This window comes from Molothrus aeneus, chromosome 3 (genome assembly GCF_037042795.1).
Source record: "Molothrus aeneus isolate 106 chromosome 3, BPBGC_Maene_1.0, whole genome shotgun sequence".
In the NCBI taxonomy this organism is placed as follows: Eukaryota; Metazoa; Chordata; class Aves; order Passeriformes; family Icteridae; genus Molothrus; species Molothrus aeneus.
In genome coordinates, this window is record NC_089648.1 from 48,795,579 (window position 1) to 48,867,667 (window position 72,089).

Genomic DNA, 72,089 nt, shown 5'->3' on the forward strand with positions numbered 1-72,089 from the left:
ATGAGGGACATGTGTTTGTAACAGAGCAGAGCTCTTGGGTCCAAAAGCATGGAGATACTGCAGTAAGCATCCCAAATAGCTATTCTAATGCTAACGAGGGGTACGTCTGAGAGCTGAGCTAGAGAAGTGACAGCTGCATAAAGATAGCCTAAAACGGCATACTAAGCAACTTTCCCATTTTTAATTGAAATCATGTTGTGTTTTCAATTTCAGTGTAGTTGGGGATTTTTTTTTCCTTCAACTGAGGGCTCTCGTTTTTTGTATGGAACATCTCTGCCACCTACTGCTGCAAGCGGGTTCTGTCTGTTTGGAAGAATCTGTCTGGATTCTTCCTCTGCACTGGTGAGGCCACACCTTGGGTCTTGTGTCCAGTTCTGGGCTCCTCAGTTCAGGACAGACATTGAGGTGCTGGAGCAAGTCCGGGGAAGGACAACAAAGGTGGAGAAGGCTCTGAAACACAAGTCTGATGAGGAGCAGTTGAAGGAGCTGGGGATGTTCAGCATGGAGATGAGGAGGCTCAGGGATGACCTTATTGATCTCTGCAACGCCTTGAAAGGGGATGTAGGCAGGTAGGGGTCAGCCTCTCCTCCCCCACAACTTTTGACAGGATGGGAGGAAGTGGCCTCAAGCTGAGACAAGGGAAGTTTAAGCTGAACATTAAGACGAATTTCTTACAGAAAGGGTGATTAGACATTGGAATAGGCTGCGAGTGGAGGTGGTGGTATCACTGTCCCTGGAGGTATGTAAGGAAAGCCTGGACATGGCACTGAGTGCCATGGTCTATGCACATGGTGATGTTCAGTCTTAGGTTGGACTTGGTGATCTCAGAGGTCTTTTCCAACTTAACCAAATCTGTGATTCTGTATTTGGTGTTAGCTGAAAGGAGCTGGCTGGTAGATCATTTGGTTTCAATAGCTGCATATAAGACGCTGCTATGATTGGGGGTCCTTGGTGTTTCTTGAATTTACTCAGCTGCCCAGGGGCTGAGGAGGAAATAAGAGTCATGTTTAGCAACTTCATCTTTTGGGACCTTCTCTCTTTGCCTGTAAAATAGCTTTTGTTTCTTTTGTTGTTATTCTATCTTGAAACCATCCTATTCAAATACTTTCACTGACCGTATTATTTTGCTTTCTACTTCCGTGGATCTTCAAAACCAGAATTCACAAGTTTGTGGAAAAAAAGTTTGAGAACTAGTCCTTCTCTCAGGACTTCCTTGTAACCTTTCATCCACTTCTTGATCTTTATGTCTATGAAAATTCTTTTAATGGTGTCTTTAAAATAAAGCTGGGCCACTGATAAGAACTGGTTCCTGCTTGCATAACCTCTTTGCAGAATTTCACTCATTACAAAAGATCAGCCAGCTTGGAAAAAATGCACTTGATGAAATCTTTCCAATTCAGTGATAAATTATTTATAGAGTAACCAGAATTTACACCACTAAGCATCTGACTACCTGATACCTTGCAAATGACAGTGTCCAAATTTTCTTACTGTACCCCAGTGGTGGCCTTGTGTCTTTTCAAGCATTGCTATTGACATCCCAGTCACAAATGGCAATTACTTTAAAAACACTTGCTCAGAAAACTGTCCTTTAACTTGCATTTTGAAAAGATAAATTGATGTAAAAAGATTCCACTGAAGCTAAAATTGGCTGAATTTGGCCTGGAGCAGCCAATTCTGTAAGGTATTCCTTTGCCCCAGGAATAAAAAATCTGATTTTACATGATGAAGCCTATAAATTGCCAGTTATGAGGCTTTGAGAACTGCTGTGGTAATCCACAGGATACATTAAATTGAGCTTCACTTGCAGTGAACTGATTTTATTCTAAAATCCTAGAGGCTATTTAATAAGCATACTTGTTTTTATTTTTATTACAAAATTGAAGAATGAGTAGAACCACCTAATTCTGCATCTGAGTGCCAGTTTCAGCAAATGGATATTTTTGTGGCTTTACAATGGATTTTGTAGTCAAGGTTTAGTTTTAAATATAAGGCCAGGTAACAGAAATACGTAACTATGGTCCAAGTTCCATGAGGTATCTGTGATTATGTAATTTAATTTGCTTTTGCGGTAAGTTCTGAAAGTGTAAAGCGATACTTTTGCATTTATATCTTTAAAGTGATGGGTCTGTCTTTAAATACACGGGTCATTGTTACTAATTAGGGTAGCCTGTGTCCAACTGGAATAATCTCAGTGTCTTTATTTTAAGGGATATAGATATGGATATATATATAAGATAAAATATGGCAAAAACTGCAGCTGCTGCTCTGCTATTAATTTTCTAAACTTGAACACTCCCTGCCTACCTCTTCCTTTCAAAGGCAAAATTCCCACTGACTTAAACAGAAGTTGTCCCAGGTGTAAGAAGTTTATACATAAAAGGACTACCATAAAGAACAATTGCATACTGAGAAGAATGATAAAATATGCAGATCTATTCAAGAAAGTAGGAGAATGAAAACCTTAGAAGGTCTTTTTAAAAGGAAAAATCAGAGCTAAGGCACATACTTATGACTGAAACATCTCATGTGTTCAGGCTGATGCACGCACACCGAGCCGATCTTTGCGGCGTGTAAAAGAGCGGATTGTTTCTGCAATTTGGCAGCGATTCCCCCTGGGCAGGAGGCGATCCTGAGGGCCGGCTTTCCCCGGCCCGCCGCACTGCCAGCGCTGGGCCGCCCTCTGCCATGGCCAAAGATGGCGGTGGCGGCGCCGCGGCTCCGGCACCGCCCGGCGGGCGGGCGCTTCCGCCGGGGCTGGGGGCGCGGCGGCTCCTCCGCGGCTCCTCCGCGGCTCCTCCGCGGCTCCTCCGCGGCTCCTCCGCGGCTCGGCGGAGGCCCGGGCGGGGGCCATGGGCACAGCGGCGGGCGCGGGCGCCCTGCGGCTGCCCGGGCTGCACGGGTACGCGGTGGAGTTCTCGCCATACTGCCCGGGGCGCGTGGCCTGCGCCGCCGCGCAGTACTACGGCATGGCAGGTGCGGGGGGCGGCGCGGCGGGGGTGACCGGGAACGTGGCTGAGCAGGAGGAGGCTGGAAACGTGGGTGTGCGGAAGGACAGACGGTGTCTGTCAACTGCCAAAGCATTTGGGGACGGCTTCCCTTTCCGCTGCATTTGTTCTGCCGTGAGACGGCGGCTGTGCCCCGCGGGCGGGCCGGGGATATCGCGGGAGCTGCCCCTCGCCCTCCACAGCCGGGCGGGATCCGCCTCTTCCCAGCCCTCCCCTGCACTGGTGCTTCTCATAGCGCCCTCGGGGGGAGCGCTCGTTTGATAGGGTCGAGAATAAACGTGGTAGTAAAGACGTACACAGTGTGAATAAAATGTCTGAAGATAACTTTCTCCGGTGACAGGGCCCGAAGGAATGGCCTGAAGTTGCGTCAGGGGAGGTTTAGGTTGGATATTAGGAAAAGGTTCTTCACCCAGAGGGTGGTTGGGCACTGGAACAGGCTCCCCAGGGAAGCGGTCACAGCACCAAGCCTGACAAGCTCAAGAAGTGTTTGGACGATGCTCTCTTTGGGATGGTGCTGTGCAGGGCCGGGAGTTGGACTGGATCCTAGTGGGTCCTTTCCAGCTCAGCTCATGCTGTGATTCTGCACCTTCTTGAGCTGTTCTTGTTTTAGTCCCTGAGCGTCCAGGCAGGCCCTGGTGACCCCGTGGTCTCTTGGAAGAGCCAAGCTGGGCACTCTTCAATACTGGCATCTTTTTCATTTCCAATGGGAATATTGCTCCCCAAAACATTAATTAAAAAAAAAATTCCAAGTGTAGAATTACTTTAACCGTATCCCCATCAGATGAGGAAGCAGAACCGATGTGTGTTTTTTCAGAACTGAATTATTCATTTAGTTTCTGGTGAGCTGTGTTTGTATTACTATATTCAGAAAGGGATGAAAAAAGTGTTTGGTTGCCTGTGTTATCAAAAAGACAAAAAGGAACTCCTTGTTGGTATGTCTGTCATGTGAGGCCCATGGGGAAAATGCACTTTTATGCTTTATAAGCAAGTCTTTTTCAACCTCACCGACAGATACACTGGAGTAAAATAAAAACAAAAAACCAACAACAAAAAAGCCAAAAAAACCCCCCACTACCAAAAAACCAAAATCAAACCAGAACAATGTGATGTAAATTAATTACTGTTTTAGAGAACATGAGACCACAAGATGTTTAATTATGCAAATAATTGTTAGGCTTCTTAAAGTTCATGTGCCCTTTGTGTTTGCACTCTGAAGCTACTTCAGAACCACTCCAGTTTCCTTTGGCACTGGGGAATTAGTTGTGATGTTTTGTTTCATTTTGCTGGTTTAGGTTGTGGAACTCTGGCAGTGCTGGAACAAAATGAAGCTGGGATTGTTCTGCTCAGGAGGTAATACAGGTTTATCTTCTATTTTTGTAAGATAAAAACTAACTTTGTACTTGTGAGTACCAGGCACAATTGAAATATTTTTGGTTATTTTTAACAATATAAAGTATTTTTTCAATTCTGAAGTAACTACTGAATGCAGGTCTTTTTATTTACCTAGAAACTGATGTATTTGTATTTACATACAGTACAAAAGATATGTTTATATTTCATCGATTTTGTTATGGGAAATCATCTGGTTTACACCATTTCCATAGTGCAAACCATTTTGTAGAAAACTGACAATGTGAATTAAGAGCAGCTTCTCTGCCCTAGCTTGAAATTATAAGTTCTACCTTTTTAGGAATAGTGCCTTGACGCCTAGATTTATGCCCTTATGATTGATTTATACTGAAAATAGAGCAGGAAGCTATGTCATGGAGGTCCTTCCTAGGAGATACAGATTTCTAGAGGTTTTAAGGAGATTGATTTTGTTGTGGATAGAAGAGGGAGAAAGATCAGAAAGGAGGGTGCTTAATACTTGTCTGTTATTAACTTAAAATGTTTTAAGGAAAGTCTTGAAACAGTGATTGTTTAGATTAAGGTGGCTGATGTGGAAATGCTTAAAAATAATCGATCATATTCCGAGAAACCTTTTTTGATTCATAATTGTAAAATAAGACTCTTTGAAGATGTTCAACACTCTGTTGCTTCTGGCAAGTACTCTGGTTTAGTACAGTTAATTTCTGTTTCCAGTGACTCCACTTATTTTGTGGTAGAAAGTCCTCTTAAGTTTCTGACCCACAGACTGTGTTATTTATCAGAGTGTTCCATGTGCACATGATCATTACTGTGGAGCGCCATTGAATTTGACCGGAGCTTAGCTAAACCTTCAGTGAAAAGGAGGTAAAGAAATTCTTTTTCTCGTCAGATAATATTGCAGTAATTGGTAGCTGTCACAGAGTAACTAATGTATGCCATCAGATACCATATGGTGAATTGTTGGTGTGTTGGAAGCATTTTCAAGGGAGTGTAGAGTTCTTCAGTAAATTCGTGACTGTCTTTCTGTTGAGTTTTCATTGTGACTCAGATTCATAGTGGTGTGAATTCGATAAGGCTCTCCCAACACAGTTTTATTTCTTTCTTTACCACAGTTGTTAGAAACAAACTGCCTCTTGCATTCTGGAGAAACCATAAATCAGACTGAGCCATGTTGTACCTCTGTTTGTGTGGCAAGTTTTAGACTGGAACCAGAGTTCCTTCTTTGTGTGTTGAAGGTCCTTGGCTCATTTATGCTTTAACTTAATCAATCTATTCTGGCATAGGGTTGTAGAAATTGACATTCAAACAAGTAAATTAATAGGAAATTCACTTGAAACTCAAATATGTCAAAATTCTGTTTAGAATGGTAAAAAGGGTGATTTAAAGACATTCTTTGCATGGAACTAGTCCAGACTTTTATGTCATGCTTTCTCACAGACAAATATCTTCATTTTTCCAATTTAGTTTTGACTGGAATGATGGCCTGTTTGATGTGACCTGGAGTGAGAGCAATGAAAACATGTTAATCACTTGTAGTGGAGATGGATCTCTGCAAATCTGGGATATGACTAAAACCAAAGGTCCACTGCAAGTCTATAAGGAGCACACTCTGGAGGTAAATCAGGCAAATTTAGAAAATGTAATGGATGCTCTTATGTTTGAATAATTAAAATATTTATTTGTAATCTTATAATCAAAAGCAGCTTGTTATTTTCTAACTTTTTTGGGTCGTGGTTTGAATTAGTAACTTGAATATAAAGTGGATGTACATATTCTTGTTCATGTTCATACACTGTAGTAGGTGCTGGTTGATTACACAAATCTAATATGTGCAGAAAATAGCATTTGTAATTCCTTACAGCCTAAGTAATCATTGTGATGTATGAAATTACTACAGTTATGCTGTGATTTTTAGAGAGCCTCATTAGATAGGTCCAAGTCAGACAGCTGATATATCGGTCTTATTCTTGAGGTTGTGGAGTGGTACACATTATGCAGATCCTTAGCAAGTGGGTTGCACTCAGATCTGCTTATCTTTTTCCCTCCTAGCATCTGTGAGATCCCACTCAAATAACAGCAGTCAAATGTTGGGACAGTGTGTATATTTTTTAGCCTTGGTTTGATACTGTTGCATTTGATTTTCTTAAAATCTCACTTTCTTTGTGCAGTGATGTATGGGTAGAGAAGAATATTATATTCAGGTTCATAAATATATTTGCATAGTTTTAAGGATATCTATTCTATAGTACATATATTTTCTCTAAAGTGATTTTTCTTCCTTTTTTTTAAGCTTTCCTTCTAACCCTCCACTCACTCAATGAGTTTCAGCCTGCATTTTACTGACTTTACTGATACTTTATCTAAAGGACATCGATCTTAATAAAATAATTTAGTAGATATGCAGTCAAAAAACTGCTTGAGGGAATTCAATTTCATTCCCGAAAACCTCAAGATTTTTTCAGATATGAAGCACTAAGCTAAAAGCTGAGTGACTGTAGTTACACAAGAGCCCATCTTCTGTAGCTTACTTCTTTGTAGTTTTTCTACTTTGGTTTAATACACTTACTGGATAAACTGAGAATTTTGAGAGAGGAGTTTCTAGTTGTGATCAGGATTTTGATAATATTCAAAGGCTGATAGTAGTTAGAGAAAGATGTAGGTGAAACATAGTACCGGGTTTTTGTTGTTTGTTTCTGCCATTTTCTCATTGAAATTGCGTCAGTAAGTTTATTTGGTTCTGTTACACCATCTGTTGTTTGTGAAATAAACATTTCTGTGTCTATCTCTTAGCTGAGCTGGTAGCATGGGAGGTGGGCATATTCAGCTGTGCTCAGAAAGACAGTATAGGAAACATGGGCTGAGTGAGAGTTTATTGTGAGATATGAAAAGTTGGTATTGATTCTTTATGAACTTGTGTTAAGAGGATAGATTTCAGGAGGAATTTACCTAGCAATTTCTGGCAAACACTGGCACAGACAGTGTTCTCACTGCCTTCCTAATCCTTAGTCCCTATCTGACATTTTTAATGACAGTTTTGTCACTGCATTTTGTACTATTTCTAATGCATGATTGACAGGGATCTGTTTCTTTTTTTTCCTAAATGAGGTCATTGTTCCTTCTCAAAAAGAATGTGCATTTTTAATTTAAAAGTGAATTTGCATTATCAAAGGACGATGAGTTTTATTCCAGCACTAGCCAATTGCTGAATTTTATGAATAAATTAGTCTAATTTACTTTGGTTTTGATGAGATCTCACTGGATTGTGAGATAATAGAATTCTTGAATTAAATTTGTCCTGTAAAGTGAACCTGAACATTTATTTTAAGCTATTTTTTATGTTTTTACATCTTTTTTCCTTCATTTTTTCATCTTGCCTGAGGCATTTCTTGCTGCTGTTTAGGAATAAGCTAGGGTTCATTTATTTTATGATTGAAGATAAAGCACTAAAAGATTAACAGCTAAGGTATATGCTGTGTTATTAGTCTTTCCCAGTTTCTTAACACAGCTTCCATTGAAGTGTCTTTACGTTTATGTTGGAGGATGGCATGAGAAAGAAAGAAGAGTAAAAGTGAACCTTACTGGGTTATTCACACTGTCTTCTTTTCATCCTCTCCCTATTACCTAGACCTGTCACATGCCAAATGGACAGGATCTCTTGTTTTTCCTGAGCCTGTTGTCTGTTCTGTTGGTAATTCTTGCCCGAAGCAGAGTTTTCCCAGGTGCTGCTGCCTCTGCTGCAGCTGCAGAGCGCTGAGCAGTGCCAGCCCTGTGTGCCATATGTGCCAGGCCTGTATCACAGCACCTGCTCTGCAGATCTACGTGCTGATAGCTTGGGAGTGAGCTGGGAGCCCTGTGTGTGCTTTGCCTTATCCCTGCAGCAGATCTGATACATCATCCCACATACGATGTATTGAATGCCAGCTACGTGGATTGTGTGACACAGGTGCATGTTTCCCAAAGATCTGTTTCTCTCTGGAAAATCTTGAATATGAATATGAGAACCAAATACTTACTGAGCTGTTGTGTGAAAGAGGCATACTGTGTAGTGATACAATTAGGGGCATTTCCAAACAGCAGCAGCTTAGGAGTTGAGCTCAGGCCATCACATAGATTCAAAGGCAAAGAGAGAAATATTTGTGAGGAGCTTGGGAACCACTTTGGAGAAGTGTCATGTCTTCTGTTCTTAGAATCTATGGAGAGGTACTGGTGTGTTTCCTTTGTTCCTATTTTAGTGGAAGAGTTAGTGGAAAGGAGCATGTTTTAATGAACTGTAGGATAATTAGTTAGCTAACAAAAGTAGAAAAGTCAAAGAATATGATTGGTAAAAAAACCCGAAATAATTACCTCTCAATTGGTTATATGGCTTTTGTTAAGTACTGTCCCAGAATCTTGTATGTTTGGGCTGTAAGCTCCTCAAGGAAGTGAGTTTAGTACAAAATTATTCTAGAGCAGTATGGCTTTCAGTGTATGGAAAGTGGCATTTTGTCAAATAAAAAAGGAGAGTTGCAGATAAAGCAGCTTGTTTTTCTCTGGGTAGTGGTTGTGTTTGACTTATGGAAGACAAGCAAATAGATGAAAACCAGTTCATCTAAGCTGGATCTAGCATAGACTGAAATATTTCTTGGAAAGGAAAATGCTCAGAAATAGCTAAATATTGCCTCAATTTCCATTCTCACACAGGACACTTTCCATAGAAGACTTCCAGACAGTCGCTGGATTTCTTTCCCTTTCAGCTACTCTGCTTTTTTAATTTGGTGATGCAGATCCAAACACTTCACCTTCAAAACAGGGTTGCTGTTATTAAATGCACAATTCCATCTGTCCAAGACAAGCCCAACATTTGTTGACTTGCGGACCATATCCAGTGCTGTGCTAGAACTAGATTATCCCAAGTGGAGTACAAATGCTTGGTGGTTACTGGCCCAGCTGTTGAGAGCAGTGCCACCTGCTACTCATAGGTAGCGACCACATTTCTGAGAAGTGTCCTGGGAGCTCTGATTGGGTCAAGAGGTGAAGTGGATGAACTGTTTTATCTAATATTTATCCACCTTACACTGAAATGGTTCATGTCCCACTGCAGCTTATTGAATCACTTTGTTGTGAGGTAAAACCAGACAAAACAGAATGCACCTTCCATCCAGTAATGATGTGAATTTGAATATGGAAGTTGTAAATGTACTTGAGACTTGAGGATTTTAAATAATTTGAAGAACTACCTTAGTGCATTTATTTTTGTGAGTCAGCAGAGCTGAAAAATCAGCAGCAAAGGGTGGAGTTGAGCTATCCTCTGTGAAAGCAGGGGCCAGCATTAGAATATGCTGTCAGGGAAGAGGGAGCTTGTTCCAACTACACAGTGGAAAGTAATTGCTTAATAGCCGAAATGAGTAGTTATGAGAGAAAGTGAGTTTTTAGTTTATTTAATTTTACTTGTTTGAGGATTTGGATGGTAAAAAAGAGTGCCATAGAACCTAGAAAAGATGGTAACCAGGAGTATTTTATGACATATATTTCTTAGGAGAGCTAGATATAATAAAAAAACATTTATTGTTAGTCAGTCAAAATCTCAAAGTCACCTGTGAAGAGAGATGGCATTTACAATGAGAGATGGCTAGCAATTGGAAACTGTAGATCTTTGAATAAAATTGGATTAGCAATAAGAAATCAAGTCTGAATTATGGCTTTTAAAGTGGTAGACTCCTAGTGATGGTAGATGTATGTGGATGTTGTTACAACTTTTCTTTTTCCTCCATTTTGGCCCATCTTTGCTTTTTCAGATACTTTTCTTAGCCTGTGTGTACCTTTAATGTCTGACTGAGAGGCTACATTTAGTTTTTATTCCGGTAAATGGTATTGTTGGGAGGTTTTGCTGTGCTTCAGTGGCACAGTTTTTCAGCTGACTAGGATACAATCTGCAAATCCAAGTCTATTCTGTGAAATTTTGGCTAACTACAGCCTGAAACTTGTATTCTAATGCTCCTTCTAAACTATGCTCTTATGTCATTTACAGGCATATAGTGTTGACTGGAGCCAAACTAGAGGAGAGCAGCTAGTGGTGTCTGGCTCATGGGATCAAACAGCCAAGCTGGTATGTTGGTTTTCTGTTGAAGGTGAAAAGTGTGATTTCTTTTGGATCTCATAGTCCTTTGTGTTAAGAAACAACATGGATTCTCTTTTCCTGTTTATTTTTACTCTGCAGCTGAAATTCTGCTTTAATTGAGAGGTTGCTTAAACTCTGAGATGATAGCAGTTTAAGCTTACAAATGCCTTTTTTTAAAAACATTCATCTAATCCTTTCTGTTTGTATAAAGCTGGGGTTTTTTCAATGTATGAAACCTTTCATTTCTTATTGAATGTATATCTCAATAGTCTTCTTTTTTCCTTTATTCAGTGGGATCCAGCTATGGGGAAGTCATTATGCACTTTTAAAGGCCATGAAGCAGTCATTTACAGCACTATATGGTCTCCACACATCCCAGGTTGTTTTGCATCTGCCTCAGGTAAGCCTGATGGTAAAGAGGCTCTCACAACAAAAACCCAAAAGCTGCCTTCTCTGTCAGTGGATCAGTTCAGCACTTTTTCCAGCAGATGGTAGTGTGTGTCATATACACTTGTTCTATAAAAATGGAACAAGGAAAGGTAAATGTATTGCTGCAGCTGGATTTGTAGGTTCTGTTACAGTCAGTAGATCATCCTCTTGGCCATTTAAATGGGGCTCAGGAGTTTTCTAGCAGTGACCTTGTGGCAGTTTTTTCTGTTATTTTATGTATCTCTTTTCCATTCCTCTCACTCTTGTTATTGACCACTAAATCATGTTATATACTTTATTTTGTGTTTTGGCTTATGTTTTTGTTCAAATTATCTCAAGTGTTGGTAGACTATTAACTCTGTGAGAAATGTAGTCAGTTCCCACTGAGCTTTTTTAAGCAATTCTGTAGATATCTGTGCCTTGTTCAATCAATTCTTGTTCTCTGCTTTGGCAAGGGCTGTGGGTCTTGCTGGTAAATACAATCAAAGTTGAGTTGGGTGTACACAGTGGCAGAGAGAGGTGAGATGGTAGTGTTTTCCAAACACTGCTCCTGCTTCAGAGGCACAAGGAGAGCTCTGCAGTGAAACCTGGGGCCCAGCTGATGATTAACTGGGAGAGAGGTGCTGTGAGCCACAGAGTTTGCCTGGGAATTAAAAGGGCTATAAGGAACTGTCTTAATACAAATATTGATAGATTAACTCTGGTGGCCTAAATTTCTTAGATTTCATATCTGTTGTACTTCTGTACTGATTTTAATAGAAATTGTTTGGCTCTAATATCGAGAGGGTAAACATAACTATGTTTCCCTGTTTCTGAAGTTGGAGAGACAGTATGTACACACAGATACTAGTTTTTCCTATTCTGTGGGAAGTCAGATGAAAAAGTACGTGCGGCTTTCATAAAATTTCTGTCTGGCTGTTTCCATCTGATTCTGCCTGCAGAGTTTAGCTAGAATGATGAATGAGTAACATTTATTTGTTCTATATAGTAGTACTTGAAAGCCAAATGTTTGAGCATGGGTTTTTCCACATTATGTGATGATACCTGTCTAGCATGATGTGCAGAAACTTATGGATTGAGCCCTGTACACTGTATGAACAGTTCTACTGAAATGCAACTATCTATATACTATAAACAAAATAAGTACCTAAGTACCATTTGGTCAAGGTTAAGTGCTTAAGTGTTTTTTGCAAGTTCTAAGGAATGTTCTCTTCAAAGTCCTGCTTAGAACCCTCCTGTCCATGGTAGTCTTAGCCATACAAAATTTCTGGCATTCTAGATGAACAAAAGGGCTTTGCTGATACAACTAATTACTTCATATTTGAACCTCTAGGATATGTAGCCAAACTTTCTTCTAATAGATTGGCTCTTGAACAATTTTGGGAAACATTGATTGTTAGATGCCATATGTTGTGGTACCTGAATTTGGTACAACAATTGATCTGATCTTTGAGTGACTCAGTGGGTGCAGCTGTTGGAAGTTTTGACTAGAACACTACAGAGTTCCTACTCTTTTGTGAATTTTTACTTTGATGCTTGAAAGGGACTAATATGCTATTGGAGCTTAAAGCTAATTGCAGTCAGTTTTCACTCATTGGTGGAAAAACAACATGCACAAAAGATACATTATGTTTGTTCTCTAAGTGTGAAGTTCTCACTCGGGTGTGAAATAAAAATCTGCTATTGGGGGTACACTGATAGTGTAATTCTGGGTATAAAATTATTCAATTTTATAAGAAGAAGTCTTCAAAATGATGAAGAACTTTCTTACAGTTTCCAAAATAAAATGTCTGGTGTATTTCTAGATGAAATAACATAGAAATCGTGACATGCTGATGTGGAAAAGGTTTTGTGTTTGCATTGTAATTTTCCTGTGGTTTGATTGGATTGTTTTACTACAGAAAATACATATTGGCAGTCATTTCTTTGGTCAGAAGGATTGTGGACAGTAGAAGGACTCATGACCCTCTAGCTCTGTGTGTAAAGGCCAGTTCCTTGTAAGAAAGGTACATCACACAGTTGGTGTTCAGAGAGTTTATTGTTCAGTGCTTAATGACATTCTACTCTGTCAGTCAAGGTATGTGATGAAAGTAAAGTGGAACTTTTCAAGGAGGCTGGTTGTCCACATTTAAAACTTGCTATGATCTGCATACTCTATGAGGATGACAGAAAATCATGGGACAGAAAGCTAAATTTCACTGATGATTCATCTTCTATTGAGCTAAAGTTGGAGCTGGAGAGAAACTTGAATCTCAATGTGATAGTACTGTGTCAAATTTAGAGCTGTTCCCTTCTTTGGGATGTTCTTGCTGGAAAGGTTGACCTGCGGTTCTGTGGTCTCTTATTTTGATTTTGCAACTTTTTGTTGTCTTGAAAATTAGTAACTGAAATGCATCTGGAGGGAAACTTTATGTACTTTTTTTCATCTCACTTGTGTTTCTTCACTTTTAAAAACAATAGTTTTTTTTGGATGTTGTTAAAGATTATTGAACCATTCTTTTCTTGAAGGAGTCTGTACTGCTTTGGGATTGTAGGGTGTCTTTGTGTCTTTTTTCTTCTCTCTTTTGCCCCACCTGTCTCCTTTCTCATCCCACCCCACGCATACCTACTCACAACCATGTACTTACTGCTATCTTAATAATGTAGTTGCAATGCTTGAGGAATGAACTGTTTCATGTGGCAGAATCTTCAATTCTGCATGTATGAGTAAGGTAAGTTAGGTATGTTGTAAACCACAGATTGGAAAAAATGTTGCTCTTTAAATACTTTAGATTAAACTAAATGTAAGTAAAACAATGCACTCTTTTTTTTTTTTTTTTAAGGAAGTAAGCAAGGGGAAAGAAGGTCAAAAAATATATTGCATGCCACACCCCTGCCATTTTTTGCCTTTATTTGAATCCCCATAGAATCCCGCAGAAGTTTAATTTCCGTGTAACTAATTAGTTTGTGAACACTGAAAACAGAAAACCCTACAGAATTGCAAACCACAGTAAAATAGCTGTTCAAAAGGATCAACCTATGCCTGAAGCTTATATTTGATTTTGAAATATGGCTTTTTCTCAAGCTATTATGAGACTAGAAAAGGAATACAAGTGAAGAAAATGAGAAATCCAAGATGGCAATAAAAAGCAATTGAGAAAGAATTTGATACTGGGTATAGCTTTTTTTGCTTCATTAAGTCTCCATTCTGAATACATACAAGAAAACTGAGCTTGTCTGCAGTGGACAATAAAATGCAATTGAATTGCAGAAGATATATATGTCTCATGCTTCAGTCAAATTAGGTTTTATTCAGCATCTAATAAACTTCCATTTAACATTTACAGAGACGTGTGAGGTACTTTACCATGCTGTTGTCTTCATTCACAATCATTTGTACTCCAAAACCTGAAAGTAAATGGCTTATCTTTTTTTTTATTGTTATTTTTTATATTGGGAGTTCATAGTAACAGAGCAAACTGTTAATTCTGGATTGTAAATAAGTGCTGTTGTGATGTCAGTAACAATTTCTGAGCAGATAAGCAGGATGTTCAGGTGTACATGTGGCACCAAACCAGAGCCCTGGTAAATGTCTGCCTTACGCTGGAAACACACTGATGTGGAAAATGTCATTAAAGAAGTGACATGAAGCCACTAACAGCATTAACAGCAGCCTCATGGCTAAAGGGGTTTAATGAGTCATTATGTCATTTGCCTAGATTTTTTTAATTTTTTTTTTAACCCAGAGAGCAAATTGGTAAGAATCTCATAAAAAACATTAGAAATGCACACAACAGTAGTATTTAGTCAAATGTTAATCAGTTCTGCTAAATGATTCTCCATGACTGCAGAGCAATAGGCCTTGCTTAGTCCTGCGGTTTATAAAGAAAGCATCCTTTTTAGTATCAATTGGGTTTATTGTCCTTTAACAGTATAAAGTACCTAATAAATACCATTTTAACTTTATCTGCAAGTATTCTTTGATACAGATACAACACTGACAAATGAAAATATGGATGTTTTGGATTTAACAAAGCCCAGATTTAGAATGACTGACAGCTATTTTATTAAATACTGGGGCCTTAGTTTTAATACTGCTTTCCTTTTTAAATCAGTCTTTTAAGTTTACTGATCAGGGCAGGTACATAATTTTAATAATACCTTAATTCATTAATGAGGGAAAGAAATTTTTTTGAAATCTGCCTGACAATTCTGTATTCATCAGAATAGATCAATTAATTGTATTTGTTGCTCAAAGACTTGTTTTTCAGAATCACAGCCCAGGGCAAAAAATTTTCTTGTATCACAACAGGACGTGATAATTTCTACACAGTTTTATTATGTTGACAAAAGTGTTGGATGACTGCTTTGCTGCTTTACAAATGAGTAGCTTTGCTACTTTACAAATGAATCTGTAAATCCAGATCCCACTCTTGTAAGTCCTTGCATTGAGTGCTAGACTTTAACGTTGAAACTGAAACCCATTTTTTATCTCATATTCTGTTTTACTGCCAGCCCTGAGTTACTGAGTTGCTTTTTAAGAAGTCTCTTCTTGCTTACTGGTCTCTTGGTGATAAATGTGTGTAGTAAGGGGATTGCCAAGCTGTAGTTTCATAGATCAGGCTGGCATGTAGTCTTGGTGCACCTTTCTGTGTTCGGTATTCAAATTGTAAAAACATCTATGATTGAACAAATTATATTGCATGAAATGATGAGCTGGTGAAGGTGTACACTAGGTGTTCTAGTGAGAGAACATTTACTGAATTAGTGCAGCTTCTCAGTAGAGGTGTTTCTTGTGTTTCTGGATCAAAATTTAGGGTTGTCAGGTTTTTGACATCAGTTTTCTAAAGTTTCAGCTCACATTCCTGCCTCAGAAGTAGCACTGAGCAAAAGAAGGAGCCATTGGAGAGTAGGACTTGCAGACAAGTAATTCCAAAAATGCTTATGTTTGTTGAGGTTCCATATGACATTGGTTTCTCATGAGTTCCAAGCACTTTTTTCTAGAGGCTTATATTCAATCCATTTGAATGCAGTGTGGGTCCACTTTTTGCTTCTTATGACTCCTGGTTATTTTCCTGTTCAATGTGTTAGGAGAAATGCCATAGTGAAAAAGGTTCAAGGCTTTGCAAAAAAATGGTCATTTTTGAAACCAAACCCTAAAGGGATAAAAGAATAAGATGCTTCAATTTGTACAAGTGCTTGTACAAATCAAGCATCTAGAGAGCAAGCTGACTGTGGAGTTACTGTGGCTTGGTGCAGTTCAGCCAAACTGCTCTTTATGCTAGAAGTGTTTGAAGTACAATTTACTTGCTTAGTTTGTTATGTCAGATTTATGTAGTGATGTGAGGGGAGCGTTTTCATTTGTAATCTGTTATTTCATGACTTACCAGTACATTATTGAATTCCTCCACGTCTTGTGCTCCAGTGCTGGAGTTTGACCCCAGCCAGCCACCAAGCCCCACCAGAGAGAAGAGGCAGGGTAAAAATGAGAAAACTCGTGGATTGAGATAAAGACAGTTTAATAGGGAAAGCAAAAGCTGTGCATACAAGTAAACTAAAACAAGGGACTAATTCACTGCTTGACATGGGCAGGCAGGTGTTCAGCCATCCCCAGGAGAGCAGGGCCCCATCATGTATGACGCTGACTTGTGAAGACAAACACCATCTCTCCAAATGTCCTCCCACTTCCTCCTTCCTTCCCCTACATTATATACTGAGAATGATGTCAAAGGTCTGGAATATGCCTTTGGTCAGTTTGGGGTCACCTGTCCCAGCTGTGTCTCCTCCCAATCTCCTGTGCATCCCCAGCCCCCTCATCAGCAGGGCAGTGTAAAAAGCAGAAAAGGCCTTGGCTCTGTGTAAGCCCTGCTCAGCAATAACAAAAACTTCTCAGTGTTAACCCTGTGCTCAACACAAATCCAGAACATAGCCCCATACCAGCCACTGTGAAGAAAATTAAACCTACCCTAGCCAAAACCAGTGCATCAAATAAGCTTTACTAAGTCATTCCCTAATGTACAGGCTGAAGTGTTTCTCAGGAAATGAGTTTATCCCTCAGTTTATACTATATGCTAATGGTAAAGTACTATATGTAGCACATGCTATAATATAAAGCACTTTCAGGTTGTAGTATTTCATATTAAAATCTCATGTTATAAAATGGTTTAGTGTTCAGAAGAAATAATCAGTCACATTTTTTTACAGTAAATTAATCTGGGTTGTGTCGTTTGGGTTACAGGTAGGCATCTAACCAATATTGCCATGTGCTGAAGAATGGCTTAATCATAAGTCCTAACTTTGGTCAATTTTGAAAAAAAAAATTGTCCCAGGATTTATGTATAATCCTCTTGGGCAACCCTGAAATAAAGATATCACTAGCTTTTAAAAAATAATTATTTCATTTTATTTCATTTTATTTCATTTTATTTCATTTCATTTTATTCCATTTTATTTTATTTAATTTTATTCCATTTTATTTTATTTTTTTATTCTTTTTTAGAAAAAGAATTAGTTGGGCTCTTTCCTAAAATAATTTAATACTCTTGTAATTTTCAGCTTGACAGCATTTTGTATATCATACTACAATTGACCAGTTGGAGAGTATGTTTCCACTGGTAATTATGTGTACTTGCTAGGTAAGTTGTGCTACGTGGTGATAGATTTTGTGTATTCAGTAGTACTGTTGGATGATTTAACTGAAGCTGTTATTTGTGTCACTGTTATTTCTGTCACTTCGTGTGGAATTCCACGAGCTTTATTATTCCTGTTCTAAGTTTTCTTGTACTGTTGTATTGATTTAACCCCCATTGACAGCTCAGCCTCACACAGCCACTCAGTCACACCCCCGCAGTGGGATGAAGGGAGAATCAGAAGGGTCAAAGCTGGAAAACTCATGGGTTGTGGTAAAGACAATTCGATAGGTGAAGCAAAAGCTGTGAATGTCAGAGCAAAACAAGGAGTTCATTCACCACTTTCCATGGGCAGGCATGTGTTCTGGCATGTCTTGGAAAGCATGATTCCATCATGCATAATGGTTACTTGGGAAGACAGATGCCATCATTCCAAACATCTCTTTCTTCCTTTTTCTTCTCCCAGCTTTGTAGGTTAAGCATGATGCCTTGTGTTATGGGGTATCCCTTTGGTCAGCTGTTCTGGCTGTGTCCCTTTCCAACTTCTTGTGCAATGCCAGCCCCGCTGCTCGCAGGGCACCATGAGGAGCTGAAAAGTCCTTGTCTTAGTGTAAGCACCCCTCAGTGACAACCAAAACATCAGTGTGTTATCAACATCATTCTCATCTTAAATCCAAATCACAGCACTGTACCAGCTACTTGGAAGAAAAATATCTCTATTTCAGCCAAAATCAGAACAATTATCTGTGATAGAAACAATCAGCACAATCGTTTTAACACACATAAAAAGATTGGTTTTGAGAGTCATGAGATTTGGGTTCTGCTTTTAATTTTCCCATACATTTTCTGTTTTATTCAGGCTAAATAATTTAATCTGGTTCAGTATTTAAAAATACATGTAAGTCAGCAAGTAATGTAAACTTGTAATCATTCAGTGGCACTGCTTTAATTGTGATGGTTTTATCTTTTTACAAATGAATGTAGTGAAGTAGGGATAATGCTTTAAACTGAAAGAGGGTAGGTTTAGGTTAAGTATTAGGAAGAAATTCTATACTTGGAGGGTGATGAGGCACCAGAACAGGTTGCCCAGAGAAGCTGTGGATGCCTCATCCATAGAAGTGTTCAACACCAGGTTGGATGGGGCTTTGAACAACCTGGTCTGTTTCCTGAAAAACATTGTATCTGTCCTAGTTAGAATTTTTTTCCCCTTCAGAGAGTGTTTAAGGTTTCATGGGGTTTTATTAACCTCCCAAATACCTAGCTATTTTTTGTAGTTACTGTTATACCTCTGCACTGTTTAGAAATGATTGCTTAGCTGGTTGTTCTCACAGGACTTTGGAGATGATGATTTATGAATTTGGGTAAAATACATCTGTGAAAATAAAAGATAGTATTAAGCCTACATGAAATTTAAATCTTGAAAATACTTTATCTTTTCACTATTAGACATTGTCATTCACATTAGCAATCTTTATCTTCTGTATAAGAATGATGTACTTGTAGATTAGCATCAATTGAAAAGTTTTGAATAGATGAGTGTATATTGTGTAGTTTTATTGATTCGTCCAAGATTTCACAAATATTCATTAGAAAGAAAGAAAGCAAGTACAATGTATAAACAATTCTGAAATCATAATAAATTATCTAATGGACCAGTAAAAATCTGTTGCCATAGAGAAACTGCTTCTTACAAAAATAGAAATATTTTAGGGGGGAAATGTTGGGTACTTTTCTGGTTGCTTACTTTGGTATGTCAACTGGAAGTGTCTTAATAAATATGATTGTACTAGGTGTGCTTTCCTAGTATTTTCTATTATTATTTTCCTACTTTTGCTTTATCTTGTAGAAGAAATGCATCCTCAGTATTTGTAGTACTCATGGAAATGTGGAAATGGCAAAATTTTTAACTGCAGCTTTTGTTGAAATGAAATGTAAATATATATGTATGGATGGAAATAAGTTTGAGGTAAAAAAAGTTGGTTAAAATTTACACTGTGTCAGGATTGCACTGTTTTTTATCAGATTTTTCCACTTAAATGGAAAAATTGGACTTTTGTTTGGCTTCAAATCAGTCTTTTCTATTCACAGAAAGGTTCACTTGCATGATGTGTTACTCTGCTGAAAACATTTCATTGATAGTGCCAGTCAGAATTAATAACTGCTAAGTCTGGCATTTTCAAATAAAAAAAACCCCCAAAACCAACAACAACAACAAAAAAAACCCCGGAAAATAACAATTTTTTCCTTTTCTCATGCATCAGCGTTTTCTATTAAAAAAGAAGTAATTGGGGCAATTTTACATTTAGAGTCAAAATTGATATTGGCTGAATAACTTACTTTTCCAAATGCATTTGGCCCTCATAATGCTACTGTAGCATCTCTGTAGCAGTTCTTTCTAGTTCACCTGGATTTATATATTTATTTGCTTGGGGAAAATGATCCTGTCTGTTGTGAAATATGTGTTTCCCCTTCAAATCTATGTTATCTGATGAAATTAAAATAAAAGCTTTTTAAGAAGTCCATTATAATATCTCAGAAAGACTTAAAACTCAAACTGAACTGTCCTCTGCAGGCAAGCAGATTAGCAAGGCTAATGGAGAGTGGATCCAGGGCATGCTACCTGTTCTTTTGCCAAAACCCTGCTGCTCGTGTTTCTTCCTCTCCATATGTTGCCCTGTTTTTATAAGCTCTGCAGCGATGTTTGAGGCTTCAGCTGGCTGCAGGGTGCCATTGTCAGGAGTGCTATCCCTGTACTGAGCAGCAGTCTTCCTCTTGGCAGTAGGGGAGGGGAGTGAAAACAGGGAGAATTTGGGTGTTGTTCCCACCTTACAGATGGGGGATTTATCCAGCAAGAGTGCAGCATCTCTCCCAGTCCTGAGGGCTGAGGACAAGCCAGACAACACCAGAGCAAGCTCCCCATGGTCTCTGTGGTCAGAAGGCTGGACTTCTCGCATGTAGTGAACCAAGCTCTCTCTGCCTTATTTATTGAAACTTCCCAAATGTTTCATGGGATTTTTTTGGGAAGTCTGCAAGGTCTGGTGGTTCATGCAATTAGGAATATTGCTGTGACTCTAGGGATGGTTTTATTTGATCTCTAGCCAGTTTCTTGAAAAGAGCTATGATTTTTCTTGTGCCCAGCTGTATACTTTACAGCCAGTGACCAACAGGGCACTAAAACCATCAAAGTGATTGTATATAAAGGGCATGAATACATAATTATAAGGAATTATCAATAATTTCTTCAGTAGCAGCATAAAACAATTTTTTTTAAATTTAGGTATAGATTCCTATAGAAAGTGTTTTAATCACCTTTTAATGATGAAATTTGTCTCTTGAATGAACACAAGCATAATAATAATAAATTCTAATTAATTTTCTCTCTCTGGAAGCTAGAGAGCAAGAGAATCCATTTTTGCTGACCCAAAGCTAAATATTCAGGACTAATGGGAAAATCCCAATTTTAAAAATTGAAAAGCTTAGTTGTCCCGTCAGCTGATGCAGCTTTCAATATCTTTACAAACAGTTAGGAACTGAATTTTTAAGAAGGTATATACAAATGCTATAGGTCTTTAGGGGTAGATGAGAAAGCTAAGAAACACTTGTCCGCTAAGTATTAATGGATTAACTGAAACTTGTAACTGATGCAACAACATTGGATCAATTTCTCTTTGTTTCAGGTGATCAGACTTTAAGAATTTGGGATGTGAAAACCCCAGGAGTCAAACTTGTGATACCAGCCCACCAGGCTGAGGTCTTGAGCTGTGACTGGTGCAAATATGATGAGGTATAAAACCGTTCATCCCACTCTTTTGCTAATTGAACCACTCTCATTAAATAGCAGGGGGTTTTACTGCAACATTATTGCATCTTCTCTTTATGAAAACATGCCTAGTTGCTTTGTTGCTGTCATTCACTATTACATCTCCAGAAGAGCTTTGTTCTAAGAGCTGGTCAGCCCAAGCAGATCAGAGATTTTGCTTAACTCTAGTGGGCAGAGTAGTCAAAAGTGGAAGACCAGTTTGTGTTTGTCTGTGCTCTTTAATTTACATACTGGGGATGTCACTTTATTTATGATTTATAAATCTGTATTTTTTGATTTATCTAACTTTTGTATCCAAGATATACATTGCTACAATTTAGTAATTAAATTGTCATGATATTTCTGTGTTTTATGAAATCATCAGAACTTGCTGGTAACCGGTGCAGTTGACTGTAGCTTAAAAGGCTGGGATTTGAGGAACATCCGGCAACCAGTGTTCGTCTTGCTTGGTCACACCTATGCTATCAGAAGAGTAAAAGTAAGTTGTGTTTTATTTCCCAGTGACCATCACTGAATTATTACACAAATTTTTCTGGAAGCCAGTAATATTTTCTGTTATCTAATAACTAAGGAAAAAGCCAACAGGATGTTAGAGGGCTTGGGAGAGGGTTTGAAGGTTACTTTCAGCTAAATTATAAGGGAAATTTGAGATGAGGAAAACACTTCCCCTTACTCATTTTTAAATGATGCTTTTCTCTTTCTACACAAAGGGCCAATATTCACAGAAGACAAGGTACAAAACACATTGTGAATATATACTTTTGTGTGTACAAAGAAAATATTAATGCATTCAAAGGGATTTTGAAACTTTATGCATGAAAGGCTACAGATGACTTTATTGGATCTGTGTACAGCTAGAATACCCACCAATAAGAATTTGCTTTCAATGCACAATGACATTTTTATCATGTTGTATGAAAATATGTATCCAAATATCTTTTTAGGTAAGCTCAAAAACTAAAACTGTGTTTCAGTGTGAAATATTGAAACTAGCAAAGAGTGTGAGAGTCAAATACATCACTATCAAAGTCTCCTGGAAAAGGAGATAGTACCTAATTCTTTTAAAGCCTTTCTGAAACAGGTATGTTTATTAATATTTTCTAGGAAAGAAACTTTTCTGGCAGAAGAAGTTATCCTTGGTTGGTTTTTTGCTTCACATGGCCTTCATTTGTTTCTAACATTTTTAGAAGTTACTGTGCTTAGTTTGTAATTTGTCAGAAAAGGGTGTGATTCAGGTAGTCATTCTGTATCACAAATCCTTTTCATGGTCAGACAACATGAGAAGCACCTGCTCTCCTTATCCCAGCTACCCCTGTCTGCTCTCCCCACTGGTGATTGATGCTGAGTCTTTTTTTCTAATTTAATGCCTGCATGGCTATTTTCTAACCTGGCTCTGTGAAATATTTTTCATAGGAGAAGATGCATCCATGTGCAAAGGAGGTGTACTGAGAGTACATGACTTCTATTCCATCTTACCAGGCTTTCATTGCTTCCATTTCAAGACAGCCATGGTCCCTGAGCACATAAGATATGACAGTGTGGGCCAGCCCTTCGAGCTGGTGCAATATCTCCACTTGTGTGGTGTAACTCAGCAGTCACACTGAATTGAGAGAGAGACCTGGATGTTGCCTCTATAGAGGCAGCTGCCCCTACTGATATCCCTTCCTCTGTGCTGTGCTGACACAAGTGATTGTAAAGCTGCAGCTGATGGCTCTGACTGAAAACCCTGTCCCTGGAAGTGACTAGTTTCTGTCTGGATCATTAAGCTGTTTCAATTTGTTGCTCAACACAGTTGCAAGCCTTGACACAAAGGAGGGGGACAGGAGCACACAGTTTGAAGTGGCAAAGAAAGTGGAAACCACAAGTCTTGGCAGCATATCTGAGGCTGGCAAGGAATTCTCCCCAACACAATACTGTCAGGATTCCTGCAGATTTCTTATGGTCTTTCACTGCAGTACAGGGCATTATCAGTGCACTGAGGTCATCCGGAGTCCTTTTTGGGTGATTTTGATGTTGGTGCATTTGATCCTCACGTTCTCAGCTGGCTTCAGTATCTTACACTGAAACACAGTTATAGTTTTCAAATTTACCTAAAAAGATATTTGGATATGTTGGAATCAGGATGGATGATGTGGTGGTATCATTTGCCTGTATAGTAGGCAGATGATAAAATTGTAGTATCTTACAGTTAAATTGAACAGAATTTTCTTTTGTAGCAGAAAGATATTATGCAATTTTTTTCAACTTACATGTGTAGCACTCTGCTAACTATTTTGATAGAGTTTGCTTAGGTAAGTTTCTAGGATACGTCAGGTTAATGACAAAACTTTGACAGGATGGTTTTGCTTTATCTTAAACTCTGAGGACATGCAAAGGGGGCTTATGGAAAGTGTACCATTGTTTTTTGTTGCCCATCAGACTTCTTCCCCTCTAGTATTCTTTTTCCTGAGGTGCAGAACCCATTTTGTTTGGGGTTTTTTTCCCCTCAAAAAAAATTGCAGGAAGTCTGTAGAGGTTCAAGTTCCAGCATGCACATTCCTCAATTCTGCTGTAATAAAGAGAGCTCTGTCAGCAGACTTCAGCAGCCATCAACATACACTGCTCTCTTGACAACCTGGGCAATTGTGGCAGTAGCCTAGACTTAACTTTTGACTTTGTAGTCGCTGTGAATAATATTAGAAGTCTTGCAGGAAGACTTAACTGTGAACCACAGTGTGGGGGACCTGCATTTCAAACTCAAGTTATGTCAGTGGCTTGTTGTATTTCCTGCTGAGAAGTACAGATTTTAAAATAGTTGTAAACTGAAGGTTGCAAAAAAACTAGAGCTGAGATGAATAATTTTTGCATAACTGCGTCCTTCTTTTGCTGCAGTTGTTAGACCAGTCTGCAAGAGTCCATGGAAGAGTGTACCCTGAAAAATGCCCTGTAGGAGAGGGGGAAATCATGAAGTGATGTTATATTGCCTTCAGTTTTTCCACTTTTCCTAATTCTCCAATTTTCCCATTTGTATAAATAATTTCAAAATTGTGGGATATAGAATTGATGCCTCCCTGAAAAATTGATGTCTCCCTGAAAATAATTAACTGGTCACATAGCTGGTTTGAAATTTGATTTATATAACAAGATGAAACTTAGTCTGTTAGCCAAAAGCAGAACTTAATGACTGATTATATGACTGTTCCAGAACTTCTTAACTTTACAGCAGAGTTATTTGGTACTGCTGTAATGAAATCTAAGCAAAACAGGATCCCACAGACCATTCCTTGTGATTATTAATTCTATGATTCCTTGTAATTAGAAGCATGGGGGAGAAATACATTGATGTAGTCTGTTTTGTTGCAGCATGATGTGGTATGAACCAAAACCATTTAATTAGTTAAACTTTGATAACTTGCTGCTTACAGTAAGCCTGTATATGTACACAATGTTTTAACTTTAAAAGTTGTTTTGTTTTCTTGCAGTTTTCACCATTCCATGCAACTATATTGGCCTCTTGCTCCTATGATTTTACTGTAAGGTACGGTATTTTCTCTAACTGGATAAAAACAGAAAGGTGATCTCTTTTAATATGGCTTGCAATAGAAAACAGTTCCAGAGTGGATATACTGGAGGGCAGTTAATGTTGCTGTCAGATGCTTCATAAGCCATGTTGAAAAACACATGGGTTTGTCACTTAAAGCCCAGCTCAGTCACTCTGCTGAGCAATATCTGCTCTGTCAGATGCTTTCTGCAATCCTTTTCACATCACTCTGCTGAGCATATTTGCATCCAGCTGGGATAATGTCTGATAAGAAGGTAATACACTCTTAAATTAAATTAGTTTGGTGAGTTCATATGTTTCTGTGGCACATTTTTATTTAGGCTTTTTATGAACAAAGTTTTTGTCCTACCAGTACCTGAGGAAGCTTTAGTAGTGTTCCATAGTGTGTATGCTGAATTTAGACCGCACTTCTGCAAGTTCCCCTGGTTGCTCAGTATATCTGATACTGCTGAGGATCTCATAGTACTGTTGTTTTAAAGCTAATTTAAAGTCCTAAATAAGTTTGATTTGATACTGGGATTTCTCTAAGACACATGATATCACAAATCAATGCACTATGAAATATTCCTGAATACCTCAACCAAATTGTTTGATATACATTTTAATTTTCTAACATGGACTGAATGTAGTAGGCAGTACATTAAGAAATGGGAGAAGCCCTCTTGCCTCCATAAAGGACTGCAAAGTTATCCCACTTGTCCACATCATCTCAAGTAATGTCACTTCTGGTTGTGTCCTAATTGGTCTGACACCAGACATAGAGAGGTTCTACTGCCAGAGGGTTCTGTTGCTAATTCTCGGTGCCTCTATGTGTTGCTAAATCATAAATCTGTCCAGTCTTCTGCTATAGCATCATATAAAGTTGCATCATGAAGTTAACCCATTGAGCATTGAAGTGACTTGATTGTGCTGTCATGCTCTTCCCCTTTTTGGCACCAGTTATATATCCTTCAGGTTTGGTGCAGTGCTAATGTGCTTCATGCAGTACTGAAATCTAGTGCAATTTCAGCTCTGACATTTTCCTATGTGGAAATTGTCAGAAAAGGTGGAGAGAGCTACTAGCTCACAAAGCATCGTGTCTATAAATGTAGAGCTTGGGGACCTCTTCACAAAATTCACTCTAGGCATAATTTTTCTGTTCAAAGATTTGCTTGTCATTACTAAGAGGAGACAGCAGACTTGAAGCGATCAAATAAAGATTTTTAACAGTTTTCTAAAACTGTTGGATTTGGTATGAGTGAACAAACAACAGAGAAGGCCAGATGAAAGTCTTTGGAAAAGGTGTCACAAGCAGAATATTCTGTATAATGGAGGAAGATTGTTGCCGTGAGAATTTGGGAACATCTCTTTTAAAGACTATGTTGTACCCCTACCACATAGGGTCATTTTACTGGACGCACCATAGACTCTACGTGTACATACATGCACACATCCTGTCATATGTGCACACACATGTACCCCACACACACATGAATGTGAATATATGCACACATACACGTACATTTCAATCTAAGAATAAAAATCCTTGATCGATGTATAAAAGGTGGAAGAGAAGTAGGGATTCTAGTACATGGAATTAATTATGGATCTTGTTGAATCTACTCAAGGCCTGTGACATATTAGCCCCATTTGGTGGGGGGTCGCTGAATTTTGATTCCTAGAACAGCATGGTATGGCAACCCCTTAAAAACAGATTCATTGCAGTGTTATTTTAATAGCAGTTTATGATAATTGTTAATTTATATTCTTTGGTGTGTCTATTTGAAGCTCAGAATTACCTGCAAGCATTAGTTTATAGCAGATAACAGAATAGAGCATACTGTTGGAGCAATCCTTTACTGTTGGAGTTCTGTAATCTTAAAAGTTACTGAAGCTTTATAGTTTAACCAAAAACTGCAAGTATTAGTTCAGATTATCAAACTGCCATGTACGAAGCAGGGGCTTTGTTTATTTTAGGTCATACAGCTAGTTTGGCACATAATCACAACTGGATATCTAAAAGAAAAAATAGCAGGTTGAAAAAAAAGTTAACAGTGCTTAGCTTACTCCTTTGCAAATAGTATAATCATTGAATGTGAGCACTGTAGTCAAGCTACTGAGAAGAAACCTAGTTCACAACTTGATACTGGGAGCTGAGGAAAAGAGGATGAGTATGTTGATTTGAACTTGAGTTTTTTACATACCTTGGAATAATGATTTATAATCCCTGTCCAGTAAATGCTTCATTCAGACAAGTGTTTTCTGTACCATTTCCTTACTCTTTGGAAGAGCTCAGAAAAAAATGTAGGCTAATTAAAGAGCAGATTGAACACAAATGAATCATTAAAATGCCAGGAAATACACAGGGTACTGTAATATTTCCAGAACTACTTTAGGTCTGCATGCATATTCTTAAATGCTATCTCTGTCAAAATTCAGTTTGGAAGAACACCAGTGTCATCTTTTACTGGAATCACCATTTTGTATTTTTGGACTCTTCAGTATAAAAAAGAAATCTTGGTCCATTAGTCACAGACAGTGCTCACCAAAATCTAAACAGAAGAGCTGATAAATTATAGAGCTTCATTAAGCTGGTATCAGGCCAGATCTTGGATCATATTCACAGAAGCTTATCCCTAAGGCAGAAAGGCAATTTTTGTTAACAGTTGTACTATATTGGACATCATCTCTGCGACACACTGTAAGGTAAACCACTTTCTCCAGCTCTCCATCACTATGTACAAGTTCAGTAACTCAAATCACAAAGAAATCTTACAGAATAAGGCTGATCATAAAAGAAACCGTGTTTCATTTCAGCTAGGTACCCTTACTATCCTTGTATTCTTTTTCTGGTATTTTCCTTCAAGGTGAAAAAAGTGGGTGTTTGCTCATTTGCTCTTTTTTTCGTGTTTTCCTCAAATGGAAAATGTCCTTCTATACCCAAATTGCTTCATAATGTTGATACTTCACTGGAACTATAATGAAATAATCTCTTCAGAATATTAGTGTGTAAATAGTTAGATGTTCCCAGTTAATGTCTGAAGTAACATCATTGCCCTGATTAGCCTGTATCCAAAAGTAGCTTGACACTAAGCTCTCCTCTGACAGTTTTTGTAGTTTGCAGGAAGAACTTTTACAAGTCAGAGCAGGAATTAGAGAATAGGAGCAGGGGGATGAATTGTGATAATTATGATACACATGTAGTAAACTGGCACTGAGTTCTGTGTTGCCCTTGAAAGGTTCTTGGCTTTATACATCCACATGCTACTGTGACTTGTGCCTGGTGTGGTTGTGTGTGAATGCTAGCATTAGTTGTTGAGTGGGCTTTTATGGAAAGCACCCTCTAAACATCTGCTTCACACCCACCTGAAAATATTATGTATGAAGACATCATGTATCCTAAGAACATTGGTAAAGCTTTCATGAATAAATATTTATCATAAATATTTTTTTCTTACCCAGAAGGATGTAGACTTGATGAGTTATTCTTTGTGCTTCCATCTGTGCATTTTCATAGAATCATTTCCTGGAGTAACTTTTGAACATATTGAAAACTTAACTAGATTTAGCAGGAAACTTGTAGTCTAAATTTATAAAGCTTTAAGCTTTTACAAATTTAATGGAAACTCATGAGCATGGAAGAGAGGGAAACCCCAAGTACTGCCTTAAGGAAGGTAAGAGACGTAACATGAATTCACCACCACAAGTAATCTTCTTACTCATCTACTAGCACCTCATCATGCAGCAGCAGGGTGCCACAACACAGGCATTGTACAGACACTGGACCTGGAATGATACTTGCTACCTCTTTTTTCCCAGCCAGTAGTGAAGGTGCAGGGACACTTGGTAAGGGTAAAGTGAGGGTGAGGACAAGGTAGAAGATATTCAGGACAGACTATATTTGGGTTGGTAAAAGTGAATTGGTCAGGGAGCACAGGTCTTTGTGACACTGCTGTGGGTGGTACAAAGTACAAAATCCATAATTTGACAGGCTTTTTCTCTTCTCATAATGTCTTGTTCAGAATAAGCAGTCTGCTTGCAATACATGTGCAGCTTATGAATTGCATGCCAGGTACATGTAAAACAAAGAAACTATAGAGAAATGAGGGAGAAGTTATATTTTTAACAATTCCAGCCTTAAAAAGTTTAAGAAGATGCACTCATACAGGTTTTGGGGTTTTGTGATCAGTGCAGATGTGACTGAAGTGGTGGCTTCATACATAGTATAGGTAAAAATAACAATTTAAGTGACACACCTATGATTGTACAGGCTGTACAAACATGTAAGGGACCCTAAAAGCCTCTGTGGTTGTCTGGCCTGTGTTTTAAGTTCATGCTACTAACTCTGTAGATACACTTACAACTGAAATAGCGCAAGCCCACCTACTTGTGCTGTGGGTGCATCTTCAGTTCGCTGTACAGCCGTCCTGCTGTGGTAAGCAGTGTCTTAGAAAAATTGCATTGCCCTCTCAGTTTGCAGAATGTGGTGGAAGTTGACTCTGAGGAAAGAATTGCTGTCACCATGGTGGTTTTGGAAGCTGTGCAATAGACCAGTGTTTCTCACTTTGGAGTGCAAAGTTGTTATGAGAACCATCATTAATTTGTCATCAATGGTTCTCAGTCCTGAGAATGAACATTTTTTTGAGCTTTCACTAGTAATTATTTATATATTAAAAAAAGGTATCAAAGCTTTCAGTCAGTCTGTTGAACTTGAACTAAGTTGCAGTACTCTTAATCTCTAAACTGCTTCTTTACAACATGACTTCACGTAATAAACCCTATATTGTCCTGCTATTTTTTTAAATTGATCAAAAGGTCTTTTTAGGTTCTTTATTTATGTAGAGCTAAAGTTATCTCCTTTAATTGTAGTTTTCAGTTATGAGCATTTGTCTTTCAAGAATTATTAGAGAGCTCATGTGGCAAGGAATGATAACACTATTACCTTGAAACAAAAAGATTTGTTTCCTTACCTTCTTATGAACAAATGTGGGAGGATGAAAATGCTGAAATGGTCTTTTGCTCCACTCTCCTGCAAAATAAGTTGTTTATTTTAGATCTCAGGTACTAGGAAAAAATTAAGAGGGTTGTTGCTATGGCATAGCCATTGTGCTGATACCACTCTCTTTGTTTATGAAGGAGATAACATCTACATATTAAACAAACTGACCCTGCTGGCTCCAGTGTTTGCTATTTTCCCTGAATTGGTTTGAACTTACAGTACTTCCACTGCAGTTGGTCTGATAATGAGCTGTTCTTGTTAAGTATTGTCACTTTTCCCAATAAAGGCAAGGCAAAGAGATCTCTATGATTGTCACAGAAGTAGTAAAGCATATAATTGACCCCTTTTGGAAAATGTGGGCTGTAGAAAATTTGATTACAGCTGACAGCCCACAAAATGTGCTTTGCTGTGCAGCCTGTGGACTTTTCTCAGTGGTGTATACAACACAAGAAAGAGAAATCTTCGTTCTGTGCTGGCATACAGGGTTTTGTCAGTGTGTTATTATCTGAATAATAATCCTTTTTCTCATGACTGAGGTGCCTTTTACCTCTATTTTAATCCCATCTACTCTTACATCTCTCATACTTCCTGTTAGTTGCATTGATGGACACTGCATCTATTGGGACAGTAGCTGGGAGAAGTAGAGGACCTCAGAATTGTTATTTTCTAGGCATTTTTTAATAACCAAGACTCGAAAGAAAAATTTATTTTAAAGTATGAACTAGTGGAATTAACTGTGTAAGGCAGCTGATCTGCGTAGTACAAATTTGTTACTATATTATAATACTAAATTCTGTTTTGCAGGAACACAGTCTCAGATTTGACAAGGTGCATGACTGAGATCTTTAAATGATTGTATAATTTTTATATAAATAAAGACCCCATAGTTAATGATGCCAAAAACTGAGAAAATTCACAAATTGTGCTAATATCTTTCAGGGATAAAATTCCCCAGCCATCAAGAAATATAACAAGAATATTCTAGCCTACGTTTTTTCTTCTCTTTTAATGATGTTCCAATGACTGCTCCATGGTGCCAAATTTGATCTCAGTTTCTGCAACAGGACACAAAGATGGCTTTGCCCAGTGGGGTTTAATTTATGCAAATCAGCAGATGGCTTTACCAGGAGTATGATTTGTTATGTTTCTTAAGTGGATGAGTTTGCTCTTTTAAATACCCTGGCAGCAACAGATTCGTCAATATCTTGCATTATATTTTTGAAATGGCCTTTCAATTACTTTAATTGTGGTTTGTTTGATTTTTTTTTCCCTTTCTCTCTCCCTCCTTTATTCTAACTATAGATTCTGGGACTTTTCCAAGCCTAATCCTTTGCTGGAAACAGTTGAGCATCACACTGAATTTACATGTGGTCTCGATTTAAGTCTTCACAACCGTGGCCAGGTAAGAGCTGGGATGCATTTACTTTTCACTTGCCTGTTACAGGCTCTGTGGTCATGGCTGGGCTGCAGGACTCAGATCCTGAATAAGTCACCAGATTGCAGTAAGCTTCTGGAAGTGAGTCTGGCTGAATGCTTATCAAATAAACCTCATTTCAGGTCCATTTTTATTTGTGAAGCAGTTCCTTGCATTGGGTAGGGGAGGAGGGCAGAACAGACAAGATTGCAAAATCAGATAGCAGAAAGCCATGGTGAGCTCTGGGAAAATGAAGTATTTTGTTTCAGAAGGAAGAATAGCAGAGAAGAGTCTAGAATGCTGAGCTGAGATACAGAGCTTTCTTCCATCTACCTAAATTGTCAAGTTAAATGTTGGTAGTGTCACACATGATGCCTAGACCTGGTTTGGCATACTGTTTAGAGGACTTGGAGAGGCTTAATCTGTGGCTGAAATTCAAAAACCCTCAGCTATTAAAGTGAAGAAGTAGAACCTATTTTATCGGTAGCCCTTATTTATGTACTGGTTCTGTAAGGATTCCCCTCTCCTTCTGTTGCTACAGTTGTTTCTGTTTTGTAAACAGAGGGGATTCCTTCTTTGTAGTATGAAATGATTTTTAGACAAGAAACTTTGAAAAACAGAAGTTAATTTTTTACTTTAAAATGAGAAAGCCTTTAGTTTTCCACACAAAAATTACTGTCAATATATTAACTGTTCCTAATGCACTATTTAACATGCCAGAGATATAATCTATGTCTAGATTTTTCTCAAATTCACAGTCAAATGATTTTTTTTACCCCAGATAAAAATTGTGACATCTGCATTCACATTCTGTTTGGACAAAGCAAATTAAAACCATTGTAATTTCTGCTGGTAAAAGGACACAGGAGAAAGGTGTAAGTTTGGCCAAATACTTAGCTTACTGCACATGTAACCATTCTAGCTAAATGATAGCTTGATGGGTTTTCTGTGTGGTTGGTTGTTCCTTAAATTCTGTTGCTTCAGTGGTGCTGCAGTTACACAAGGCTGTGCTGTGAAAATGGGGGAATTCGTAAGGCTCAAAAAAGCTTTCAAGGTTCAGGTTATTTTTCATCAGTGCAAGGCAAGAATACTTAAAGGCCAGTTGCTGGGGATTGAAACTTCATCCCGAGTGACTGCACAGATGTGATTGGGCTGCACTGGGTCCAGAGGGAGTAGCAAGCATAGCATAGTGCATTTAGGCTTCACAGTCCCACAGCAGTGCATATGCTGAGACCAGCTCAGTTTTCCATGAAGTTGGTGTGGATTTGCATTTGGTCTGAATGAAGAAATAAGATTTTTTCTTTCATTTTGTATTGAGGGTATGATTATTTTGACTACATGAAGCCCATTGCTTCGTGGTAGATAATGAATTGAAAGAGAAGTGCACATGCACTTTTACATTGAAAAAAAGAAAATGTTGCTGTGCATACCCATCAACACTAGGACATTTGTGCATTCAGGTATCTTCTTTTCCCACACAGAAATTCTACAAGTCTGATGTTGGACTTAGTGCACAAAATCTATAAATCTGGGGTACATATCCATATTTACTGAGTGCCGATGTGCGTTCCAGACAGAAGTTTGGCATTTGCAACAGCTTTGATATTCCTCTGTTTTTTTCCATTGAGTTGATTTAATGTATTCAAAGGGTTGGATATCACAGCAATGCAAATTGTGAATGGGTTTTTTAAAAGAAGTTTAAAAATCTGTGATAAGATTAAACTCTCACTAAGTTTAGGAGTGAACACAAGGGAAACATAACCCCCATTTTTATAGGAAGACACATGAGATATCACCTTAAGTATACTTTGTTCAGCTCTGAGTAGGACATGGACCTGTTGGAATGAGTCCAGAGAAAGGCCATGAAGATGATCAGAGGGCTGAAGCATCTCATACAAAGACAGGCTGAGAGAGTTGGGGTTGTTCAGCCTGGAAAAGACAAGGCTCCAGGGAGACCTTGTAGAAGCCTTCCAGTACCTAAAGGGATCCTCTGAGAGAACTGGAAAGGAACTTTTTAGAAGGACATGTAGTGATAGGGCAAGGGGTAATGGCTTCAAACTGAGAGATCATTGGTAGGTATAAGGAAGAAATTCTTTACTGTGAGGTTGATGAGACACTGGAACAGGTTACCCAGAGTTGTGGATGGAAGTGTTCAAGGCCAGGCTGAAAGGGACTTGGAATAACCTGGTCTAGTGAAAGGTATCCTTGTGCATGTTGGGAGGTTTGAACTAGATGATCTTTAAGGTCCCTTCCAGCCCAAACCATTCTATGATTCTATGAGCACCTGCTGAATAGTTACTTCCAGTATGAGCCCTTGGAGTCTTTCCCTGGCTTCTGCATCCATCCAACAAAGATTATTTGCTTAAATTTTATGCTGCTGTTCCCAATAAGTAGGTTGTCTTTATGTGTGTTCTTTATAAATCTGATGATGACCTCCTTTATTTGTTTTCTTCATTTATTTGCATGATTTGTGATTTTCACTGTTTGGTTTATAAGGAGTTATGACTTCAGATTTGAACTGCTTCTCTCCTCCAGAGAGAAAGAGAAGGATCCAGGGAGAATGCAGAGTATTTTATTTATAATGGAGCAGCTATTCATTTATGCTCAAATTAAGTACCATTCTGGTCATTAACCTTTGCTTTCATTCTTAATGATATCTTTTGTTGTCTAGACAGAATATGTTTTGTTTGGCTTTGCACAATGAACTTCAGCATTTTTGAAGCATTTTTTTACACATCAAGGAGAAAATTATATGCATTATTGAAAGTGTTCAGAATAGATATTGTGATTAAGTAGCTAGTAATCTAAGAATTACAAGACATTCCTGTGGGACTGATTGAGCTTTGAACAGAACCCTCAGGCAGAGAGGTACAAGCTGGTTCTTGTGCTCAGGGAGGCAATGTGGAAAATAATCTGGTCATAAGGAATGTGAAGAGACCCACTAGTATTAGCTAGCTGAAACAGTAAACTCCTTTGTGCTTAATTAAATATTCTAGTATCTGTTTTGGATTATCTGCCTCTATGTAAAGTAGGTGTTTTTTGAAAGCTTTGAATTTTAGAAATCAGATGTTGTTTGGTTTTTTTTTCCCCCACCATAATGTTAGTATCAGATTCATAGAAATTTGAGACAACAAACAAACTTTCAGGTGCATAGAAAAATGTGCATTTTGCAGTGCAAAGCATTAACAGAAACAATCCTTATGATATTCAGTGTATTTCTCTGTTAAACTGCAAGTGCTGATGTGAGAGTTTGCCAGGCATGTTTTCCAGGAGAAAATATTCCCAACTCCAGCTTTCAGCCTAGGCACACATGAGAACAGTGACAAGACCCTAAGCACCAAAAATCTGTTAAATTTGGGATGTTGTATAGTATTAAGAACTGAGAAATTCTGTTTATCCTGTCAGCAACATTAAGAGTATGCAGTTTTTAAAACCAGATAGTTCTTTCCAAAGTTTAGGGATAAGAAAAACAACTGAAGTTTGCTTCCTTGTATATGCACTAGATAGACATAGGATGTATGTAGGGACTAAAAATTGGTAATCAGCCATAAACTACTCCTTGTTTGGGGCTGGTAATACTAGACCATGTAGTGGAGTTGTGGTCTGTAGCTCACTGGATTTCTTACTTCTCTCCTTATATTTACTTTTCCTGTATGTGATCTGTGAATGGTCTGATGAATAAAAATATCATATTCCTTTAAGCCATCTCTTCCTGGGGTTTTGCTGTGTTACATTCATGTTTACATGCTGTAGATTACTTCCTTTGGTGTTACTTGTGCAGCTTTATTTAAAAGCAGCCTTTTACTTGGCTGTAGGTTAAATGCCATATGGGAGTAATGAATGCTTTTTAAATATCTTCAGGCAATCCATTAATGACACAGATAAAAGTACAGATCCTTTAAACATTCCCTTCTTGTCTCGATTCTGAAATTATTTCCATAAGTATGTAAAGAATGGAAAATACACATGTATAATGAATTTCTTCAAATAATGGACAAAAGATACCCAGCCCTTTCTGTTGCAATTCTAAAACAATTTTGCCTAACACAAATGTAAAAAAAACCTGATACTCTAATTTTGTCTGAAAATCTTCTTTAGCTACACCTCACATCTGTTCTGAACTCTGTAACACAGGCAGTAGAAAGTATAAATTAATGATTTCCATTGAGTCAGAGTTTCTTTTGTGCTGCTGAGAACAGATTAAGTATCTAATGGGAACAGGAGAGGAATATTTCAATTTCTCTATACTTCTGTGCTATGAACAATGACATTCCTAAACTACAAGGATACGTAATTTTCAGTGGGAGTGATGGCAAGTGGTGGAGGGAGCACTTGGTATGTGAGAAGCATTCGACATCTGTGACATGCCAGATCAGAACAGGACTCCACAATGTACCATGCTAAGGTGCTCCTTTTGGAAATTAAAAATGTTCAGCTCCAAATGAGAATGAACCAGGTGTCAGTTCTCTAGTTCAAAAATCATCTGTTACCTGAATGCTTGCTGAAGTCTAGGTTTTGTACTTGTGTACAACGCAAATAGTGATCACTTAGGATTTGCTTCTCCTGTGATTCTACTGTGTTTTTGGATCATAACTGCACTACAAAAGGGCAGCTGTCTGTGTAAATAGCTATTTCTGTCAACAAGTTTGGGAGGAAGCTTGGTTTCTCTAACATTCTGGCCACAATTCTCCTCCCCATCCAGCCTGGTGGGGTCGGGGTGAGTGAGCAGCAGCGTGGTACTCAGTTGCTGGCGGGGATTGAGCCATGACACACACACAGCACCCCATATTATGGAGACGGTGATGGTACCAGTGTGGTACCACCGTGGCTCTTGTGCTCTGTGTTACACTGGCTTTGTGATTTGGCCTTCCTGAACTTCCACTCTCTTCTTCCTAAAGCTGTGGGGTGTCACCAGCATGTTCTGCCCAACCACTGTCTGCTCCTTCCCTGCACTTGGCCAGTGGTACTTAGAGCTGAGAAGAGGTGCCTGCATTGGTCTGCTGATCCAGTGAAACTGATGGTATCCTGAGTCACTAAAATTTTAAAGCTGTAATTTCTTACTAGCTGGAGGGAGGCCATGACCAAACTATATACACTTGACCTGCATGCCCTGAAGGTAGCTTGAAATCTACTTCTAAATTCATCCAGCTTCATGGGGAAATTTTTGATCATTGCCAAGTTTTGGTGTGCAGGTTTGTTCCGCTCGTTTTCTTTGTGCAGCTTTTGCAGTGTGCTGCATTTGCTGTGCCAACACAGGAAACAGAAGGGACAGGAGGGGCTGCAGAAGCTGGCTTAACCAGTATAGCCAAATATAAATGCAGATGATGTCTTTAGTAAGGCTGTTTGGCTATGTATTTTGCTGTTCATTTAAAGTAATTGTGGATGCTCAAGAGGCCCAGAAATGTTGATTGTTCCATATAAAAGTGGAGTTACATCTTGTGGAAATGTACAGAAGAACAGATACTCTCTGCTTTTTTTCTTTTGATCACTTGCTCTTATCTTTTACACTTAATTACTAAGGACCTGATAGCTTCCACCCAGCTGTTGTGGCTATGCCACCGCTATAATTATAACATTATCTGTACTTCATTTTAATCTCTCCTTATGGTCCTTCTCTAGGATGCTACTGAAGTTATGCAGTTTCTTTGATTCTTTGAGATAAAAATAACCTACTTACCAAATTTCAGAGTGGATTTTTCCATAAAATATGAGATTTCACCAGGTACAAGTGTTAAACCAATCTGAACACCTTACTGAGTTGGAGGGGCTAAAAGGAGGAGATATTTCTTAGTGGTGCTTACTGTATGTCTTTCCCAAACTGTGAAAATTAAACTTTCACTGTGTAAGTCAAAGCCAGGCTCTCATGAGTAAATGGTCACTATTTGCCATTATCAGCATGAGTTTCTTGGTGTTTGGAAAGGTTTCTGTCAGGCATCACAATTTTGTAAAAGCTGCAAGTGTTTGGAGAGGAAAATAAATTTTGTTACTGAAGTACTGGGGAGGATGGGAGACAGTACTTTCTTACTCAATAAATGTATTGCTTGTGCATTTTATTTGGTGCAATGGCTTACAAATACTTGCTACTTCTGTGAGCCCCATCTTTTACTCAGTGTAGTGGATTCTGTTACTCTCCTGCATGACCAGTAAACATTTGAGAAGTCCCAGTGAATTGCACAAGTGAAACTCAGGGGAAGAGAGCAGAATGTTGCCGCTGTTACTGAAAATACTGTTTGGCTTATGATTATTTGTGATTATATCCCAAAAGGAAGGAACTGAACTTAACTCTGAGCTGAAGGATGAATTTGAGGGTCATTAGAAAACAGTTTCACTGGTGGAAATTGATTGCATTTGGGGTCACCAAGGTCAGTATCAGCATAGAAGGGCATTTTGCAGTTCCAGTGTACCTTCTACAGAACTTAAAATTGACTTATCAATTAAACCAGTTCTTGTAAGACTGAGTCTTTCTCCTAATTTTTAGAGTACAAAGGAATTGCTACCAAATCTGTGGAGATTTCAAGGATTTTTTTCTAACCTTCAACTCACATCTCCATTTCCTTTACAACTTACTGATGAAAGCCCACTTGGAAGACCTGGATTCAGGAGTGTGTGGCATAACTTCCAAGTCATCTTCCCATTGCCCATGTAAGAGCAACAGAACAAATGATGAGACAGCTCTTGGCTTCTTAGATCAGTTGTTTATGATGTATCTTTGCAATGTGAAAAATAATGCCCCTCAAGTTTATCTCTTTTTTTCCTTAAGAAATAAATGGATTTTTTAAGCAGCATTTGGAGCATCTGCTTCTGATAACTCTAATTTTAACCTAGATCTTTATAAGAAGTTCTGTTCTGGGTTTGTTTCATTTTGTCTTTACTGGAAGTAATAATTAAATCAAGGTGTATTTTCTCAAAAGCAAATTTAAAAAAAATATTGGTGTTACTGAACATTGAAAATAAAAAGTTTTATTTGCAAACTCTCATCACTTTCAGCCTCATGTGAAGGTTGGCATCATGCAGTTCACTCTGGCAACTGCTAACCAAACAGGCCACAGTAATGGTCCAGATTTTCTAGAAGAAAATAGGTATTGAATGAGTTTAAACTCATGCATGATCCATTATGGACTTGACCAATTAGTTTTAATGTTCACCTGTGAAAATAATTTGATGAGTAGCAAACCTAATAGCTTGCTTTATCTTCAATTAATCTCCATCCCACAAGCTTAGAGGATGTTCAGGAACCCTCAAAAACAAGTAATAATGATATAAATAGACCATTAAGTTACGTTTGAGAAGATAAGAAACTAAAAGAGGAAAGGAAACACAACTAATGAGAGTCAAGAACTGAATTTTTTTTCTGCTGGCTCTTCTACAGAAAAAAGAAAAAGACAGATCTTCTTTGAAAATGGGATGGGGAGAAGCTGAGAAATGGGTCTCTCTCAGGCACATTTACATATTATCACGTGATTCATTATGAGCACTCTGGAAATTTAGTGGCACCAAGATAGTTCTGGAGATAGTAATCTAGAGAGGGCTGTACTTTGTTCTGATTAAACCCTTTCATAAAGGGTAATTGAACTCTTTAGTTTTTAGTTGTTCATTTGAATATATTTCATCTTGATTATGCTAGCAGATTTATTGTGCCTTTAAGTACTGAATAAAAAAGTTAGTGGCTAACTTGGGAGTTTTCTCTTGTTCTCTTGCTTCTTCTGAAGAGTAAAGAGGGAGAATGTCATGCAGGTAATTGCACTAGACTGAGTGGATTGCCCTGGGGTGCTGGAAAAGGTCTAAGTCTATTGCAAGGCAAGATGATTGTGATGAATAGGAAACAGAGGGCCTGTCAAGGGAGTAAATCAGTTAGTGAGTCAATGGAAATGGCTCTGATAAATGAATGGATGTCAGTATTAAATCAGTTGGTGGAAAACATTGTTATACTCTGGGACAAGGATAAACATTTCAATAAAATACAGGATAGCTGTTTTAGCTGAGTTGAACTATGATTTTATAGTCAAGCAATTAGCTTTCTTGGATGACTGCAGGTTTTTTGTTTCTTTGCTTCTTTTCTGGCTTTACTTGAAAAAAAATTCAGTGATCCTCATTTTTTGTACTTGTTTTTGTATTTTTGCTGGCAGATAAATTAGCAAGATATTTATTCTGCAGTAACAACAGTATAATACCCTTATGCTGGTGCCATAACTTTCCTACTGAAATAAAAGCAATAAAGACAATTAATAAATGTCATTTTGTTAGACTGCCTTTGTTCCACGTAGCTTTAGTTACAATGAAAATTACCAGGCTTAGAATGCTTCTTCTATTTGTGCTATTTCTTGATATAGTTTACCAGTCAGTGAAACAAAGAATATTCTTGTTTTACGATTAAGCTCTAATTATTCTGCTTTTTCCTGCTATTCAATAGTTAAAAGTTTCTATAGTAAAACTGCATTCTACAGTTACAAGGCTATTCATAAATGATAATGGAAGTTGCATGATATACAAAATATGCTGTGCAAAATAGTCAGTATTATAAGGATATTGCAATTTCTACAGTTCTTAGGAACTGAAATAAACTGTCCTCTACTCTGTTGGCATGTCAGTTAAAAAAAAAAAAAACAGCAACCCAAAAAACCATGCACCCTCTAAAAACTGAAATCAGTGAGATTTGTTTGAATACCAGAGTCAATTTTGTCCACAAGACAGCAGACGTTTTTTACAGGATGACAAACTTCCATCCCTTCATGCTCCTAATGGAGGGATTTTTATCAGGTGTGCAAATCAAGTGTGAGTCCATTTTCAGTTTTCCTTTGTCTTCATCCCACCACAGGAGGACTTTCTTCACCTGTCAGTAACATCATCTCATTGATCAAGATATAAACTCCAGGAACTTGCCCCTTTTTGTATGTTATATTTATTTACTGTGGTGTGCTGGATGAGCCTTCATCCCAATGAAATTTCTACCTCTATTTTAATATTTAAATGAAGTACCATTTAGTTTATTTTTTAAAAAAGACTGAAGTACTTTGAAGTATACATTAAAAATGGTCATATGTCACAGTAGAACTGACATCTCTAAATACTTTTAAAGCACTTACATTCAATATCCCACATTCTTCTCTTCTGGGGAAAGGCACACAACTGTTGTACAGGTGTTGTAAGACCACTGTATAAGAAGGTCACAAGATAAAATACAAAATGCAGGGAGAAGACATTTTCTAAACTAATGCATTTGCTGTATGAACAAGTCCTGTTCTTCATCTTAGGATTCATCTTAGTCATTTGTATTTGAGGCAGTGACAATCTCTGAGCTACAGCAAAGGGTCACATGGCACTCTCCATCAAAAAATGCTGGCTGCAGCATTCCTAGCTTACAGTTGCCCCTTTCTCTGACAGTCTTGCCTGTATTTTGGGGGAAGTAAGGAGAAATGGAAATGTCTTTTTTTTTTAATGTTCTGCCATGCTGCAGTGGCCCAGTTTCCCATAGATACCTGTGTTCTGTACTTCACGTGTGTATTTTCATCAAGGTTTCTGGTATTGGCATTTCATTATACACTTCCTGCTGCACAGGAGAACTTGATTCACTGTTACTTACTGTAGCTTTTGTTTTCCTCTTGCTAGCTGGCTGTGTTTTCTCCTTTCACGTGGTATCATTAAGTCAATGAGTTGGGCAACTTATCGCATGTGATCCTTTTCAAACTCTTTTAATATCCCCTGTTTATTTTTAGTGTTGCTAGATTAAATGGTTTTATAACTGTGTTTGTTCAGAGGCGATTTCAGGGATGTTAATTACATTGATAACAGGTGGGAATTCCCATGGGATTTTTTCCAAATGTTATTTTTGTTTCTTGTTTCTTTACAAAAATAGAAAGTATTGCCTATAGAACATTGATCTGTAGCTGTGGAGAATAGTAAAAAACCTGCAGTTTATGTGATTGCCAGCTTCCACAGCATTTAGTGGAAAACTCAAATTTTCTTTTTGGTATGATTTGAGAGACTGCAATGCAGCAGAAAGAACATTATGCTACAGAAAGCTCTATTATGTTGTATGAATAGACAGACATATTGTCAAGAGTTTTTTTGACCCATTTAGATGTATATGGAAAGCACTTCAAATAACTAAGTAGAACCAGCTAAGGAAGCAATGAAAATGAATAATAGTGCAGTATAGTAAACACAAAATGGGCTAATTATAGTCTGAAATCAAATACTGTAGTTGGATTTCCAAATTTTTAGTGTGCAGCTGTTCATTCTGGCTCTAGGAGAGAACAGGAATTGCAGGCTGCAGCAGAAGGAAGCTTGTTGTGCAGAGGATCCAATACTGTATCTTTTGTAATCCCAACTGGAAATGACATTGTAAAGATAATGCAATATGGTTTCAGCCAGATTTACTGGCATTTATTTGTGGACCTCCTCAGGTTTTTCTCTTTAGCTCTTCTCTTTGTTCTATTTGCCTTAATTCTTGTCTCCTACAATATTTTGTGAATATATATCATACCTAGGTCATCTTCTTGAGTCATTGTCAGTGTGGTTAACTGTTTCACTTTGTTACAGACTCTGAAGTGCATTTTCAATTAATTTTCAAACCTAAAGCATTCTGTAGTCTTTTTCCTTGGAGTCTTGTTATTTATTAAGATCTTTAAACACTACAGACTTAGGTTAACCTTCAACTGGTTTTAAGTTCAAGCCTTCATCTAGGATAGAACCTGGGATGATGAATTCAGAGAAGTTGTGGTTATACTCAAACCAGTCACTGTGTTTATAAGATGCCTTTGTCACAAGTGGCACCACTTTTTATTAGACTAGTGGGGGTCTAGGTAGTGCTTGAAGCAACACTTTGGCCCCCAAATCCCAATGATCAGCAAGTACACATCTCTCTTCTCAACAATTGGCAGTGACCTCATGGCTTATCAAGTGTGAGACTGAAATTCTGGGTTAATTCTTCAGGAAACTTCCTGTATAATTTTGTTGAACTCTTTTGGTTTTCCATTCCTCAGCATTAGACATTAGGAAAATGTCTATAACAAATTTTTTTATCTGCAAGTATAAGAAGGTTGTTCAGATTTGGTCATGAAATATTTAGATATTATGGTGAAAGGATCCTAAGACTCTGCAAAGAGAAGAAACATGGCAGGGTTGGGATTTTTGTGTGTCCTTCCTTAATTTAATTTTCAGTTACATTTTTTTGCCTATTTGGAACAATCAATTGAAACCCAAAGGTTTCCCTGCTTTCCTCAGGAGGAGTATGAAAAATAGGAGTTGGTTAATTTTCATGTGTTTGAGTGAAGTTTAAAAAAAAACCCAAACCAAAACCAATTTAGTTATTTTATAATTTTGAAGCATGGTAAGTCAGAGTACCAACTGATACTAAATCCACAATATGCATTAAGTTCCCTGTGGTTTTTGTAAAAATGACAATTGTGAAGGACCTGAATAGGTTTTTGTTTGCTTTGTAGGTGGTGGACTGTGCTTGGGATGAACTAGTCAAGATCTATACTCCATCGTGTCTGGCAGTTCCTGTTTAGGAAGAGAAGATGATCTGACACGCCGGGAACCTTTCTCTCTCCCCCCACAACCAGACTTGTGCTAAAGTGTCAACGGTGTCACTAATCTCAGTGTCTCTTTATAAGTAGAACTTCTTGAATGGAGTGTTGTGCACTTGAACATGTGGAGATTTCAGGGCTTGGTTGGCTGTGCAGGTAGTACTTGAGTAGCAAAATGTTCCACAGCTCCTCAGAGGCTGAAGAGTGGCCATAGCAGATATCAGTGTTGTCTTCAGAACAGAATAACCAACATGAGTTTGTGATCTATCTGGCTAATGATGAGAGCAGAGGCCTGAATCTTCTTGTTCCTTATAAAGATAAAAAAAAATTGGCAGTGCGTTTTGAGATGTCACTGTAGAAAAGAAAAGAAAGGAAAGGAAAAGAAAATAAAAGCTTTTTACTGTAAAGTACTGTAATGTCAACTGAAGTTTGTATCACCCAGATGCATTTATGTTTTGCTGTGAGTCATGTTGCATTATTTTCTTTTGCAATATGATGCATTTACTCTTGATCGACAGTAAATGTCATAGTTTGTAGCCAGCTGATTTGTTTGACCTTTTTGATTGCTGCTTCACAAAGATGGTAAAGATTATTTTCATATCTTTTTCCTTTATATCTCTTTGAGTAAAACAGTTGATGAAGTTATGTAGGAAGATACTCTGATAATAGAGAAAATGGTTATGAAAAAATGAAATATATACAAAACTAATTGGATCACAATCCTCAAGATTTAGAGATAGGGCAACCATCTCTTCTATTAGACTTGTCTTCTATTTTCACTTAGAAAGTTCTTCCAAGAAATAGAAGTGGAAAGTGGCCATAAATCCAGTGTTTCAGGACCTCTGACAGCCTGGCCAAAGTGAGAAGTGATGTCCAGACCAGTTGACCTATATACATGCAGATTAGTTGCATGATATAAGCATAACAGATCCAGCATGGCCAAACTATTGCAGTCACTACAATATGCACAACATGTTCTAGGGATGTTGAATACTTTGCCTTCCCAGTTTGACCCCTCAGCCCACATGCTGGTACTTCCATCTAAGTTTTCTGGGGCAAGTAGAGATGTTCAGATGTTATGTTTATCCAGACATCTCTGAATAGTGTTTTAGTATTGCAGCACTCATTGGTATGTGTTAGCTTTCTTTCCTCGTTTCCTGCTAGCCATTTTTTTTACCTTCTTTAAACTGTCTCCTTTCTTCTGTTAGCCCATCTCAACTACCACTACCATCAAAAGACTCTTTGCAGGTTGGGTCTTTGCAGATCTCTGGTCAGGTTTTCATAGTGGTGTTAATAAATGCTCTACCCTTCTGGGTTGCAGCACTCATAGATCAACCAATAGTAGACACTGCCAGATCTGCTGGGTGCTTTGAAGCAATGAAGGAAAGAATTCAGCTGAGCTAAGACCCACAAATTGCAAGGAAGGAATGGTTATTCCATCTTGGAGAAAGAGCCAGGAAAATAACAGGTAGCCACAGGGAGACATGCATATATTGATGGGGTATATAGGGCTGGACAGGAAGAAACTTTCTTCTACAACATGACAGTTTGGATCCCATTTGGATCCTGTATTTTTCTTGGTCAAATGCAAACTGTCCCCAAACTGACACCTTTTTGAGTTGAATTAATAACAAAAATAGATCTTATCTTTTTTTTATGACAGCGTGCTGTACCAAATCCGAACCTTTTACTGCACTTTAATTCTGTGTGCTGAGGAGTAATGCAAAATAAAGCTGTGCTGCATGCAGCTTTCAGCAGTACCATGGGCCATAAAATCTAATTTTAGGCATTAAAATTGATTGTTTCAACTTCAATAGTTCCTCCACTCTTCTGTTTTATCTCCCTTTTCTGCTTTGATTACTAGTTGCTTGTCTGAGTGGAACATTTTGGTGGCAGGTGTGTATTTTATATGCATGTTTCTGGGGGGACAGGGAGAGTGGGTTATCCTAGAATGCTGCCATAGCCTATCAGTTGGAAGGGAAAATGTAGAAAACCTAGTGCAGGGGAAAAAATTAGGAATTCTGAACATGCACACTCAGCACGTGGATTAAATCTTTCCTCAACTGCCTTCTCTCCCTTCATGTCCTGGTTAGCTTCAATGCTGAGGGTTGCTGTATCCAGATTTATTTCTCTTGAAAGATGAGCACATCCAGAAGATGCACATGGTAAATAAAAACTGTGGCCTTTATTCTTGCTGTGTGATCTTTGAATGGTGAGAATGTGCTGTAACATTTCTGCACTGTAACAGAAAAAACAATTTGGCAATAGTTGTTGCTGATTCTTAATTCTCAGGGAATATTTGCTATAGTTGTTTTGAAAAAATACTTATTTTATGACCAAAATACTAGCTTCCAATCTTTTTTTTCATTTACTGAAACAGTTAACAACAACAATCTAAAACATGTAATGTGTTCTGCTTTCAAACTTGCTCCTGTGAAAGATTTTGTTTTATTTAAGTCTGGGTTTCTCTTTGGTTTAAGAAACATATGGATTAATCAAGTTCTAAAGGCATGGATTTGTTGTTCTATAATGCTATTAAATTAATTGCACACAGTATCTTTGGCTATACTTTTGTGTTCACTTCCCCAAAGAAGAAATGTTGTTCAAAAAGTAAATGCCGTGAAAGATACTGAGAGTATCTTATAAGAAGAATATCACAACCATGGTTTATTTCGTGTATGAGTACTGGGTGATGGTCACATTGTTCCCCTGTACTGGTAGAGACCATACTTTATGCAACTTTTCCTAGCTGTGTGCCCCATCAGATCTTCATAAAGGAAAGCTATTTTAAATCATTCTTTGTGTCTGCTTGTGCAGAGTATGTGTCAGTGATGAAGTGATCTCTTTCTTCTAGCCAAGTACAGTGCTGGCCTCAAATTTTGCTGCATAAGCAGGCTGTACTGTGCCTTTCAGTAGTACTGCTCAGCTGTGCTCAGGGTCATGGAGTGGGGAATGGATACAACTCGACACAGTTCTTCCCTGATAGACCTGATGGTTGCATTAGACTCTAATTAAGGCAAATTTTCCATTAAACATTTTATAGAGGTCTTGAACATTTTCATCCAAGAAGCCATTATAAAAAATCTATGCCCTTAGGAAGGCACCAATTTGCTGCATTTTTTGTTTTCCTCTCACCTGTGTCATTGTAGCTAGGTGAAATGCAGAACTGAGCATAATTTCCTTTAAACAACAAGAGTTAAGGTCTCATAATCATCTCATTAGGGTAAAGAACCACAGAGCCATTCATTGCTATGAACTGCCCCACTGCCAGGCCAAAATTTAACAGAGTTGATGTATGAACTGAGCAGCCACTGTTCCCTCTGGACACATGAACAGCCAGTATGGGGAAAGTTCCTTCACTGCAGTGTCACCTCTGATGCCACCTCCCTGTTGCTTTGTTCAATTGCTCCCCAGTAAAGAGCAGGAGAACACTTTGTGTGACTGTGGAGTGGTGGAGAGGCAGTGGGAGACTAGTACTGAACCTGGCCTCAATCCATGTTGAGAAAAGGGTGGCTTGGCAAGAGACAACAGCTTCCTCTCCACCTCCCTTTCCTGTCTATAGACAAAATTAGGAGTACCATGAGAGATATTGCAAGAGAAGCTGCCCTTATAGCACAGGTGAGTTCCAAAAGATAGGATTTGGCACTTGAACACTTGACTTTCCAAACTGAGCATTGGTGCAGCCGCTCATTGAGTTCTCCATTTAGTTCTGGGCCTCACAATTTAAGGGGGATGTGAAGGTCCTTGAATGCATCCAGAAGTGTACCTCAAAGCTGGTGAAAGGGCTGGAAGGCATGTCCTGTGAGGAGAAGCTGAGGGCTTTGGGCTTGTCTAGTTTGGAGCAAAGGAGACTGAGAGGAAACATCATCACTTTCTGATGCTTCCCAAGGAGGGCAAGAGGACAGGGAACTGCTGATCTCTTCCCCTTGGGACTCAAGATGTGTGTGAATGGTTCAAAGATGCACCAGAGGAGGAGGTTTAGACTGGACATTCAGAAGCATTTCTTTACTAAGCAGGCATTCAAACACAAACAGGCTTCCTAGAGAGGTGGTTGATGTCCCAAGCTTGTCAGTGTTTAAGAGGCATTTGGAGAATGCCCTTAACAACATGATTTAATTTCTGCTCAGCCCTGAATTGGTCAGGCAGTTGGACAAAGATGATCATTCTACAGTCCATACAAATGAAATAGTCTATTAAAATTTTTGTTTCTGATACATTTGTTTTTGCATTTCAGTCAAGGAAATATTTAGCCCCCAAAGCAGTTTTTCAGCCTGGTACTTTGCAATGTCAGAGATTCACTTCTCTAGTGATAATTTCACTGGTGAGGTGACAAAATTGTTTCTGCCAGAGGATACACTCAGGTATAGTCCAAATTACTACAGTATTTCCAGAAAGCACAGTCCGATTTTTTTCCATCTGCTCTTACCTGGCAGAAGGAGTTGTTTTTATCCCATGTGCAAACACTGTCAAGGTGATCCACACTTTTCTTTATATTGTGTTGCATGTGGACTTGGGGTGAGTTCAAATAGAGGCTGATGTAAATGTATTGGCACTTTTCTCCAGTGGGTTCTGAAACCAGGCTTGGTCTCCAGTACCTATGATTTATTTTCCTGCATTACCAGTTTTCATCTTCAGACACTCATTCTTAATGCATACCTTGTTTCATTTTATAAACCCTGCCCTGTCTCCTTTACCCTGCCTGTCATGATGAGTGAAATCAATGGATGATTATAAGACAGCTCTGAATAAAAGTATAGTTTTTCCTTCCCTTGTGTTGCCTGACATTGCAGGAGAGTGGTGGAGGGGACTAGCTGCCCGAGAGAACTGCTTTTGCTTTGCCTTTTCCTTAGAGTCGGTATGGTCTATTGCCATCTCCTGTTAAAACTTTCATCTGTAAAGTCGGGAGAAGCGATCAGCTTATTTAACCTTTACCAGGCTTTAAAACATCACTTTTGAAAGCTGTGTGGCTACCAGTTTTTGGTGACTTCTCAAGGCAATTCCCTCTGCTAGAACCCGGTTCTCCCTGCTTTTCTTAGCAGCGGTCCCCGTCTCTGCCGTTCGCAGCCCGATAAACCGAGGAAGGAAGGGGGGCAGTGGGAGGGATGCTGCCGGCAGGCTCGATAGATGCTTTTTTCCGGGAGGCCGTATACTTTTGGAGAGTAGGAAAAGCCGTACTCCCTGCTTAGGAATACGCGGACCTGCACCGATCTCCCCGCTCCGGCAGACGTGGGGCTTCCCACGGCTCTTCCACATTATTTTCGGGCCGGTGGCACTCGGCTGCGGAGCTGCGAGCGCCCGGCGGCTTTCCCGGCAGGGAAAGCACCTGAATGCCCGCTCCCGCTGCCCGTCCTGCTGCACCCGAGCGGGGTCGGGAGGGCTTGCGGACAGCGGGGGGCTTCCCATCCCCGCTAAGCCGGGCGTGCTCCGGGGGACACCGCGGGACGAACCTGGAAACACGGGGGCGGGGGCGGCCGGATGGGGGACACCGAGAGCGGCGACGCAGACACACCGGGGATGGCGCGGGGACACACCGGGGGCGGGGAGGGGACGCGGATAGGAGGGGAGACACGCTGGGGGCGGCGCGGGGGGGACACGTCGGGGGCGGCGGCCGCCCTGCCGGGAGCGCGTCCTGCCTCCTCCCGCCCCCTGCCTCCGCTCGTCGCCGTCCCCCCGCGCCGCCGCCGCCGCGGCGGGTGGCCGGGCGGGCGGCAGAGCCGGGGGCCCGGCGGCGGGGCCGGGCGCGGGCAGGATGCTCCGGTGGCGGGGCCGGGCGCGGGGCGTCGCGGTGGCGGTGGCGCACGGGCTGTGCTCGGGCTCGCTGAACATCCTGCTGAAGTTCCTGCTGGCCCGCTACCACTTCGCCTTCCTGACGCTGCTGCAGTGCCTCAGCAGCGCGGCGGCGGCGCTGGGGCTGGAGGCGCTGCGGCGGCGGGGGCTGGCGGCGCTGCCGCCCTTCGGGCCCCGCCTGGCGCGCCCCTTCGCCGCCGTGGCCGCCCTGGCCACCCTGCAGTCCACCCTCACCCTCTGGTCGCTGCGCGGCCTCAGCCTCCCCATGTATGTGGTCTTCAAGCGCTGCCTGCCCCTCGTCACGCTGGTCACCGGCGCCCTGGTGCTCCGCGACGGCATGCCATCGCCCGGCGTTCTCGTCGCCGTCCTCATCACCACCTGCGGCGCCGCGCTGGCCGGTGAGCGCGACCGCGACCGCACCGAGGGCACGGGGCGGGACGGGACGGGACGGGGCGGGACGGGACGGGCGGCCGCAGCGGTACCCGCTCCCTTCGGGCTTCGGGCGCCGGAGCAGGAGGGCAGCGCCAGCCCGGGAGAAAGACGCGAGGATACGGGGTGCGTGCAGTGCTGGGGGACAGCTGCGGCCCCACGGAGCCTCACAGGCGGGCAGGTGCAGCCTTGCAAGGGTGGATGCAGCCCCGCTCTGACTGGCACATTCTTGCAGGGCTCGGTAGAAGCTTTTGGAGAGAGGTGCATCCTTATGCGGGCCCGTGTAGGAGTAGCTGCAACCTTATTGCAGCCCTACTAGGGAAGGTGCAACCTTATGGAGGGAATTGTAGTCTTATGGCGGGTGGGTGAACCTACAGGGGTAGATGTAATGTTCTGAGAGCAGCCGCAAGCCCATGGGACAACTGCTGCCTTGCTGGGGCAAGTGTGGTCTTATAAGGGCAGGTGCAAACTTAGGGGTCAGCTACAGCCCTCTGGGGCCAGCAGGACTGGTGTTGCTGTCCAGCCGAGGTGTAGGTGGGGTGGGAGGCAAAGCTGGCACTTTGTGGCACGACAGCACTCCTGGGCTGGGGGCTGCCTCAGACAGCAGAGCACATGCAGAGGGTGTAATTTAATCTGCCAAGAGACTGACAGGGGGCTCGGGAGGGAGGTGTTCCTTCAGGGATCCTGTAGGGCTGTATGACTAGAGGGTGCAGAATGGCCAGTGGGTTGGAGGGCAGGCAGCCCAGGCAGCCAGAGCTGGCATGTGTATGTGCTGGCAAGAGGATGCTCAAGGTTGCTCTGTGCGTGTGTGTGTCCGGTTTCAGCTACAAATATTACACAGTGTCTTCACAAAAGGGAGAAGGCAATCTGATTTTGGCTGTGGGATTTAGAGGGGGTATGAAAAACACTCAATATGTTTGCAGCATTAAAAAATGCATAAGAGATTTGTTGGGAGGCAAGACTTGGACAAGCATGACAAATAGTAGGGGTTATGGAAAGTGCAATGATGCCTATTTCCTAAATATCCCTCTAGTCCAGAATGGTGCTCTCTTTCTGTCTCCCGTGCACCACCTATGCTTATTTCTCTCTGTGACTCTCGTGACAGGAGCTGGAGACCTGACTGGGGATGCTATGGGCTATGTGACAGGCGTGCTGGCTGTGCTGATACACGCTGCCTACCTGGTGCTCATTCAAAAAACCAGTGTAGACAGTGAATATGGACCCCTGACAGCTCAATATGCCATCGCTGTTTCGGCCACCCCTTTCCTCATCATCTGCTCCTTTGCCAGCATGGATTCCATCAACGTCTGGTCCTTCCCAGGGTGGAAGGACCCTGCTATGGTATGCATCTTTATTGCTTGTGTCCTGATTAGCTGTGCCATGAACTTTACCACCCTTCACTGCACCTACATTAACTCAGCTGTGACCACCAGCTTTGTAGGGGTGGTGAAGAGCATAGCCACCATCACAGTAGGCATGGTGGCATTCAATGATGTGGAGCCCACAAAGTTATTTATAGCTGGGGTTGTGGTCAACACCTTGGGGTCTGTCATTTACTGTGTGGCCAAGTACGTTGAGACCAGGCGGCAAAGCAACTATGAGGACCTGGAGAAAGAAGCTAGAGAAGAGGAGGGGAAAAGGCAGGCTGGAGACCAAGCTCTGTTTGCCATGGAGACAATTTCCCAGGGGAAGGGGGCCGAGGAAGCAGCGGTGGAAGGATCATCCACAGGGCAGAGACAGAGTGGAGAGGAAGAGAAGGACGTCACTGAGAAATCAGCCACGGCACTTGTGGTTCAGGGAAAATCCACCATCACACAAGAAGTGAACAGAAGCTCGCTGAAAGAAGCCTATCTTGGAGTATGGAGGTTGGTGAGGGGTGCTAATTATATAAAGAAGGATTATTTGATAGAAAATGAAGAGCTACCAAACCCTTAAAAAGCAGATTTGAAAACCGATTGTTTGAGGACAGACACCTGGTTTTCTGTACAGGGGGAAGGCAGAGCATACATTTCCACATCAATGCTTACAAATCCAAATCATTCAGGATGACTTTACCTCATTGTCAAAAAGCAAAAGATCATAGTTTGCTCATGCTTTGGGCTTGCTTTCAGCTGCTTTCAGTATGTCACCTCAGCTAAGGTGCTGACACTCTGCTGCAGACACAGAGAGAGCTGGGTAAGGGGAAGCCACGAGGTGCTTGCCCAGCAGCTGGGAATATGAGGGATATCAGTGCCACTGGGATACTTGGCAGTACCAGTGACACAGCGGTGGCCTATACCTTAGATTGTGTCTGGAGCCTAGTGATTTTAACACATTTGGAGGCTCTGTCAGTGTGCTTCTGTATCTGTATCCATCCAATTATAGGTACTCTACATAACCAATTCCTACAATATAAACTCGTATTAACTGTACTTTTTTGTGCTCCTCTGTGTCAATACAATTACAACAGAGCTAGAGGTTGTGCCACTTCAGTTATATGGGTGTAAAATCACTCTCTTGTCTGAAGAATTGAAGCCCTCCAGGCTAAGCCTTGGACCTGGTTTACCTTGGGTGCTTTGTGTCTTCAGTAGAAATCCTTTAGTCTTGTGATGGTGTACGTGAAAGCAGAACCAGATCTGAGCTTCTGAGAAGCTTTGACTGGCAAAAGAAGGATGTTTGTCTATGAGCTTTAACTATACGTAGCATTTGGAATATTAGCTTGACTCAAATAAAAGATCTTGGAAATGTTGGTATGTATTGATTGGATTTGGGAGGGCTATAAAAATTTAGGGAGAAAGTGTGTGCCTTGTGTTATCCCTCCTTGTACCCTAAAGTCAGATGAATCAGAGCCTGGACTGGAACCCAGATGTCCTCTCCATTCATTCTGTCACAAGCAGAGGCTGAGAGCAGAGCTGGGGACAGCAACTCTGAAGTTCCCAGGGGTGCTTTTGCAGGACAGTTGTGCTACATCCTGGCCATGTGCTGGTACGTGGCTTTGTGCGTATCCACCCTCGCTGTCCCTGTGCTGGGCTGTCCTGTGGAACAAAGCGCGGGCAGGCAGCAGGAGCTGCCCGGGGCTCCGGCAGATCCCATGGCCGAGTGCTTGGGGAGCGGGATGCTCAGTGTGCTCGGCACAGGGACATCCATGGCTTTGGCAGAGGCAGCTCCCCAGTGCCCAGACTGTCCCTGTCCCCATGGGCTGCGAGGGGCAGAGCTGCTTTTCCCCTTGGGAACTCAAGCGCTCGTGTGGGAAGTGGGAAGCAGGCACTCCAGCGAGGCCTCAGCTGAATACACTAGTATTTTGTCCCGCATCTATTTAACTGAGAAGACTGTGGAAACAAATGTTTGAGTGTGTTTCTTTGCCTGAAGATACCCGTTTGGTAGGTGGGAGTACTTGGGTGGAACTAGACAGAGAAAAGATTTGATTGTGAGTACTTCTCACCCCAAAAGGGTGCTGCAGCCATTGAGGCCACCTTGACAACAGACTGAAAAAAGTTGTTACCATTTTCTGAAAAAATTAACCAAGTTTGTTGTTGTTGTTGTTTTTAATATTGTTATTGTTGTTATTAATAATTATTTATTATTATCTATTAAGCCAGTGAACTGAAAATCAGCTATTCCCACAGCCCTAATTAACCAGTGCCTGGCCCAGTGCTCTCTCCAGCTGAGCAGGCAGCATTAGCCTCACAGCGTGTTCAGTCTGAAGTGAGCAATTTGCCCAGCAGGGAATATTTGCAAAACTGCTCTCTGGGGGAGCTTTAGGTTCTTGTCAATAAATGCAGGCAGAAACATCAGGTGCTGTGGCAGTGTGTTTTCGGAATGATTGCAGAAGTTGGCTGACCTGGCATCACCCATGAATTTTGAAAGAGAAGGCTAAAAGGATATTTATGCTAAAAGCCTGGAGCTGCTGAGCTGGGGGACAGGGCAGGGAGCTCTGTACGTCACATGTTATGTATAGCTTGTGTTCAAGAGGTACTGGCTGTTTGCCAAAATACGTTTACCTTCTGTTTGAGCTCCATATGGGATCTTTTCAATAAAAGTACTATTTATTGTTTCTAGGCTAATATAATAGGGCTTTTGTTAGTTTTTCAAATGCATCCTCGGCTAAAGAAGTTTGTGCCTATTACTTATAGTCGCTGTGTTACTGAACTCATTGCGATATTGAACTGCATTGTAATCATACAGATGGCTGGAGAGAAACACACAATTCTGATCTGTCCTCACTGTGCTCACTGTTTTCTGTCCACAAAAAAGGTGGATCTTCTTACCACCTGGATGCCAGTCTTAGATCCTGTAGTGCACACGCCGTGTTTGACACGTGCTCTAGGAAGCTCTCCCACTGGACTCTTGTTTCAGGACTTTTTCCTGTGGGGAGGTTAAATGTTTTGCCACTTACTGTTGTTAAATTATTAGTAGAAATCTGTGGAAATTCAAACAGTTTTGACTATTAAAAAAGCTGCTGTTACAATGTTGTACATTTGCATGTATAGTCGAAATGTGATTATATTGTATTCTGTTTTTACCTGTAAATTCCCTAAATTAAAATGGGAATTTGGCAAATGCAATCCAGTTTTTCAGTAACAGACGCTGTCGCACAATAAAATGAAAATACTGCCTCGTGCTGAGGTATTTTAATAGCATCAGCAGAAGACGGTAGAATGAGATGTGGGAATAAAATGCACTGCTTTCCAAAAGCTTTCTGCTTTTCTTATTGTTGCTACTCCAGGGTGCTCATTTTTGCTTCATTTATAGTTATTCTTGTGCCTTTATACCATCCAAGTTTCCTCAACATGTGACCACACACTATAAATAATGTCACGGATAGAGGGACTTAGGACAGACAAAGGAGCACAGGATTCTGAAGTGCTGAAACCTCGGTACAGCTCAAAATTTCAGTGGTTCTCAGTGGTGATTTTTTTGGTTACATATTTAAGATGATTCATTGTCACTGGTGTAGCTGTTATACCTCTAGAATTAATAAAAGTAAGATGAAGCTCATTATTAATAGTTCCACTATAAAATGACAGCATTATTAAAGGACTTAATATTAATTTCATTTTACAATGTTAAGTATTTGTATTATCATCGATGTCGCATGGCAGCACTAGGAGATGACTTAAGCATCATGTTTACCTGTTTGCTTTGGATGAAAGGTACATAATACGCCTGTGGCTGAAACTGGGCTGTGCCAGACCAGGCTGTGGTCGGTGGTTATTGCTGAATTCATCTTAGAGCTCCACACAAATGTGCCTGCAGGTTGATTTAGAGAAGGAGACCATCCTTGTTGTCAGATAATAAATGAACCTGATGCACAGTGACTGCTTTGAGAATAAACAGGAATTTCAGTGTCAACACATCCTTGAGTAACACCTGCTGTAGCACTCCTAGACGTGCACGTACGCGCACATGCACGCACACAAATGCACATGCAGCAGGACAACAAAAGCCAGACTGGCTATCTTTTTTGAAATGCATTCTTCTCTCTAAGAAATTAAAGAGAGGACAGTTTATTTTGAGGCAGGTACCGTTAAAATTTCTAAGGATAAATGAAAAATTTGTATACATCATTAATCTTGTATTTGCCATCACTTCCACATGGAAAATATGCAGCAACCTACAAAGAGCCATCTGAGAATGAGAGAAATTTCAGTTTACTAACCAACACTTCAGACCCCTGCATACGTCCAAGGATAGTTTATTGCCAGTGTTTAATAGCCTCTTGTAATTCTGTTTGCTGCAAAAATGACTGTTTGCTGCAAAGGCTTTAGTAGGCAAAAAGATGCAAGCCCTTCAGTTCTGGTCTCTAAATTACCACTTGAGCATTTTGCTGTTAATCATGGTGAAGGTTAACACCTTAACCCTCTCTGCCTGTGTCCTGTATAATTTCATATATTACTTCGAGGTTTCTTCTGTGTTTTTCTAACTGGAGTCTCTAAGTGCAGTGGAGGCAATCAACTCTGCTCTCAATGAGCTGCTGTATTCATGCTTCAGTTGCTTGTTGAAGGTCGTCGGGAAGCTTTTCACTTCAACCCTGTTTCTGTCAGGAATTGATGAGCATGCACATGCCCTCTTTTCTCATCCTTTGTTGCTGCTGCTTCTCCCAAATCTTTTTTCCAGTGTCCATCCTGAAAATCGCTGCAAGTGATGGAGGACTTGCCACAGAGGCTTCTGCTACTTTTGTTTTAGAAGGGAAGGGAAGGGATGGACCAGCAGGATCTTGAATGTCCAGATTGCTTCTTTCTACCTTTGTGCATGTTTCTGCCCACCAGCTCCCTGCATCCCAGATCCCTATATAGCTCAGCCCTGGCTGTGTCCCAGCTTCTTGTGGAGCTGTGCCCAGGCTGTGTCCCAGAGTCCTGTGGAGCTGGGCTGTGCATGGGACAGGTGCTGGAGTGAGGGCTTCCCCCTCTGCCAGACAGCCAGCACTGAAACCTGGCTGTGCCTGCCCCTGTGGAGATTTGTTATACGCACAAAACCAGGAGATCTTTTTGTAGTAACAACATTTTAAGTAATAAGGCTATAAACCTGCTGTTGAGCCAGGCTCTGTTTTTTTATAGGTTGAGACTTAAGAAAGCCAGTCACACTGGCTTTCTTCAGTGCTGGACATTGTGTTTGAACAGAAGTGAGGCAGCCTGAGATGAAAACCCAGGTAGAGAGCGTGAAAACACTGCTCAAAGAAGTACATGAGATGGGATAAAGATGGATGGGGAAAATATGTGAGCTATTACTTAGGATGGCTGGGGAATATGCAATAGTTTGCAGAGAAGAAAAATGTTCTTGCATGAAAAAAAATGTGACAGCATTAGAAATCAATGGCCAAAAAGTGAAGTGAATCTGCAGTGAATGCACTTCAATTTGGGCTCTGGAAGAGCAGTGCACATGAAGGAGAGAGACAGAGTGAGCGAGCTGGCTGGGAGAAAGATGGCTGCATCTATTCTTTGTGTTTTTCTGTGGTTTTTTTTTACTGGACAGTTGTAAGAAATTTTGCTCTGGGCACATTAATCTTGTTAATAAGTTTGTCTTCTATCAAGTAAAAGCAATGTCAGCTCTGTTCTCAAAATTACAGTATTTTTTTATTAGGTGCTATTGATTTTGTTCCTGACAAAACAAGAAGATCCCAACAATTATTTAACAGAATTCAGGATTTCTCTGATAAACAGCAATAACTTCTGAAGACACAGAGCATTTCTTGCCTGACATGGGGGTCAAATGAGAGAGAATAATGATTTGGAACTGGCCATAATAGTAAACCAGGCAGGTTTACCAGCTGCTGTAAATAATGATCAGTATCATCAGTAGATGAAAACAGCTAAAGGCTGCTGTGTATATCACCATTAACTCCTCATGTCCTGAATTGTCTTAATTCTGTTAAGTGCACTTTTTGTCTTCAGAGTATCTCTGGAAATTTGTCCTTATGGTTAGTCTAATTCCAAAACATGTGCACCTGGTTAAAAGGCAGAATATAAATTTTCCCTTCTGTTTGTCAAACCACAAGCTAACCTGGGGTCTGAAGGGCAGAGAGGTTCCCTTTGTCAATGCATCGTCTTGAGTGAGTGAACATTCAGGAGAACAGATAAAATGTCCAACAACATATGCTACTACAAACCTACAAAAACCAGCTAAATATTTCCTTATCACAATTTTACAGGAACAAAAGTAGGTTTTCTTAAGCATAGTGGCCAAGAGGCCACTGAGTCTGATTCTTCATTGAATATCAGAAGGCTGATGCACACAAAACACACCACAACTGAGTGCACAGCCACACAGTTTTGACCCTGGGATTTACAATATTTTCTGAAAGAAAAGAGACTGGGGAGCGTTTGCCTGGAGCTATGGGAGAAATTGCTTGACTTAGGGAAGCTGGGATGCAGGTCTCTGTGAAGAATCACTGCCAAGCCATCAGCACATTTCCAGCAGGATTCCTGAGACAGGGTTGGACTTTTAATATTGCTCAGCTTCTTTTTTTTTTTTTTTTTTTTGCGGGGGGGTGGTGGATTTTTGGGGTTTTTTTGTTAATAGATATTATGAATGAGCAGAATCATCTGTAATACCTGGTACCTTCTAAATGCTGAACTCTTCATCCAACACCTGCATGTTGCAGTGGCTTGATAAAACCAGTATAATGTCATTTGTGCTGCATCTAGCTCTGTCATCCAACACAAGCAGAACACGTTATTTTTCTGTCTGTGGAATCTACTTAACAGTGATTAAGTATGCTTGTATACCCATAAAGATCTTTTATAGCTGCTCCAAATATTCAATGCCACAGTTCAGGAAAGAAGCTAAGCAATAGCTAACTGATGTAGAGGAGGCAAATGACAGCTAGAGCTGCCTTTTCAGTGGAAGGTTGTGGAGGGATAGAAAGAATACAGTGCATAGGTAGTCTCACACCTGAGGAGTTGCAGCTGTACTGATCAACAAATATTAGGAAGAGGCCTGCCCTTAATAGGCCACAGCTGTGTCCAATAAGAGGAGTGCTACAAAAGGGTGGGTTAGCTGGGTGAGGGAGAGTTGGCATTTGTTGGTTGTGCTGTGAAGAGAGGTGGAGTTTGTTGGTTGTACAATAAAGAAGAAGGAGTCAGTGCTGTGAGGAGATGCCCGTGAGAAATCACCGAGAAGGTATGGGGGCTTTGCAATAGGATGACACCAGAAGGTTTTGCAGAAGGAGTTTGGGTTATTTACTACCTGAGTTTTAGGCTTTCCTCATCTTTATCTACTTCAGTGCCTTTCCCCAAAATCTGCTAATTTTGGTCTTGACAGAGATTTAGTTCTTTACTTTTCATTCTGAAAACTTCACCTCTGCCTGTCTCCCTGTCACTGGTCAGGTAGGGCACAACACCCAGAGTCCTGTGCCTGGCACACACCAGCAGCCAGCAGACAAAAAGTGTCAGATGCCACTTTCAGGGTCAAAAATAAGGACACATTGTTCTGTACTTGAGATTCATTACAGATTCATTCAGGTCCATACTCATCATGAAAAGCACAGTGAGTAAGACCTTCACAGCCAAGAAGGCTTTGCTGCATCTCTGCATTTAAAGCATGGTGTGAAAACAGAGATTATTTTTTAGCGGGGCTCCCCTTTGTGTTTTTTTATAAATCCAACATGTTGGCACATAAATTGTCAAACTTTAAAGAAAAGCTGTGATGTGAACAGGTTCCTAGGTGGCAATATAGAGCAGTCACCACAGCCCTTCCTTGCCATCAGGAATGCTCTCATTCATAGCACTAAAACATTTCTGCGTTTTGTGCCTTGACCAGGCCTTCATTCAGTAGGACATGAGCCTAAATGAAAGCATTTTGCTGCATTAGGAGCTCACTAGTGCCCAGTGTTCCACCTCCCCAAGCCAAGGAGAGTGTTAGAGGTGGATTTTAGGATTTTTTTTCTATCCTGCCAAGCAGAGATCTGTGCTTGAAAAGCTGCCACTCAAAATTCCAGCAGTGCAAAACCAAAGAAAGAGCCCCTCTGCCCCAAATCTATTAGGTGACATTGCTGTGGCAATACAGCTGATGGTAAAAGCGGCTGCTGCAGGAGAAAGGCGTTTCTGTCAATTTGATGTGTTCCATGGCACTGTGTAGCACCATGACACCTGGGAAGGGCCACCAGCTGCCAGGGCCATGCTGGCACCCTCAAACATGCAGAGCTGTGACTGCAGAGGCTGTTGGAGAGTCGCTCTGGACACTACAGCTGCGTGGGTGAATGTTCTCCTGTGGGGTCGGGGGTTGGCCCCTTTTCCAAAGCTCCTTATAGGGAGCTGACATGTGAAAACCCAGTCCCTCCCTGTGCAGGGTAACAGGTCAGCTCAGCTGCGAAGTGGTATTGTGGTGAGGGAAAGAAACAGCACAAATTTTACTTGTGCAGTCCAGATAGGCTATTACTGCAGCAAAATTCTTCCTCTATTACATTTTTTTCCCAGGCATAGTTCCCTCTGTGCTTCTAAAAGGAAATATGCAAATGCACTAATAGTTTTTATAGAAGAAAAGATTTATTTCAGAAGAGAGGTCCTGCAGGCAATACAATTCCTGCTGAGCTTGCAAAATCATTCAGTGTATGGAATGGATTAGGTTGGGGGCTGCCTTATTTTCATTGCTTTCAAAGTGGCTGAGAAAAAGAAGATGTTAAGGTAAGGACCGTAATAAAAACAAGTTCTGTAAAGCAGCTTTGCTACAGTGAATCTTCAAACCCATCTGAGAATGTCAGGGATTTGCCATTATTCTTGAAGCTGACTTGACAAACAATTCTGGCATCTTGACAGCTGAGCCTTAGAATAAAAAATGTCACAAATTCAATCTGCTGCTAGATAAGGAGTGGCCAGCTGATTCCCAGGGTGCAGGCAGGGCTGATCTGCCCTGCCATCGGTGAGCTCTGCTGCAATGGGATATCTAATTTAGGTAAGTGCATTTCCAGCATTAGGGTGCGTAAACTCTGATTGTGGGTGGCTGCCAGTAGACACACACAGGAGCAGTTTTGCAGATTCATGCAGAAAACTGCTCTCATTTTAACTAAAAATGCTAAGCTTGAGTTGCAATATTAAAGTATTATAAGCTATCTGGGAAGAAAGTAAGCCAAAGGAAGCAAAGAAACCTAGAGTCCCACAGACACATTTCCAAAGATTTACAGTGCTGTTACTCTTCAGTTTTCAATCAGAATAATGAATAAACATTTGAGTAATAACAAAAAGGACATAAATAATTTTGAATATTATAAATCCAGTGCCACTGTCTGACCCAAATGCAGATGCAGAGAGCCCACCAGGGTCTGAGCCATGAGCATCCCAGTGCATCACAATACTTTCAAGGCTGGAGAAATCCACCACATACAGGGATCTGTGAGGCTGGAAATAAATATATCTGCTGCCTTGTTTTGTCTTTGTGTAAAATTTTAAAATTTAAAACTTCACAGCCATTTCATTTGCTTCCTTTGTTTTCCTTCAGGAGCAAATGTCTCCCCACCTGTATTTCTTTTTTGTGACAATGCCTCAACTGGCATTCACATTACAGTATTGCTGGGGGGGGAAAAAACAGCCCCAAAACAACAACAGCAAAGAAAAAAAGTACAAAATAGAAAAAAAAAAAACAACCCAGAATTGTAGATTAATTTTTTACCACAGCCTCCAGGTTAATTTAGTCATCTCTTTTTTTTTTTTTTTTTTTCTGCTAACTTGCTTTCTTAAAGGTGAAGATTAGATTTAGATGAACCACTCCATTTGCTTTTGGTCTATCTGATATGTGAAATAAAGATTAGACAATCCATCAAATTTGGTGTTTTTGTTACACCAGTTGTGACAGGAGCTGCTGTGTTGCAGTGCTGGTGTCTATGTTTAAACAGAGTCCACCAGACTTGGACTACAGCCAGGTCTTTCATTGCTGGGACCTTTTCAGCTGTAAATAGGATTGCACTCCCTCTGAAATTTTGCTGTCACTCACTTTTGTAAGAGGACACATGAGTATTTGGGAGTTTCATCCATCGATTTTGGACTGTGGGTTACTTCTGTATATTTGCGGAGATTAATGGGCTTCAAAACAAGCAAAGAGCTGGCTATCTTCTGCTACACTGACATGGTCCCACTATGCCAATGAAATTGATTGGCAAAAAGCTGTTTCAGGACAAATGGGTCCCTCATGATCTATAAGCATTTCTCCTGATCAGGAAATGTTGGACATAAAACTGCAGTTTTCTGCTGTGGCAGAAGAGAGAAGCATAAACTCTTATGAGGGGAGTGTGATTTTATGTACCTGTCTTAGGGTCTGCTGCGGTGCAGCTCAGGATTTTTGCCTTGTTTACAATATCCCACGTTCTGGAGCAGTTCCTTGTAGGAATTTTCTACCTGCATTTAGGGATGTCACAAATGGAGATATTGAACTGGCTGTTTTTTCTCTTGGTGCTACATGGCTTGCTGTGATTTTGTCATTAGTTTTCACCCCACTCCCTGTGTCCGCAAACACTGTGCTGAGAGATACCTGCCTCTTGAGTTCAGATTCAGTGTGCAAGTCATGAATCTGCTACTTGGCAAAATTCAGGGGCAGGAATGTCCAGGACAGGAAATGGGGATTGGATGATGGGGATAGCAGTGGGTGCTAAAAACTTCCTCAATCTGTGCCAAATCCACGTGAGGCAATAACTGCCCTTCTACTTCTGACTGCCCATTGACAGGTTCCTCATCCCATCTTCCTAGTAGCAGCATCTGAAATGGTTAATCTTCAGTTTAGCTAAAAGTTACATTATTTTAATCTTCACTGTTTTGCTGCAATTCATACTATCAAATCCCAGGCTGGTCTTGCAATGCTGACCCTTCCAGCCATATTTACACTGCAAGTGGTGCAGAATTATCATGACCACTCAGTGCCATGTAGGGCAGACTGGCCTCTTCCATGTTTGGCCCTTAGTTTTCTTTGGGTCTCATGTAAAACTATCATTCTCATTCTATATATATTTTTTTCCAAGTAGAATTATCTGATATAATGGGAGGATTGTGCTGTAGCTCTGGGTTCAAAGCAAATAGACATGTCCTTGACATAGGAAGCATTAGACTGGTGTCACTTGCTGCCAAAGGATGCAGTGGAAGCTGAAATTTATGTAATAGGCACATGGAAGAGAACTCCTTATATCCACGCACTCCAGGTACCTGAGGGTTAATAAATATAGAAAACCTCATATAAATCAGGAAGTTCTTTGAGATTGAAATATGTTCAGTCTGGGAGAGTATTCAGAGGATGTACCATGCACAGCCTCCTGCTCTCATCCTGAGAACCTGCTCATGGTTCTGCTGAGAATGGGATACCAGGCACGATAAACCTTTGGTAATTTGTATGTTTTCTTTAATGCATTCTTGAGGAGGAGCATCTATAAAAGTTTCTTCAAGATACACTCCATCTTCAAAAGTCTTATAAATCCTGTCCTTCAGCAAATTACTTACTCTGCTGTGCCAAAATAGTGACTCAACATAGTTAGAAGTAGAGAAAAGTCCTTAGAAAGGTCCTTGCAAAGGCCCTTGAGTTCTGCTGAAAAAGTTCACCAGAACTGGCTGCTTTTGAGTGTATGACCTGCTGGATTTCCTCACCTCTTCTGCTATAAAACACCACAGTAATCACACAGGGACACATGATATCTGTCATTATTATAGGCAATGCCAACTTAGACTGTGTCCCTAAGAGTGAGCAAGTATTCCCTGTAAGTGAATAATGTACCTGGTCCAACTCTCTCAAGGAGCCACTAGACAATCTCCAGTTTACAAGCACAGCACAAAGCTGTGTCAACAGATAGTCATCAAAACCTCCATTTTACTTCTTCCATCCATCATTTCTACAAAACTTGAATGGAACTGGGCTGGTGTCTTGCTGTGCAGCACTGAGATGCCTGCAGCTATAGGAGGCAATGGTCTTAAATGCTTCCCCTTTGTTGTATCCACCATTTGCTTTCTGCTTCCACATCCTTTGCAAGCACCAGCTCTTTGCTTTGCAGGATGATAGATGTGCTTCAGGGTGTGGCACAAAAAGTACTCTGAAGTTGATGAAAATTAGGATCTGGAGGATTTTATAGCTAGGTCTTACACATGGCAACAGAGGAGAGTTTTAAAACTGCAAAATTCTTTAGTAAATCAGGTCAGCCACATCTAATGGAAATCTGTAACTACATCTCTGAAATAATCCCAAGAGTACAATAGAAAAATACTTCTATTGATTGTATATATTTTAATTTAATGACTCATGCTTGATCTGATTTGAAATTACTAGATTCAATGGCAATTTCATTCACATGGCTGGAAGATCTGTTTAAAGCACTAACAGCTGAACAGAGACAGGGCTGAACTCTCCAAAGGCATAAAAAACCCAGTGATACAAAACCTAGTTTTAGTTATTTCTCCAGTTGCAGAGCTCTCCACCCCTATATTAAGGTGACCAGCCCCTCCCAGGAGGGAGTATCTATGTTGAGTAGCTGAGGTACAGATTTCCCTGAGCTGTGTGTAGACAACAGGGCTGTGAAAAGCAGGATGGGGGCAGTGATGTGTTGCATCTGTGGCTTGATGTTAGGAGCTGAATCCTCCCCCCTCTGGCTACGCCAGCCAGCTCAGAGCTCAACACTTGTCTCCTGTGCCTTGAAGAGAACTGAGGCATTATGGCAAATTTCTGACTGCTGCAGTGCTTGGATGCACTGATGGAAACTGGGAGTAGGGCTGGAGTTCTATAGGTGGTTGGTGGTCTGGTGATACAAGATTCAAAGACTGTGGACTTTAGAGGACAGGCAGCAGCTGAGTTTTCTCAGCTCAGTATTTCTGTAAATACCATGTCTGTGTGTTTGTGTTTCTCCTTGGACATGTAGTTTTAACTTTTCCCTTGTGCTTTTGTAGTAAAAGTACAAAGATTTAACTTTGTAAAGCAATTGGCACAACACCAAATGGATTATGCCAACTTTATGGAGTGGAAGGGCTCAGGAATAATTCAGTCTTGTGGATTGATAATATTTAGAATTTTCATCCCAGAAGTATCTGGAGGACACAGACAAAAAGGGGTCCCTGGTGCATTAGGCTCTGCTTATACAAGAGATGGTCTCAGGCCAAAGACTTGGTGATCAAAATACAATGTTGAATGATCCTCTGCAATTGTATGTGCTACTAGAAGATAAAACTGCATCAAGTGCATAATAGAATTGCTTGCAATTCTTCACAAACCTGTCAGGGCAGACAGATAGCATTGCCTCATCTAATACCAGCTTCCATCTGTGGGTAAATCCTTCTTAGTAGAAGACATTATGCAATACTCCTTAACAATTCATAATAACTCATATCTGAAGAGAGGAAGATGAAATAATGAAGAGAGATCACAGGAGTAGAAGTGTGATAAAGAAGGTGCAGCGAGTCCCCCTGTAAAGCAGCCACCAGGCGTTCTTTCACTCTGTGCAGAAAAGCCCTCCCAGCCTATGGTGTATTGTTTGCAGCAAAAGGCTCAGCCGACCTATTGCTCAGATTGGTACTGTCTGGGGTTCTGCTGCAATGAGTTGAGCAAATTTATTGCAGATGGAACATGGGGCTGGGACTTCTGACAGCTCCTTTTACTCTTTGATAGAGGAAAAAAAATAACCTGCCTCTGACTGTGAACCAAGTAAGAGAGAAAAAATGTGGGGTTTTCTTTAACATGCTTTGGAGAAACACTCCTGCTTGTGGAGTTACTGATCACATGGGCTTGAGCATGTATGAGCATGACTTACTTCAGAAGATAAGTGGAGTGTGAGTGGTAAACAGCTTTTTTTATATGCTTCTTGTTTAGTTTATGGGAGTTTCATAGATTACTCCAATGGGATCAAACAGACCAACAATGAGGGGTCATTTGAAGAAATCTGGTAAATTTCATGCTTTGATAAAAATGTTTAACTCATTTCACTGCTAAGTATTAGTCTATGCTGTACTCACATACTGTAAATCTTATGTTTTGGGGGCTGTCTAATAACTACGTTTGGAAGATAGAGTTTCTGGGGTGACTAAACACAGAAAGAGAACTACAAGATGTTAGGGACTTGGGGACATTCTCATTAGCTATGCAAAAATTACTGAATGGCAAACTTCAGACAAATTACCATGGGCACCAAACGAACAAAAGAGCTGAAACAACAGTGTCTTCAGGTACACTGCCTTGATTAGCATTTATTATGTTAGCAGGTCATGGTGGCAGCCTGACCCTCCAGCTCCTGCCCTTTAGCATCCATTGCTCTCCTGAGCCAACTCCAGACCTGCATCCCTCCTCGGGGCAGAGGGCTCCACCAGGCAGCAGGGAGCCTTGAAAACAGGTACTGCCTTGCCAAACCCTTCTGCAGGGCTTTGAAGTTCTTGTTCCTCCTCCACAAACTGGGTTGGTCTACTTTGGGGATTAGTGTATGAGTTACTCTCAATAGCTCCTTATTGTTTTTGGGAAGATTATCACAGGTACAGATTGCCTTAGGTGCAGAGACATCTGAGGCAGATCTGTGTGACAGCATTGGATTACTTGGATTGATTTACATGGGTGTAGCACCATGTGAACAGAGCTGCACTTCTCCTGAGCTGCCCAACTCACATGTCTGGCCTCAAAAGCCCTGGCAAGGCAGATTTCTGTGCCTCTGTAATGTGTTTATTTATTTATTTTTAAATCAGGTACCAGGAATCTACTATTCCTGATACCAGAGGACATGCTGTGAGACCTGTAGAAGTAGCTACCCAGACACCTATTACAGTACACTTGCTGTCCTTGCCACAGACAACCGTTTCTACAGCAGGGAACAATGTATTCTCCAGAAGCAAGTGAAAATGGATGTGAGAACCATATGGTGTAGATGGAGAGTGATGGGATAGTGACCATCGGAAAGTTGCAACAACAAATCAAGTTTACCTTCACCAGAGAACTCTCTCTGTGGTCCTCAGTCTGGGGGTGTCTATGAGAGAGGAAAAGCCTGACCTCAGTGGAGTCAGGCTTAAGGTTTCTATTTCCCAGTCCTTTGAGTCAGAGGGTTTGGGAATTTAAAGATTGGAGCTGGAGCCCACATGGGAGGGCTTGCATTTTCTGAGAGGCAGCAGATGCTTGTCCTCTGCCCAGGGAAGCAGCAGTATTGCTCTGCAATGGCTGAGTGCAGCTGATTTGTTTCTTTGCGTCCTGCTGTTGTTGCCGTGTTTTGCAGCAAATGCAGCTCCCAGCTCTTCCCTTCCCTCCACCACAAGCATGGCAAAAGCATGTGGTATGATGAACAGCAGGTAGCTCTTCCACTTAATCTGATATGTGCTGCAATCTATTGCATTGCAGTATGGTACCATGCTCCAGCCTCAGCTTTTCCTACAGTCTCTACATCTTCCCCAGTCTCTGATCCTTCCTGATTTATGTGGTTTATGTGAAGCCACTTGTGATTTCTCAAACAATGTGTCTCTGCAAAAGAATAGGTTCCAACCAACAAAAAAAAGTTCTACACTCTAAAAATAAGATGAAATTTTAAAATGGCTATAAAAAACTGCGTCATTGGCTCTGGATGATCTCCATGGAAAAGAGAACAATATTCAATTTGTCTAAAACCCCAAGTTCTTCTCAAAAGGCGCTATAGAAAATTGTTCAGCAACATAATGTAAATTAGAGAGCCACAAGCACAGTTCATAGTTGAATGAAATTAATTCACACAGGATATAGCAAATATGGCATCACTACAGCACCACTCTTACTTTTTTTTTATACCACCAAAGCCTTTATTTCCTTTGAAGATGGGTAATTGTAATGAATACAGTACTTTTTCCTTCTCATGTAGAATTGCTTTCCTCAGTCTCTCTATGTTGCACAGTGTATTATCTGCAAATGATTAAAGCTGGCCTCCTGTCCCTTTGGATGTTTCCAGAGACTGTCAGTGTCTCCAGTGGGCTGAAGTTACCTAGAAGAAGACTCTGTATATGACCATAAAAGCACCTTATTTATCTTCAAAGAGAAAATCAAGAAGCCTTGACAGATGTCTTGATTATTTTGGTTTCCCTGTAAAAGAGTTTGCTTTTATTTAAACAATTTTTAAAAAGAAAATAAACTCAAAGCAAAATACATTCTACCTATGATGTTCCTACCTGCTGAAATTTTATTAATCTTGAGTCATTGATTCAAGGTATTATCAGGCTGTTTACAGTGACCTGAAAATGGAAGCTTGGTCAGTACCAGCTTTATCTTTCAGAAAGCTTGGTTCCAGGAAGCTTGGTCAGTACCAGCTTTATCTTTCAGAACACTTGCCCTTCCAGGAACAAATCTGCCATTTTCTAGCAGCTCTATGGAAAAAAAAAAGGTGGAAGCACCATAATTCGCTTTTCCTGATGGACCAGAACAGAAATCAAGAGAACCACATTTTGGCTACGTGCCTTAGTGCTAGTGCAAGGAAAATTATGTTTCAAATGCATTTTTTTGGCATTGCTTCGGCAGAAAGGGGAAGCACTCACTGCAGAAAAGGCATCCTTCTCATCCTTGCGTGTGAGACTTCCCTGCTTCCCTGGCTTTGCAGCCTCATGGTCTAGCACTACAGGCTTCTCCTTGTAAGAGTGGCAGGACAGGACATGGAGGATTGCTGTCAGCATCCATTTGTTAGTAAGATGTAACAAAATGTTCCCACTCATTTTGAGGACTTGTGCCTCTACGTGACCATGAAGGAAATAAAGAGATGGTCCAAAACTTGCTTGAAACATATCAATTATAGACTACAGCCAAGACTGGGAACTTCACCCATACATAATGTGAAATCTGAAGAACTGGAAGCAAAATTTGGCTTTGTCTGCCTATTTATTTGATCTAGCTGATTTTTTTTTTTTTTTGTATTCTAACAGTATTTTTAGTTCACAGAAGGGTCACTGTGATTAGCTCTAAGGGATTTTGTTGACTCTCTGTTCCATGATTTAAAAAGATGAATCTGGAACTGCTAAGGATATCTAGGATTATTTCAGTTGAGTCCTTAGTCCCCTTCAATAATTTATGAAGCTCCAGGTTTGGGCTCTTTGCTGCTGCTGAAAAGATTTTCAGAGCTTCAGCTCTCCAATTACGAGAAACTTTGTTCTCATTTCTAGCTTTTTTCCCCCCTTCTTCTCTCTCAGTAATTAAATTCTGTTTCCAAATCATGGATAGAAATTTACAGTTTAAAAGGTAATTCAGATTTGGAAACATCTGAGCCTTGGCAGGAGATATATCTCAATTATGTCTCAGTCTGACTAGGATTCAGAAATAATTTTTTCCCCTAAATCCCCCTAAGGGCTTTATCAATTTGTCTACCCTGAGAATGTCTCATGGACACTGACAAGTCTGATCTCTGTACAAGTTTTATGCTGGCAGCAGCATTCTCCTACAGGACATCAAGAGCAGGTGTCATTTTCTCCTCTGTAGGCAGCATTTACATTTGTGCATAAACTAGATAACTAGGATTGAGAGTAGAGACAAATATAAATTACTTCCTAACATGAAAAGACACAGTTGCTTCCCCTTGTTTTCTTTAAGAGAGATGGAATGTCTTCCTTGTTGAATTGCTATATAGGCTCAAAAGCTCCTGGTGTGGGGGATATTCACATTGACATGGATTTGGATCCCTCCTTGGGCAGAGGAAGAGGGTAATTTCTGTGACCCACTTCTGGGGTGGATGATCCAATCTTTCAAATATACTGGTGATCCCATCACCATCTAGTGATCCTGCTTGAGAGAAGACTGAGCCTTTCTTGATGTTTTCAAAAGGTATTCTTTCAGGGCTCAGGATACTGAGTGTAGGAACTTCCTGTCTTTTCACTTAGCACAAGGTGCTGACACTGTAGAAATGCATGAGATTTCCCTCTGCACATTCCTGTTTGGTGGCTAGGCTTTGTGACATAAGATCCATTGAACACAGAATGGTCTGGCACCTCATGGGATGTCTGACTGTCCCTATTTTGTCCTTCAGTAACAAATTTGGGCACCAAATCAGAGTCTGGAGTCCACTCTGGGGTTGGGGTCATGAATGAATGTTTTTGGTCACTTTAAGAAGGGACAAGGCAGCACAGGGGAGGCGGTGATGCACCAAAACAGCAGATTCCTGCACTTGAGATCTTCCTTGAATTTTGCTTTGCTCTCACTGTTTCTTACAAAATTGGGGAATATACATTTCAGAAATAATGAGAAAATGGTGAGGATCAACTGCATATGGAACTACTAGAAGGATTTTGGGCTACAACTCCACAATCTGAAAAAAGAAAGACAGGACAACCCTCAGAGAAGAGCCTCATGGGGAGTCTCTAGACAGATAAACCGAGCTACAATACATGTTCCTTTATGGAGCCTGCCTTCCTATGTGTTCTTCAGCCAGCATTTTGGTGATTACTGTGTCCAACTTTGGGCAGAGATGATGGCTTTTAAAAGCTGCATTTAACCTACTTCCCTTCCCAAAATGTTGCCAATGTGATGACATTTGTCACAGAATCCTTTCTGTGAAAAGAATAAAGAGAAAAATACCCTCTCTAAGTTTTTGGTTTTTTTTAACCTAGACACAATCATGCAGTTAAAATACCTGCAACAGGAGTGGTGTGGTTTAACCCCAGTATACTGGGGGCACTGACAGCAACTGAGTCTCATACAGCTGCTCACTCACCCCCCTGCCCCCTCGGTGGGATGGGAAGGAAAATCAGGAGGGGAAAGTAAAAATCCTGGGTTAAGACAGTTTAATAATTGAAACAAAGTAAAACATTATTATAATGATGATGATAATGATAATAATAGTAATAAGAAGAAGACAAAGAGATACAAATCCCGAGAAACACAATACAGCTGCTCACCACCCACCAGCAAATGATTTGCCCGTCCCCAAGCAGCAGTTGGTCCCTCCCAGCCAATTCCCCACAGTTTTTATACTGGCTGTGATGCTCCCTGGGATGGAGTGTCCCTCTGGCCAGTTTCCATCTGCTGTCCTGGCCATGGTCCCCCCCACCTTCTTGTGCACTTCCTTACTGGCAGTCCATGGGAAACTGAGCAGTCCTTGACTTAGAGTAAGCACTGCTCAGCAACATCAGTGTGTTAGCAGCACTCTCTTCCTAAATCCAAAACACAGCACTGTACCAGTCACCTAGGAAGAAAATTACCTCTATTCCAGCTGAAATCAGGACACGGAGACTATATTTTATTTCATTTGAATGATGCACAGCTGGTGCTGTATTTAAGAATTTTTAAAGTGAAGTGTTAAAAATTACACGAGTGCACGTAACTAAGAAACTGGGGGGAAAGGAATACCGGTTTTATCTTTTTTCTTTCACTTCTGCCTCGCAGAAAAGCCGGGCGCGCCGCGACCGCCAGGCGGCGCCAAGCCCCCCCTTAAAATTAGGAAAGGGATAAATTGGGAAACTTGATCCATGCGAAGCTCGGAAGAAAAGATGTCTTGTGCTACAGAGTTATCAATGGCAAATGCTCCAGATAGGCACCGGAGACTGTGGTTATTTGTGCCTGACAGGGCATCCCAAGCAAGCTAAATATGAATTTTGGGTACATGCTAAAATAACACCATCACTTTCGCCAATTTGGTTGAGGATAACATTCTTCACACTAAGCACTTTAAGCAAGGAAAAATTGACTCCTTCTTAAAGAAGGAAATACAAAGGAAACTTCTCATCCTTTCCCACCTGCTTGCAGGAGCTGGGGAAGCACAACACTGCTGGAGCACCAACAGGCCTTTCTGTGTGCCACAGCAGAGGTGTGGAGGGGACAAATGGGTCCCAGGAGTTTGATGGGTTCAGTGCCCTCATCTGCTCCTAAATAACTGGCACACCAAAGTACTGAAATGCAGAAAGCTGTTACCCCAGCTAAAAGGTTGCCATCAGCCTGGCTTGCAAAACTGTGGAGCCCCAGGAGAGGTCATTGACTTGTGGGTTTAGACAGGTAAGTCCAGCTGCCAACTGCTGGTTTAAAACTTCCCTTGAATGTGCTGGTGGGAAAGTTGCTAGGAAGCCTGGAGAAAGATTCTCACATAGATAACAAAAATGAGAAAGGAAAAGCTTTGCAAGGAGTTCTTGTAGTTATGTATGCCAGGTCTCAGAGGTATTTGAACTTAGGCTTAGGCTTACCATTGGGGTTGAAAAAAACCCACAAAGTCTAGAGCTCCAGGGACACTGCAACTACAGAAGGCATGCCAAGGGGATCACAGCACTGCCACAACATTGCTCCTTCCGTATCTTCCTCTTTGGCACCACCCATGTGGTGGGAATCTCAGGAAAAGGCTGCTTTTCCTGCTCTGCTTAGGGTGAGGGCCCAGGTTTACATTAGAAATGTGTTCTTTTGAGGTTCTCAGGCATTACAAAAGCCTAATAATGTGGCAGTCACCAACTCCTTAATATTGCATTTGTTTTGACCTGTAACTCTTCATAAGCTTTTCCACCCTTAACAGATTTCTTCATATAAGAAGTCCTTGGTGACATGATTTACTTTTTGCACCATGGACAGTTTTCTGGCTGAGTCTTTACTAAACTCACAAGCAGTTCAGGGAAAAGTATAAAAACTCAGATGGAACAAAGCCCATCTTTCAGTCTCTTGGTGTTACCTACTCTGCAAGTGGATACATAATCCTTCTGGTTCTGAATTTATAGAGTGGTTGAGAAAAAAAAAAATCTTTGTTTTACTTTCACTTGTCCTGAAATCCAAGGGTACCCCTGTCCTGCTTGTGGCAGTGTGACCAGAGGCCTCTGACTCAGTACTGCAGCCCATCCAGCAAGAGCTCATCCCCAAGTGCTCATTCCCCCCTCTTCCATAAAAGATGACTCTTCTCTCTGAATATGAAGGTGTCCTCAGACTCGAGTTTGTGCTGGCCTGCTTGCAGATGGATGAACTGCTGGGTGAACAGCTGGGTGCCTGTGTCTGAGGCTTCCCTTCAGCTTGCTAATGAGAGGTTTCCTGTAGAGGAAAATTCCCATGGATGTTGGACACATGATAGATGAAACTACCCAGGTAGATGAACCAGCTAATGCTATTTAGTGTGAGACACTAATTTTGATGAATGGAAATCAGGCAGGATTATAAGCAGTCCTTGAGACTGGATGCAAAATCATGAGATAGACTTTCCAAAGAGGTCTCATTTGGAAATAAATACAAATGGATGGATGAAAGGGAGTCTGAGCAGTGTGTGTGCTCATTTATGGTTAGTTACAGAGTCAAGACTGCTCCAGGTTTCTGCAGTAGCCTGAGTTATGTATCACACTCATGCTTTTTCAGAACAGCCTGTCTGGTTTAGCCTTCTCAAATGATGTTGTTGTTGTTGTTATTATATTATGTTATATTATATTGCATTATATTATATATTGTAATGTATTTATCTGGGAGACATCCACTTGGTTTATGTTTTTAGATATTGAAATAACAAGTGGATGTCACCCACTGCAAGTTTTTGCCTCTGAAGATGTGCTCATTATAGACCAGAAGGTTCATGCTGAATCTGCCATTGCCATTTTTGTCCTTCTTGTGTTACTGACAAGCTGCAGTGGAAACAAGATGGGTCTGAACTGGGCTCTGAAACTCTTAAATCCTAGACAATTAGTACAGAAATGGGGTAACTGAGAAAAAAGGCAGTGAACAGTGGGGTTCAGCATAATTCAGAGTAGCCAAATTCCCAGTCATCTGCACTCCTTGACTGAC

At 40.6% G+C, this 72,089-nt stretch overlaps 2 protein-coding genes across 2 annotated transcripts; both read left to right on the top strand.

Moving 5' to 3' along the window:
- Positions 1-2,822: 2,822 nt before the first annotated feature.
- PEX7 (peroxisomal biogenesis factor 7) lies at positions 2,823-45,345 on the top strand. Its single transcript, XM_066546874.1, has 10 exons — positions 2,823-2,976; positions 4,301-4,358; positions 5,841-5,991; positions 10,384-10,461; positions 10,765-10,873; positions 21,188-21,294; positions 21,695-21,808; positions 24,792-24,847; positions 31,152-31,251; positions 42,705-45,345. Exons 1-10 carry the CDS (start codon positions 2,853-2,855, stop codon positions 42,771-42,773), a joined length of 966 nt encoding a protein of 321 aa, XP_066402971.1. The 5' UTR covers positions 2,823-2,852; the 3' UTR covers positions 42,774-45,345.
- A 3,195-nt stretch (positions 45,346-48,540) lies between these two features.
- Positions 48,541-53,680, top strand: SLC35D3 (solute carrier family 35 member D3). The gene is made up of 2 exons (XM_066545686.1): positions 48,541-48,976; positions 50,113-53,680. Exons 1-2 carry the CDS (start codon positions 48,541-48,543, stop codon positions 50,940-50,942), a joined length of 1,266 nt encoding a protein of 421 aa, XP_066401783.1. The 3' UTR covers positions 50,943-53,680.
- Positions 53,681-72,089: the final 18,409 nt, after the last annotated feature.

Coding starts and splice junctions, on each gene's coding strand:
- PEX7 (XM_066546874.1), top strand. CDS start 2,853: ATGGGCACAGCGGCGGGCGCGGGCGCCCTGCGGCTGCCCGGGCTGCAC. Junction 21,809..24,791: donor ATGCTATCAGAAGAGTAAAA/GTAAGTTGTGTT, acceptor GTTTTCTTGCAG/TTTTCACCATTCCATGCAAC. Junction 31,252..42,704: donor GTCTTCACAACCGTGGCCAG/GTAAGAGCTGGG, acceptor TTTGCTTTGTAG/GTGGTGGACTGTGCTTGGGA.
- SLC35D3 (XM_066545686.1), top strand. CDS start 48,541: ATGCTCCGGTGGCGGGGCCGGGCGCGGGGCGTCGCGGTGGCGGTGGCG. Junction 48,977..50,112: donor CTGCGGCGCCGCGCTGGCCG/GTGAGCGCGACC, acceptor CTCTCGTGACAG/GAGCTGGAGACCTGACTGGG.